This window comes from Spea bombifrons, chromosome 11 (genome assembly GCF_027358695.1).
Source record: "Spea bombifrons isolate aSpeBom1 chromosome 11, aSpeBom1.2.pri, whole genome shotgun sequence".
In the NCBI taxonomy this organism is placed as follows: Eukaryota; Metazoa; Chordata; class Amphibia; order Anura; family Pelobatidae; genus Spea; species Spea bombifrons.
The window spans coordinates 8,029,461-8,101,549 of NC_071097.1; the positions used below are offsets into that span (position 1 = coordinate 8,029,461).

The 72,089-nt window shown below is 39.8% G+C and overlaps 2 protein-coding genes across 8 annotated transcripts; one reads left to right on the plus strand and one right to left on the minus strand.

The window, feature by feature from the left end:
* The first annotated feature begins 22,677 nt into the window (after positions 1 to 22,677).
* On the plus strand, positions 22,678 to 33,445 carry ZFP91 (ZFP91 zinc finger protein, atypical E3 ubiquitin ligase). 6 transcript variants are annotated; one of them, XM_053450133.1, is made up of 12 exons: positions 22,678 to 22,981; positions 23,423 to 23,454; positions 26,878 to 27,087; positions 29,011 to 29,050; positions 29,235 to 29,330; positions 29,559 to 29,648; positions 29,842 to 29,961; positions 30,041 to 30,091; positions 32,119 to 32,197; positions 32,291 to 32,405; positions 32,484 to 32,583; positions 32,686 to 33,445. In XM_053450133.1, the coding sequence occupies exons 1-12, from the start codon at positions 22,794 to 22,796 to the stop codon at positions 33,074 to 33,076; spliced, it is 1,512 nt and encodes a 503-aa protein (XP_053306108.1). In that variant the 5' UTR covers positions 22,678 to 22,793; the 3' UTR covers positions 33,077 to 33,445. The 6 variants fall into 6 exon arrangements, with proteins under 6 accessions (XP_053306108.1, XP_053306110.1, XP_053306109.1 ...); XM_053450136.1 differs by having other exon boundaries at positions 22,841 to 23,014; XM_053450138.1 differs by lacking the exon at positions 22,678 to 22,981 and adding an exon at positions 23,034 to 23,207.
* Positions 33,446 to 51,895: 18,450 nt separating this feature from the next.
* Positions 51,896 to 58,658, minus strand: LOC128469074 (uncharacterized). 2 transcript variants are annotated; one of them, XM_053450891.1, is made up of 3 exons: positions 58,588 to 58,658; positions 53,612 to 53,730; positions 51,896 to 52,655 (listed from the first exon to the last, which is right to left on the minus strand). In XM_053450891.1, exons 2-3 carry the CDS (start codon positions 53,707 to 53,709, stop codon positions 52,076 to 52,078), a joined length of 678 nt encoding a protein of 225 aa, XP_053306866.1. In that variant the 5' UTR covers positions 53,710 to 53,730; positions 58,588 to 58,658; the 3' UTR covers positions 51,896 to 52,075. The 2 variants fall into 2 exon arrangements, with proteins under 2 accessions (XP_053306866.1, XP_053306865.1); XM_053450890.1 differs by lacking the exon at positions 58,588 to 58,658 and adding an exon at positions 57,737 to 57,837.
* Positions 58,659 to 72,089: the final 13,431 nt, after the last annotated feature.

Genomic DNA, 72,089 nt, shown 5'->3' on the forward strand with positions numbered 1-72,089 from the left:
TCTGGTTCTTTTTTCTAGTTCCTGCTGAATAACATCAGACATATTTGAAAACGCTTTAAAACCACATTATTTTTGTGAGTGCAACTATTGATTTTTCAATTGAATCATAGTTTAAACAGTCTACACTATTATGGTCTATCTTCTTTCCTTTTTTCTTATATGAGCGGATTTCCTTTGACAAAACAGACCGGCCCAACTATTTCGCACAGCAGAAAAGCTCTGCAAGCCACTTTGCTATGCATACCCCCTCAAACCTTCCACATTCTAAATATGAAGAGTTTGCAGCCTTCTTCTCTGGTAAGAGAGCCTCTATCTGGACCTCTATTGCAAGAGGACAACCAAGAACTTTGCAGAGTTTCAGCAGTGGATGTCCAAATTCCCCTGCCTTGTGGACAAGCTTTGGCATTTGTGGCCAAATACCTGTGACTTAGATCTTGCACCTACACATCTTCTTGAGCATGCACAGATGCAACTGGCCCAGTCATTACAAACAAAAAAGTCCAGAGTTTTTTCAAATCAGGAATTTTTCCGGACCTATTGAAAAAAGAAGTGGCGAGACCTCTTCTAAAAGAAAGCCTTCTCTAGACCCAGAATGAATGTCAAACTTTAGGTCTGTCTCCAACCTCCTTTTTCTGGGAAAAATAATTGAAAAACAGTCCTGGTTCGTGTTTTAAATGATCTCCGGATGGCAAAAGACAAAGGTAATTGCTCAATACTATTTATTTTAGATTGAGCACTTGCAAGATCTACACATTAGACAAGTTTATTTTTCCTTTGCACCACAAACTAAGGGTCCAACACCACTAATCCACAGATTCTTAGCTGATCTCCTACAATGGACGAAAACTAACTGGTTAGAGAGAAGTCCTGCTGATCACAGGAAAGAGGACAATGCCCAGTTTAAAACTTGGCAATTCAGAGTATTGCTTGACAGTGGTTTGTCACTTCAGATTTGTTTGTGACCAAATTTGCATTTGCCTGAGGAACATAGCCAGGCTAAATCACTTAATCCCATTAACACTGCCACCCTTATCCATTCTTTTGAGACATCTTGTCTGGATCCCAGAAAAATAACTTAATTGCCTACAGATGGTCCAAAATGCAACAGCAGGGTTATTAACAAATCAGCCCCACTCATGCCATCACACCTATTCTCCACTTTCTCTCCATTGGTTTCCTATCAAATAGAGAATCTATTTTGAGATGGGCTAGTTGATTTTTAAAGCCCTAAAAAACCAAGACCCCTATTACCTGAAAGAGTTCTCACCCTACAACCCAACTCGCCCCCTTTAATCTACAAACCTTTCTCCTCTTTCAGTGCCCAGAGTGCGCACAAAACCACGCTCCAATGCATTCTGCCATGCTGCTCCTACACTCTCGAACCCTCTCCAACATTCGGTCAGAGAGGCTTATCTTTAGAAACTTTTGAAAAAAGATTTAAAACTCATCTTTTCTCCCAATCATTCAGCTAATTAACTTTTATTGTTCCACATTAATGTCCAATAATGTAACTACATTAAGTTGTTATATATATATATATGTTTACCCTTGTGAAGTGCTTAAAGTCCCACTGGGAGAAAAGCGCTATATAAATGCTTGTTGTCGCTCACAAGTTGGACGTTCACTTGCTTTAATGAGAAGCAAACCCTGATAGACTGCGTGATAACAATCAAGCCACGGTTTTCTATACAGGTTCATATCAGAATTACTATAAAGATGTTCCACTTATGCATTTGAACAAAAGGCACTTTTTTCCGTGGCCTTTTTAAAACCTGGCCATGCAAGCATTGGGGAAGTATGCTTCATTTATTTTCCAGGACTAGAAATGTAGAATGATAATACACCCAGGCAGCTAATATATTAGGAAAGATTTCTGTAGTTATTTGCAACAATGGTGAAGTTGCCAAAACTGTAATGATAAACAGCAAAGTTCAATATGCTCTTTTTAAATGACATTACGGTTGTGAGAATTGACAAGGGGTGCACTTAAACACTTAAAAAATTAGGTTTGTAGTAAGAGTTACTATTTCATGCAATTAGACATTTTCTTCCTGCATTTTAAGAAAGGAGCACCACATTTAGTCTTCCTTTCAAGTCAAGTATCACTAGATTTAGTCCTAGAACAAGTATGGGTTACAGGAAGAGTCAAATCCTAAATCAGATCAACAGTTTTTGTTCAGTGTAAGCCAGTATTTGGAATCTTATTTGAAACACTTATTATTATTAAGTATAGAATTATCTCTAGCTTTCTGTATATGGATACTATACTACATTATTCTAGGTACTTTTGGTTTGGTTTATTTATTCTAGCTTTAGAAGCACAGATCTAAAATAAAATATAGAACATTCAGAATGGTCTGGAATAGGCAGCTTCAAAACCATCCCGAATTATCTCCTATATGGTATTCTAAAAAATGTTGATGTCCTATTTTTTTGTGTGTTTTCTTTGTATTTTTAGCTGCTCCTCAAATCTTAAATTAAAATAGTGAGTCAGATGTTAAAATATCCACCTTCTCCCATCAAACTAGTTTGTTTTTTGTTGTTACGTTGGTTCTTGACAGCAAGAGTGTAAATAATTTTATTTTATTACTTTTCTATGCCAGCACAGTTTGTCATCACCTATGGTTCGGCCTTTGATACACAAATCTCTTTTGTCCACTATAGCAGTTGTAACAGATACTCTGCTACTAAATTCTGTATTACCAACAGGTTGTTTACTGTGGCCAAAACAATACCAAATCCAGGGTTGCAGTCCTTTTAATACAGACAAGGAGAATTTTGAGTCCACATCTTAAATTTATGTCTGTATGTCAAGGCTTTCGGGCCAGCGCTTCCCTGTGAGTTGGATATGCTCTTGTCATATTACCATGATACTTAAGAGAAATTAAGTTTCTATTGGAAACATACTAGCTTACTCTGCAGAAAAATTACAGGTTAGAGAGGGAAGGTTCATACTGGTAAAGTGCCAATACAAAGAAAGAACCTGTTCTTTTAAGTGCTTACTGTTAGGAGCTATGTATTCAACTTTTTTGAGCTCCTTGCCAAGTATGTCTTGAGAAGCAGATCCATTTCTCAACAGACATTACTCTAGTAAAGCCTTTGCCTTCTTATCATAACCTAAAACCATTTTAATGATTTAGACAAACTGTGAGCTTATATATATATATATATATATATATATATATATATATATATATATATATATATATATATATATTTAAGCAGTATACTCCACAGAGCTGGATTTTTTCCATAAAAAAAAGAAATTAAAAGATGGTGGGAGATCACATTTATCGAGCAATATATAAAAAACAAAACGATTAAGAATTCATAAGAACCCAGCTTTCGGTATGGAAGATCAAATGTTCATGCAGAATTGGCACAGAACTCTAGATGAATGCTCATTTAAATTAATGCAATTAATAGTATCCCAAGAAAAAGAACAACTAAATCATATTGAAAATGAAATAAAAACATTGGAAGAAGAGATAAAAATAAAAATAGATAAAAAGAACATCACATTAAATAAGACTAATATGGAAAAAAAGATAAATAAATTAGAAGAAGAGATAATCAACAATAAGAAGAGAAAATTCTATAGAGATAAGGAAGACATGGAAAGAAGGATACACCAACCAAGATCCACATATAACCAACACAATCAATATAAGCAGCATCACCACACAGAGAAACCAAGACAGAACACAAGATTTTTTCCTACCCAAAAAACACATTTGGAACACTATGATAGAAGTAATGGTTCACCCACACGTTTTAAAACCCAATCACGTACACATTTTAGAACCCAATCTTTTTCTCCCACAAGATCCAGAATAGCAAGCAACACCAATCGAATCATGACTGAAACCTCACAAGAATAGGTTTTTTTAGACAGGGAGCCATCCCTAAAGGGTGGCAGAAAAAGGAAGGAACCCCCCCCCCCCACGAAGGGAGGCCATAGAGTTGAGGAACAGGTATATCCCACTAGAACAAAGCCCATGGAAAAAGAGAAAGTATGCAAGAGAACAAGAGGTCATAGAGGGAGAGGAAAGGAGACAAAACATGAACAGACACTAATTCCAGAAGAGGAAGGCATCATTAATATATCCTCAATTACACTAACACAAAACGAAATTAGCCTTCTCAGGAAAGGCTTAAAATTTGCTCCAGCTAAAGGCCCTAACCAATTCCAACTTTTTCTTGATACTCAAAGAAAGCTAGCCGTCAAGAGATTCTTCTGTAGACCAGGAAGACAGAACACCAATGTAGATACCAACACAGACACATTTTCACATACCAACCTTAAACCTAAATCCAAGTTTTATCCTCAAAACGAAAAAAGCGAACATATAGAAGTCTTTACAGACCTAATATTAAGAGACATGGAAAAACTAGGAAACAAAACAACAACATACAATTTAGGTAAAAATGAACAAACAGCCCTGCGCTTACTAAAGGAAAAACACAATATAGTAGTGAAGCAGGCGGACAAGGGAGGAGCCACAGTGGTCATTGACCGCTCATCCTACATTAAAGAGTCAAAAAGAATTCTAGAAGATGAAATCACCTATAAAAGATTAAGTAAAGACCCTACTAAAGAATTTAGTATAGAGTTATACAAGATATTGGAAGAGAGTTTGGAACAAAAAAGAATTTGACTACCTTAAAAAAGAGCATCCAAAACTACCAGTTTTTTACTTTCTCCCCAAGATCCACAAAAACCTAAAGGAACCTCCTGGTAGGCCTATCATAAGTGGGATAGATTCATTAACGTGCAATACGTCTGAGTATGTGGATCATTTCCTACAAAATTTTGTCACCAAAATCCCGGCGTATTTAAAAGACACCACCCACCTACTAAATACACTAAAAGAAATAAGTTGGTCCCCAGGGTGGATATGGGCCACGATGGACGTCTCTTCCTTATACACAATCAATCATGAACAGGGGATAGAGGCTATCGATAGAACCCTATCCAGAGACACGAACATGAACTCAATACAGAGATCATTCATCTTAAAGTGTATCAATTACATTTTAAAACTCAACTATTTCTGGTTTGAAGATAAGTTTTTCCTTCAATTATGCGGTACAGCAATGGGCACCAGGTTTGCACCGTTTTCGTAGCCAAGTGGGAAAACGAATTCATTTGGAACAACAATCCGCACGGTGCAGACCTGGTGCTCTGGAAAAGGTACATCGATGACATCCTGATCATTTGGAAAGGAACGGAGGATAATTTACAAGAGTTCATACATTACACCAATAACAACAAATTTAATTTTAAATTCACTTCTAATATTCAGACAAAACAAATTGAATTTTTGGATGTGGAACTCTTTTTTGAAGACAACACAATCTGTTCAAGGAATTACAGCAAACCAACAGATAGAAACGGATATATACATTACACTAGTTGTCACCATCCAAAATGGTTAAATAACATACCGAAGGGCCAACTAATGAGTATTAAAAGAAATTGCACAAAGGGCAAGGATTTTGAAGTAAAAGCGGAAGAGATAAAACAAAAGTTCATTGAGAAGAAATATCCGGAAGAAATGCTAAACGAAAGCTTAAGACAAGTGGAAGGAATAGATTGACAACAACTACTAGTAGCAAGAAATACGGACCAAAAAACATCTAAGGAAAAAGACTTCAGCTTTTCTTTTTTCACCCAGTATAACACCCAAGCCAACAAGATCAAACGCATTTTAGACAAACATTGGCACATACTTAAAAACAATGACATTTTAGGCACGGTATTACCCAATAAACCATAAAAAACAGGGTCAATAAAAACTCTTGTCCCCAAGCATTTTACCTAAACAAGTAACCCAAAACAACCCACATATGTTTATAGGAGATAAGCCCAAAGGTTTTCACAAATGCAGTCACTGCAAAATGTGTACCTTTTTACCCCAAAAAACAATTAAACACTTTATAAATTGCCTATCGAAAAATGTAGTCTATTTGCTAGAGTGTGGAAGTGGTCTACAATACGTGGGTAGAACCATCAGACCTATGAAGGAGAGGATACTAGAACACCTAGGGAATATCAGGAATAAGAATATCAAACACAGCGTCACTAGACACTGTAATTCATGCCCAAATTTTTCAGTTGAGACTTTAAAGATCATTGGTATTGACTGGGTCCCCCCCAATTGGAGAGGGGGTAGTACAATAGAGAATCTATCTAAGCGAGAGACCGAATGGATCTTTAAACTAAAAACATTTAAGAAAGGGGGCTTAAATATGGAATTAGATATTCTAACATATATGTAAATACGAGTAAATACATACACTAACATCAAACTCCACCCTCATCCAACCCACATCACATATTTGGGTTAATAAAAACCAAACCAATATTAATGTCAAAAAACTTTATTGAAAAAATTAAATTGTTTCATTAAATCACTTTATTCAATAACTGAATAAAAGGAACACGAACACATACAGAAGATACTCCTGATGAAGCCACATTCGGGCGAAACGCGTTGAAAACGAGCTCATTTTTTCTATATGGACTTTTACTACTCTCTGATACTCTAATAGTACCTCTGATTGAGTACTATTTGTTTAGATTTATTTTATTTTATCCATTTATCGGGGCATGTGCCCGGAATAAATTTCACTTTTATATACATTTATTTAGGGTATATCATTACCTGACACACACCAACACCAGCTGAAAACCAAGTGAGATCCTGAGATTCCTGAGGAAGCAGAGGCGGAACAGCATCGAAAGACATCCAGATTTACAGGCATTACACGACTGCATTAACTGTAAGTGTGCATCCATCCTGGTGTGTTTCAGCACGTAAAGATACTATACCATTGGTTTTTCGTATGTTTTATGCTTCCCCCTACATACATCCCTCATACGGACCCTGAGGTGACGATTGACGCAAGGCTTGACTATTATTCAGACGCTGTGAGTGCATATGCAAACTCATTATAAGACCAATTGTGTTTAATACTACACCATCATTTCTCTCTTTTGATTTAGTTTTATTCTGAACCGGTATACACAAGTGCCCCTTAGTGGATTTTTTCTATATTTTCCAACACCTGAAGAGTGTTGTTACGGGCAGCAGCTAGGTATCCGGCAAACAAGAGAAATAAAGTATAGATCTTTTTTCCTCTAAACACCTTTTTATACTGGTTTTTACTTTTTCAAAAAAAAGCCATTGCTTAAACAAACAAAATAAACAAACGTGTTTGCTGTTTGCTAATGTGGGAGACTCCCCAAACGTATGGAAGAAGGTACTCTAGTCAGATGAGACTAAAATTGAACTATTTAACAATTTGTTATGTCTGGTGCAAACCCAACACCTCTCATCACCCCAAGAATACCCACAGTGAAGCATGGTGGTAGCAGCATCATGCTGTGGGGATGTTTTTCATAGGCAGGGAACAAGAAACTGGTCAAGATTGAAGGAATGAGGGACGACACTAAACACAAGGAAAAAAACTGTTTCAGTCTTCCAGAGATTTGAGACTGGGACGGAGGTTCACTGTCCAGCAGGACAATGACCATAAGCATAACAGTGACATTTGAGTGGTTTAAGAGAAAATATTTAAATGTCTTTCAATGGCCTAGTCAAAGCCCAGACCTCAAACCAATTGATAATCTGTGGTATGACTTAAAGATGGCTGTACACCAGCACAATCCACCCTTGAGGAAGCTGGAGCAGTTTTGGTTTGAAGAATGGGCAAAAATCCCAGTGGCTAGATGTGCCAAGCTTATAAAGACATACTGTCATATTCCAACATGATTTAATGGCTAGAAAAGCCTCCACAGTAAATATATGTTTAATATTGTTCCTTTAATAATCTCTGACCTGACCTCACAGCATTATAAAAGCTTGGCTCACCTGTACCTCAGTGCACGATTAATGTGTTGGGAGACTGACAAACGCTGAATCTGCTCCCGAGAAACCTGAAATAAAATCATCTGTTCCAAGACCTCTGAAAGGTAATAAAACCCTTATCTGAAACTCCTGCCTGTTCTGGATTTGGACTGTGAAATGTATTTCAATAAAAATTAATTTAATAGTATAAAAAATAATTGAATTCATAATTTAGAAAATACAAAGTACCGTATTTGCCGGCGTATAACACGCACCGGCGTATAACACGCACCCTCCCCAGGACCGGAAGTGAGGGAGACGTTGCTGCAAATCGTGCAGCTCTAGGATTTATCGGCGTATAACACGCAGGTAGGGTTTCAGCTTCGTATTTAGGTTTAAAAAGTGCGTGTTATACGCCGATAAATACGGTATATGTTTATAATTTATATGATTTGTGGTTTTCCAAAGATAACATTTTTTGTTTGACAGAAAAAATAAAAAGACATGCATATATGGCACTAAAAATATGGGTAACCTATAAAAGACCTATTACTAAATTTTATGATCCTAAAACAATATGTGTATATAAAATATATAAGAATCTAAGCCATGTGGAATATTGCCCTCATAAAGTAGCCATAAATAAATAAAATATAATTTACTATCAATCAAATGTATAGAATATAATTTATAATATAATAAATTAGATTAAAAGTATGATATTATTAAATACCATAAAATACTATATAAAACCATGTGTGTTAACAATCAATCCATGAAGGTGAGTATATCTAGTTCGGTATTTAGCCCTCCTTTTTTATAGGTCTGAAATTTAAAAATCCATTCTGTCTCTTTCTTGGACAAAGCTGAGTTTATATCCCCTCCTCTCCAATGTGTTGTCACCAGATCAATGCCCTCCCTAAAAAAATGCTCTTAAAACGAGCATTAGTTAAAGACTTACTGACATCTGAAATCTGTGCCCGAGAGCTGATGTGATAGCCGGAACAAAAAACAATAACAAGAGGAAAGATCACATACGCCGATGGGGAGGAGCTTGAAACACACTGAGGACTGTGGCGTCCAGGTTACTTAGAAACGCCGCAGAGGACGGTCCAAAATACCAACGTATTGAATACGTACCCGGAAGCCGTGAGGAAGAGACGACGTCGGAGGCGTGATATCGATGGATAGGATTTCTAAACAGACTTTGAACCGTTACGGACACTTCAATACCCATTGCGGATTAAATCTTTTACCTGTTTTTGACCCGTCATTTTCTCCTGAAGAAGCCGGTAAGGCGAAACTCGTTGAGAAGAGAAGAACATTGCGGTACCATCCGATAGGAGCAGTTTGGGATCTTTTTCCCTCTACCTCCGGACTTTTAACATTGAAGTGCCTTTTTACATCTGCGATCCTGTAAGTGCATTTTGATACTTGTCTGACATCTGCAGGAAGATATTGCACCATTTGGTCTTTTTATTTATCTAATTTTAGACTCATAGAAGAAATAAAGATCTTTTTATTCTGAAGAGCCTCCCACATCGGCTGTGTTTGTGAGTGCATCCACATCACATTCATCCTATTTTATTTTTTGACAATATTACACTATTATTTTTTATCTTTTGTTTTTACCCCACATGCACATGCGCCCCTATGTTTGTTGTATCTAAAAATTCACAACACAACATCTGGGTTTATTTCCATTTGAACGTTTTCACAGATTATGGAAAGCTAAAACTCAAGCCATGGACTATCCGGCGGACGTTATTGTTAGATTTATATTTTTTCATACAAAAAATATTATCATGCAAGAATTAAAAAAAAGGGAAATAGATCAATTTAAAAGTATACAAGTATATCCAGATCTTTCTCAAGCCACTAGATCAGCTAGAAGATCCTTTCGTGATCTCACACAAATATTAAGGTCTAGAAATATTAGTTATAGATGGGGATTCCCTACCGCATTAATTATAATGTATGAAGACAACTTATACCAATTTAGAGATAAGGATATGGCTAGAGATAAAATGATTGCTTGGGGCTTGATTCCCAGTTTGACTCATAAAGAGCATTAAGTGCTTTCCCCTGGTTTTCATATAAAAAAAGTTGTTTTTTTACACATCTTCACTAATTTTTTCACAAAATGTTTCAATTTGATTATTTAAACACAATAAATGTAATAATCAAACTACTCTAAGTCCCACTTAATCACACATATATAATTAAATACACTAGCACACGATATATATATATCTCATACGATAGGATATGATAGATGTTTAAATTGTTAAACATACACAATACACATTCTTAATACACAGTTAAATTATACGATATATTGTATATTGTGGGGTATATTAGACACATATACACGTATAATATATATATTTATTTTCTTCTTCTCTGTCCTTTTTTTTTGCTTTATTAAATGATTATGATTTGTAGTTCTAATTAATTAAGTTGATAAGTTAACGTAATAAACACTCTACCCTTCCCCTATTAGGGGATACTTGACTTATTAGGGCTATCAGTACAAGATGAATTTTGTTGTAATAGATTAATAGATATAAGGGATGTGTGAGCATGGAAGATGTTTTGAGGAGTAAGGTAACCAGGAAAATAAAATGTGTTCATAATAGTGATGTCACTTAAATGACTTACATTAAATGTCCAGGGTCTAAATTCACCTCAGAAAAGAGGACATTTATATAAATTGCTCCAGGATAATAGTATTGACGTCGCTTTTATTCAAGAAACACATTGGATTAAGACAAATTCAGTTTTGTGGAAATTTAAAATGTCCCCTTATGTATATCTATCTAATATGAGTGGCTCTAAGAAAAAAAGAGTGGTTGCAATAATTCTCTCAAACAAAATGAAAGTGGAGCCTATATATGAGGAGCTAGATGTTAATGATCGGTTTATTATTTTGATAATTAAGATTAATATTACTTATACCCAAGTAAATCTGTATGCTCGGGTTTCATTATGCTTTTTTGAGTCAATGATTACGAAAATAGACATAAACAAGGTATTTTCATAATGGGAGGCAATTTTAATGTGGTTCAGAATCTTAAGGTAGATCGAAGCCACTTGGAATTCACGATTTTTTGGCTAGAAATTCACTATACGATTGTTGGAGAGTTTACCACCCGTCAGACAGAGAATATACTTGAATGTACACCAGACTTATTCTCGAATAGATTATTTTCTGATGAAGCCAAATACTTTAAATTTAGTTAAAGATTCAAGGATAGGGAATATCACATGGTCGGATCATGCTCCAATGTTTTTAGAAATTATTAATAATTCCGAATATAAGATCAGAAATAATTGGAGATTGAATGAGTCTTTATTAAAAAATGTAACAAATAACCAAGAATTAATATTAGAGGCACAAAAATTTGTTGAGAGCAATGACAATGGAGCGGTATCAGAAAGTATTTTATGGTGTACATTCAAGGCTTTTATGAGGGGAGTACTTATAAAGATGGGAGCAAGAGAAAAGAAAAAAAGGGCCTTTCCCTTTCTGAACTACACATTAGCTTTACTAGAGAGATCAAATAAAGACGATTTTGACCTACTTAATTTACATGAGATAAAGAATATTAGAAAGGAAATTATTGAAAAAGAATTAGAGATGATAAATTAGAGATGGTATTATTTAAGTAATAAAATTGGGAAATTATCTAATAAGATTAAATCTAAACGTAAATTAGAAACAATTAAAAAGATCATAGAAGGGAATAAACATCACCTTTCTCCTAAAGCTATTTCAAACGCGTTTGCTAGATATTATAAATCACTGTATAACTTAACTGAGAAATCCTATCCAGCTCAAGAAATAACTAGATTTTTATCAAATTTGAATTTACCTAAAATCTTAGACTCACAACTTGAGATATTGAATCAACCTATAACACTAACGGAAGTTAATAAAGTCATCCAAGAATTGAAATTTGGTAAAGCCCCAGGGCTGGACAGCTTTTCATCTCTTTTCTATACATCTTTTAAAGAAATAATAGCTCCGATATTATTGAGGTTATTTATCTCCTTTTCATCAGATGGAAAGTTACCGGTAGAACTATTACAAGCAGCTATAATTCCTGTATTGAAAGAGGGAAAGGATCCAAGCTCAACTACTAATTATAGACCAATTTCTTTAATTAATTTGGACATTAAAATATTTTCAAAGATTTTGGCACATAGACTAAAACAAGTTATTCCCTCTATAGTCCATAAGGACCAAACAGGGTTTGTAGAGGGGAGGAGCGTGATGGACAACTCTCTGAAAATATTAAACCTTATACATAATGTTAATCGTTCTCAAACCAAATTCTGCTTGACGCAGAAAAAGCGTTTGATAGAGTCAATTGGATCTATCTAGAGGCAGTATTACTTAATTTTGGGATAGTTGGACTGTTCAAAGAGTACATTATGATTTTATACTCCAACCCTACAGCCAAAGTTGTTGGACATATGTTGGACTCTGAATGGTTCCCGATAACTAATGGAACGCGTCAAGGTTGTCCGTTGGCCCCACTACTATATGTTCTCAGTATAGAACCCTTTGCAGAAGCAATAAGACTATCATCAGAAATCACGGGAGTGGAAATTCAGTCTGACTCCTATAAGATTTCCCTTTATGCCGACGATGTTCTTCTTTCTATAACTAACCCTATGTCTTCTATTCCTGCTTTATTTAGAATATTACATCAATATGGAGCATTATCTAACTATAGGATTAATGTGGGGAAGGCACAAGTTGTTACACCTTTTTTTACCAGTCAAGAAAGAGATCAGCTTGGGTCCTTTCACAAATTTGATTTGGGAAGGCAGATTATAGACTATCTTGGAATAATAATTACAGGAGATCTCCTTTCTCTGGTAGATTCTAATTATAAAAACGTATTGGGAAAAATTAAGTCTCAGTTGGTGGGATGGAAAAATCTTGAGATAACTTGGTTAGGTAGAATAAATTTGGTTAACGGATATGTGCTCCCAAGAATTTTATACTACTTTCGTATGATCCCTCTGAGGGTACACCCTAGGTACACCCTATATACTGAAGAATCTTCAGGACATTATTGACCAATATATTTGGAAAACTAAAAAGCATAGAATAGCACAAACCATACTAGCTAAAAAATCCAATAGAGGAGGGGTCTCATATGTATTAAAAAAGCTTCATGAAACCTCTATGTTGTCACATTTTTTAGCCTGGGACAAAAAATCAAATAACACTCCAAGATGGTTGTATATTGAGGAAGCAAATATGGGAAAGAGAGATTTATACTTATTTTTCTGGGCAGACTTCAATCGAATAAAAGAATTAGCAAAACAAAATCCTATTATCCTTGATCTAATTAAAACAATTAATGGACTGAAATGAAAAGCAAAAATAAATAAGGTTTTATCATCTACACCTATAGAGATGATTAGCTATTACATAAGAGACATTGAATTTACTAATTGGATAAATAGTGGAATCATTTGTTTGGATGACATTATAGTTCATGAGGTACTGATGCCCTTTTCTGAGTTGACAGAATGTTTTTCTTTGCCATCTTCTGAGATATTTACATACCTAAGGATTAAGAATCTTATTAAACAAAAATCGGTAGTAAATCACATTGAAATTGATCAGAAGTTGGTTATGCATCGGAGACATAAACATATTTCAAATACAAATAAAATGTTGATTGCTTTGGATAATGATGAAAAAGATTCAATGTTAATGAAAAACATTAATATTGAATTGGAGAACTGGCAACAGGCTTTTCAATTAACTAAAGAAAAACGTCCACTCGATCAATCTCAGAGATTTATATAAAAATAATCTATCGATGGTACTTAGTCCCTAGTAGACTTAGTAAGATGAGTCATGTAAATTCGAATAGCTGTAGGAACATTTATTCATATGTGGTGGGAATGCCCTGAACTATTTAATCTTAAAGGTAATATTGTCTGATTATTAAACTCGCTGTTTTATTTTCAGGATAAATTAGAACCGCAAATGTTTCTATTTCATACTGGAATGGAAAAATTATTGGTTTCACAGAGGATACTCAGTGTACATATATTTTTAGCTACAAAGATTTGTTTGGCTAGAGAATGGAGAAAGTTTGGTCCACCTAATTGGATCGTCATTATTAGACAAAATAACAACCAATCTTAAACGGAAAAGGGGTATTTCTATAAGCAAAAGAATCTTGATAAATTTGACAAGATATGGGATCCATGGAAATTATACCTAGAAGAAGATAATACCTACTCTGGAGAACTATAAAACTTTAGTCCTGGATCGATTATTTAATAATATGATCATAAGTATTGAATATATTCCTGGCTTAACCTTCTCCTCTGAAGACATGATAGTGAATGTGAATGTAGCGTGATAGAGAATGATTGGAATTTTGAAATTCTCAAGATGCTAATAATAGACTGTATGTAGATACATAAGTATAAGATATGCATAAACCTGAGTAACAACGTGGATAAAATCCGATATATATATATATATATATAGTAAGAATGTTATATGGGATATGTTTGGAAATATATGGTCTGTTTTAAAACTGTGAAATTTTTGTAAAAATAAAAGATTTAAAAAATGTTTTTGAAATTGCAATACTCTACTAGTACTTATTATTCTATAACTTATGAAAAAATGAAACAAATGAAATAAAACATTGGGTATTTCTAAACTCTGGACAAATATTAGAATCTATTTAGCACGTTTGTTCATTAGGTGTTGTATATGAGTAAAATATCTTAACTAAAAGCAGAATTTTTTTTTCGTTTCTTCATGTTTATTAGAATAAACTAGATGATATGATCAAAGTAATGATATCTAAAGTAAGCCCTTCTCCTGAGGAAAAAAAATTGTGTATACACTAAATGAGAGAAGAAAATTATAGCTAAACAACATTACATAACAGCTATTGTTACAAAGTGTACTACAAATTAAAAAATAGCCTTGTCAAACAGGGGTTAACACATTACAAAGCACAGCTGAGAGCTTCAAATTTCTTTATGATCATCACTAGACACATCCAGAATCTTCATCACTTTGTGACATCATCACCTATACCTTAAAAGAAAAGTCTGATGGAATTGTGTTTTCTTTCATCATAATTATAAATGTCACCCCATTAATGTATTATATTATTACACAAACAAGGGGGTTTCTTTCACATGGATCCAATAAAGTGCATAAAGGTAAAAAAAAAAAAAAAAAGGGGGGGGTGTTAACAGTTCTAGTTTCTGAATAATATAATGCTTTCAGACAGCTACATGTTTGTATGTGTTCTAGCACTGTTATCTTAGTCCAATCTACTCCTTGTCATACAGCTGAATGATAAAACAATGACAAATTAAAGTGGGAATAGGACTGCAGAGGCTTATTGTGAGAAAATAGACTTCTCTTTATTGTCCTCCTCCCACTAATGCCTTTGTGGCCCCATGTTCAAAACTGGGGCAAAACTGACTTGTTCTCCTCACCCTAATCAGCTACTTCCAACCCCAGTGTACCCGGAGAGCTCGGAACCCCAGCTATATGTGTACCAAACTGCACTGTTGTAACTCCCCCTGGAAAGAGTGACATTTAAGCATATAGGCATAGCTGGCTACGCTGACCAAATTGTGGCACCAGGCTGTCTTGGAAGGGTATTGTGATTTATGTTAATCATGTTCTTATCTGATTTTACTCTATAAATAAACCTGTGTGTTGTTCAATAAACCAATTCCTGTTTTTCTCCAACATCCGTGTTGTCTGGTGATTGGGGTAAATTGCTATATACAGCTATTTTTCATGGTTCCAGTGCTGATGAAGCAGTGTCTGATGGAGATACCCCACCAGGGTACCAGCAAGTCCATCACAAAAAACTATGAAGGAACTGACTTCATTATCATTGCCATAAAGAATCAGCTCAGTGTTGCAGGGAAAGTGATCAAAAATATATCACAACAAAATTATATATAACTAGGTTTTAGTACTTGGCTCTTAACTGCGCCAAACATCTATGTCTCCGGGATTGCACGTTATAAAGTCATTCTTCCCTGTGTTTTAATAAAGAAGCCAGCTATAATTTCATGATCTACCACTTGTATGAGAGTACTTATACCAAAGATTTATGTGGTACTTTTCAGGAATTGTCTGTACCTTTACTACATGGAAACATGTGGTTGTGGGGATAGGTGTCATTGAGAGGTCAGCTATGCTAGGTATAGTGAAGGTCAACATGTAAAATTAATAAAATATATATTGTCACAGAAGCCTCCGTGTCCTGGGCTCCTGGAGGGGCCTTAGGAACCGCCTTCTCCCTGCAGACGATGGGCCCCTCCCTTGGAAGGGGTTGTTTTTGGGGAAGTGGGTACAAAGGGTCCATTGGGACTACTTCTTCCACCTGGTACATAGTACCATGTTTCCCCAATTGCCAAGAGACTGTGGAACTCGGACACAGATTTGGGGCACCTGCATTTTGGGAAGGGGTGTTACGTGTGGTGTGTTATTTTCCATCAAGTGAGGACTTACAGGATAGAGACCTCCATGGCCAGTGTTTGCACCAAGATCTAATATCCAGCAGGTTTCAGCAAGAAGTCAGGGAGCCGCCGGTGTTCACCATCTTCCCCACAGACTACAATAAACGACCCCCTATTGGGCCGAGTGGTTGGGGTTGAAAGCGCACATTTTTTCCCCCATTTTGGTTAGTCTGTGCCTATGCCCTATCTTTGAGCCCAGCCACCTCATCAAACCATTAATTTTTTTCAAATTAGACACCCCTTGAGTATTTGAAATGCTTTTACTTTAACTCTTTCCATGTCAAGATTTTTGGGAAGATACAGTGCTAATTTTAGCACTTGCTCATAATAATAAACTTTATTTTTTTTATTTTTGGACTTTTTTTTTTTTTTTTTACATTTTGCTGGAACTAAACGGTTCCTCTGATGCATAATCAATTTTAAATGTTAACACTTTTTTAAGCTTTTTATTTTATTATCTTTTAAAGATTTTACTAATCATATTGTGATTAGAAAGCTGGGCTCCATTGACTAAACTATTTTTTTTTTTTAAAGGACACACCGCTATCTTGCAAGTGGCAAAATAACTCGCAGTGGCGGTTGATGGCAAGAGTGGGCACACTCATCACTGCGTCTGAGGTGCGTGAATGCCAGGGATGGCGCGAAACGCTACCTGAGGCCAGGATCTGCTGCTCCGAGTCCGATACGGCATACGACGGCTTCTTTTTTTCTCTTCTCCCCCGGATGTATGGGACTCCAACGCCCTTGATGGTGTGGAAGGGTAAGGAGAGGAGTTGTGCTCAAGTCTGGTTCTCTGGGGTGGGCTCTTGCATGCTTCTCCAGAGATTGTGTCGTGGAAGAAGTAACATCATAATGCCACACAAACTGGAAAGCAAGGCTACACGAAATCGCTTTGGAAACGCTGTTAATCGTGAGAAGCTCTGGTGCTAAACGTTAAATTGATTATGTGAAATTATGCAGCAGTTTCCTCTACTCCTTTTTCAAAATGGACGAGCTGATCTGTGTAATTTATAAACAAGTATACCCATATACTGGCATATTGGCATATTCGGGACATTGCAGATTTCACTTAAGTAAAGAATACTAATAGCTTCTTATAACAGTTTATAGTTTACTAGCCTCAGATTATAGTCCCCAAATCAGTTCTGCCGAATAACTCAAAAAGAGGGGAAATGTGTTGGGGGAGGTACAGTTAAACCTCCTCCCAATATAAATCCAATTGGTTTTGGCAGCAGTATAAACTGCTTTGTGTGCCCACTATGTAGGAGGTGAGAGTAGCTTCTCACCCTATTGAGAGTGTGCCTTGATATGGCAGGGGAGCTTAATTATGCTTTGGCCAATTCATATAACCAAAACCTCCCACTTATATTATGTTTATATATTTGTTGCCAACTTTATTAAGGTGAGATGCGCATACAGTTTTTGTTTTTTGTATACATAAATCTAAGAGTTTATCTTGTACGGTCATACAGAGAGAAGACTTTCTGAGATGGCACCGAAGAAAGACAAAGGGAATGAAGCTGTAAAGGACAGACCGATTTAATTCAAAGCTCTGTACAGCTATCACAGGGGAAACAGTGTATAAAACGAAAGAAGAGAATCTGACGCCAAGTCAGCATCCCTCTTGGAGTTATCCACAAGTTCTCATCCCCTGGAAAACATTTCTGAACTCATGGACAAACTATACAAGAAAATAAAAGGTGATATGGATACTAACTCCTCTGTAATTAAAAAAGAAACGTCCTATATTGGCAAAAAAATTACATCACAAGCCAAAACTCTGATCTTCATTCAGGAAGGCTTCAGGAAGTTATAAAATGAAAATTCCCAACTTAAATCCAAAGTTAAATATTTAGAATCTAAAATATCTGATATGGAGGACAGATCCCGGAAAAAGAACTTAAAGATCAGAGGGATTCCAGAAAATGTAGGGGTTCAAAATTTAGAAAATAATATACCCTGACAATGTTTGCAACCATTATTGATCTGAAGCCCTATGGCCCACATCCAATGGAAAGGTTTCACAGACTACAGAAACCAAAAGATGTCGACATTACAGCCCCAAGAGCCGTAATTATTCATTTCTCCAATTATCTCAAAGATGTGATATTGAAAGAACTGAGGATTAACCCTTTTAAAGACACTTTACATTTCTGCTGCCACCATTACCGCAAGAAGAGGTTTTTCCGAGATAACTACAATCCTTTGAGAAAATATTGCGTATCACTGGGGTTTTCCAACTAAATTGTTTGTGAAATAACAAGACACCTCTGACATATTTTAGGAATCAATTCTCCGTTTATTGAAATATGCATAATGTCAGTATACAGAGATGTAATGAAGTTGTATTACAATATGCATAATGTTATACAGAATAAATGTGTATATATAACATCCCATATTACAGTACATCGTGCAGAATACAGATGAAAACATGAGAGGATTATAAAATAACATACCAGAGTCTATAGTACCCCAGTGTTTGGCAGTAAGAATTTTAATTATTTGTCTGGAGAATATGCAAAAGTATTATATTATATCGGCAAAACAAATCTAGTACATGTAGATCTAATACATGTATTCCTAGTATCTCTGATTTCTGCAAATCCATTTTGTAGTTTGAGAGATCTTTAAAGATACTTAATTATTTAATGATATGTGGGAGGGAAGTGCTTGGTTGTGTGATCATGCAAAGCATGTCGTCCGCATATATAGCGAGTTTGTGTGTGTGATTATCAGTGGATATCCCGGTGATATTGGTGTTTTCCCTAAGAGCACGCACGGTTCTATCACCAATTTAAATAGCAGCGGTGAAAAGTGACATCAAGTGGCCTAATAGAGTGTGGAGCCTAATTTTATTAAATGTCCTCTAATTACTACTTTATGTGCCTCCCAGATTGTAGGAAAGGGATGGTCCTCACCAGTGTTTTCTGCAAAGTAGTTTTTAAGATGGTCTGACAGGTCTGATAAGAAGACAGAGTTATCAAGGAGATTTTCATTGAGGCGCCAACTCCAATGCTTGTTCAGAGGCTGTGTTTTAGAGAAAAGTGTGTGGGAGCATGATCACTAAACGACTGTATGCCAATGCTATTCTTGTGTATCTGTTATGTGTTAGGAAATAAAAAGGTGTAATCCTTTACATTTGGATGTTGTGACCTCCAAACATCTACCAGTATATGAGAGGACTAAGAAGAGTCCCTTAGAGGGTCTAGTGTCATTTTGAAATCTCCACCGAAAATAGATAAAATTGATCTCAATCTCACCAGGGCCTCATGAGCATAGGATGTATATCCCTACCAATGACCATAGACATAAATAGCAGTTCCATCGGGCTCTGTTTAGCCGGATTCGCTCACCAGCTTTAACGTGGCCTCTCTGGCTTATGTTACTATCAATCATTATAGATAAGCTAAATATAAGAACCTAAGCTTTTGAATGATTGTATTTGTAAGGAAGTTATGTTATATGTTGATATGTATTTGTAAATTCGTAAATAAAAAAAAAGAAAACTATTCAAAGGCCCCTTATCGTCAATCCAATAAGGGCATTCTTTCACAAAAAGAATACTACTTCATCAATAACAGACAACCTTGCACCCCCCATTATATACATATTACCAAAAATCCAATTACATGGACATAAGGTTGTAGCATAATGTGATTTTGCAAAGGTCTTATCTGAAAGACACATCAGATGTACTCAACACATTCAAATGTCCACTGGAATGAAGAGTGCATATTGGTGACCAGTGACGTAGACTGGCTATACACCAACATCCAACATGATTTAGGATTAAGGGCTATTAAATCCATCCTGAATACTGATACTACCCTACCCTCAAAACAACTAGAATTCATTTTGGCTAGCACTCAATTCATTTTGACCAACAACTACTTTTGGTTCAATAATTACTTTATCCTGCAATCTGAGGAGGCTAATATGGATAAATTAAGTGAAGTGATGGACTACTTACTTAATATTTTAAAAGGTTTAGAAGGGTCCAGTCCTGCTTAGGCTTGGATAATCCACTTGGGTTCAATAATATGTGTGTTGGAGATACTGTTAAGCCTAATTTGATTAATGAAGCTCATACTAAAGTAGCTATGTCATGTGAAATGTCACCTTTAGGTTTTTTTGAGTAGTAATTTTACTCAAATGTATCTGTAATTATGGTTATGGAATGATTATGTTGGTATCGTATCATTGTTATCTGTTAAGTGAAACAGAATAAGGATGAGAAGAGACAAATACCTGTGGCTAGGTCACTTAATAATTGGCTTCAGGCTCTTTGTATTTTCTCTAGTGTATATTGTGAGACATAATGAGAGAAGTTCTGGACTGTCTCAGCATTTAGAGTCTGTGCTAGAAGCTTATAAAATTTTGGTGGTCAGGCTAGCTTTAATTATGATGAAATCTTTAGGCAAAAAAATGTCTACATAAAACTTTAAAGTGGGGTATGAAAAATATGGGTACTTATGTTCCCTTAGAGATATGTTGGATTTTAAGGTGATGTCAAAAGGGTTCATGTTGGTCCTTTAACGAGTACTTCAATGTAAATGCGATAATTCTTGTAAATTCAGACACAAGCGCACAATTTGCGCAGGGCATCACCCTGCTTTTCTTTGTTTTTGCAAAGCATTGCTGTCTACAGAACAGATTCACAAAAGCAATGACTCTGTTGAAGCTAACAAATCTGCACCCTTCTTTAGGTAGTTGCCCAAACAGACAGACAGCTAAGATTAGCTTGAGGTTATAAAGAAGATTTCTGTATTCCTGTGTATAAAGGCGAAGATTTGGGCACAGACTGACCAGGTGTCCCAAGTCCAAAAAAATGCACACCTCCCAAACAACTCGACAAACCCATGCATGGATGGCATCACTGTACTCAAGAGATGCTGCTGAACACATATTGGGGTGTTGCTTGACAGTAACAAATACCAGGAGTGGTGAATTCACACCAAAAGCACAATGCGTATTAAAGAAAACACAAACTTTGACTACGGCTGGTAGTAGAATTAGTGCATGGAAAGGGTTAAAATACCAGTATTTGAAGTACCCTGGTGTGTCTAGTTTTTAAAAATATATGGTTTGATGTTAAAAAATTGCATTGGTTGGCTTCAAAGATGTCCCATACAGCACCTGGGGCAGAATTACCAAATTTGGAAAAAACGATTTTGAAACAGCAAAACGCTACTTTTGATTACTGCCCTATAACGTGCAGAAAAAAAGCATAAAAACATTGGGTACTTCTAAATTCAGGGCAAATATTAGAATCTGTTTAGCTTTTATAGGCGAGTAAAATATTTCTTTTAAGTAAAATTCTGAAAAAGAGTTTTTCACTCCATTTTTTTTTTTTACATTTTATACTTTTTAATAGAAAATTATATGATACAATCAGAAGAATGGCATTTAAAGAAAGCCCTTCTTGTCCTGAAAAACAATATCTAACTTGTGTGGGTTCAGTAAACGAGAATGAAGAAAATTACAGCTAATCACGAGCATTGCAGAAATGTTAAAACATTGTCATGAAGGGGTTAATCTGCCTCTTAACATGCACAACAAAAATGAAATGTCTGTGTGGTAGGACTTAGTGAGCTATTTGCAATAGACTTTATTTTCCTGTCCATTATATACCTTTGTCGTTCCATATAACGGAACTTGATGAGCACCTGTGCTAAAAATTTACTAGCCATGTGTCAGGGTTTTTATTTCCAGACCATGTTTGTTTCTTTTCTGTTATTATCTCCAGGCATTCACAATACAATGTCAATTAACTTTCCTTTATCCTCAGAATGTTTTAATCACATCCTGAACATCTTTCACTCTAGTTTGGGGAACTTGTGCCAAAGTATGTTTGCGTTTTGTCTGCAATTCACCATTAACATGTCTTTCCCATTACTCTCTATCATCATTCCACTCTGTCACTTTTTAATATGCCCCTTTTTCATCGTGTGTAAAATAAATTGCGTGCAAAGAGTCCCTTTCATCCCGTTAAGACTCTGAGTTACGCATTATATTTCGGCTATAAAAATTAAAAAAAAACAATCAATAGTTTAGGCCTAAATTTGCTTCTAAATATGTGCTGAACTAATCTACGCCCCATGTAGACAGCTCTGCAATTGCGCATGACTGGCTAGTCAGCTTGTTTCTCGCCTCCAATCAAAAATCAAAGCTCGCTCCAGAGGGAAGGCGCTACAGATTGTGTCAACGTTGACCACCCGGAAATACGCGCAATATCAGGCTGCGACTTGGACTCGGTTTTTTGCGCCTGCGCAACATGCACGGAACGATAAGCGGCTGAGTGACTACGTTATATGACGTCAGCACGCTGACCCAAGGTGGGTGTTTCGCGCCTGCGTAGTCCCGCACTGAGAGAGCGTACAAGCAGACGGACGGATGCCGGGTGGGCCGGAGCCGCGGGGCCGCCCGAAGCGGGGAGCTCCTGCCGAAGGGGTGGCAAAGGAGGAAGAGGTACCGGCGGGAGGCTCCTCCCGCAGGCGGAAGGCGGAGTGTCCGCGGAGGAGGCGGAGTCGCCGGGATATGCCTGGGGAGGAGGAGGAGCTAGAGCACGGGGTCCAAGACAGGTGAATGACGTCACGGAGCAGGGAGTTGGCCAGGTGAAGAACAACTATGGAGCAGGCTCATCGGCTATATAGAGCAGTGGGTGTGGTTTGTCGGGTGAAGGAATAAGGGCTGAAAAGTTATTGTGGGAGGAGCATTTTTTATTTGCATGTGAGCGACTCAATGACAAACTCGAGTTATTGGCCTGGCACACGAGTGTCATACTCGTGAAACAGCGGCCAGCTCCAGGTAGGTTAGAGTTTTTATTGGTGACGTGTGGCAGATGGCAAGGGGCGGGACTGCGGCTTTATCTAGGTGGATCAGGCACCTGGGGTTCGGGAGGGATCGTGTGCACCTAGGTTGGTGAAACAGGTTTACGAGATAAATGATGGAGTTGCTTAGGGAGGTTTTTTCCCACTATAAATGACATGGAACGTTATAATTATAATGATTTGTATTTCCAGATACATGGAGGAAGATATTGTGGCTGATAAAGGTATATTTATATTTATTATGAAATGTATTTAATCACTGAAGAAAGGTGGATTTTATTTTCTTTTTTTGTACCAATAAACATGGACTGTAGGTCACTATTGTAGGATGTCATGTGACATTTTGGGTGACTTTCTCTGCTTAACCACAGTGAGCTGATTGTATATGGCACTGCAAAATGTATTTTAGTTTATCCGTTGAACTTCTTTCTGCTGTAGACTTTAATGAGTCAGAGGGTCCCTGACAGCCCCACTAAATAATGCAAGCAAAAGTACTTTCAGTACTCTTTATATGCATTAAAGAAATGAAACTTTAAGCTACACCTCTCCCCCTCCATTGTGCGATGATGCTTGCCACTGCGGTGGCAGGAAAGCTCTTCCATTGAAATCGGTAGAAGGGCTTTCAGCGGATGCAACAAGAGTTTCGCTAGTTTGCTGAGCTGGAGCTGACTCGCTGTAAGTATATCAGGTGCAATCAGATGTGTTCAGTAGAACATAGTTCCTGCAGGGAAAATCGCTGGGGGGCAGACAAAGATGAAATGCTCAAGCGGGATTTTGCAGAACTCCTGTTGTGTATTTGAAAGAGGCACCACATGTATTAAAAGGGACCTATCAGCTATCAAGTGCTTTAACCCCTTAATGACAATTGACGGTCCGGGCACATCATGCACTAACATAGTTAGCCACAATTGACGTGCCAGGGGTGCAGAGAACGATCTACGTAGGCTTTCTGCACCCAAACGGTGTTGCTGTAACACCAAGATCAGCATCAGGGGCCATGTCTGGCCCCTCCCCGGGGCATCAACGTCTGCCATACACTGTATGGTGGCGGATGCCCATTTTAAAAGAGTTTAGGAGGCAATGGTGTCTTTGAAATACCTCGATAGCATGGCATTCAGCGTCGCCAAACACCCACCCCTTTAAAATAAAACTAAGAAGTTGAAAAAGTTTTCAAGAGGGTCTCGCCAGACCCTCCTGAGAACGCTGGCTCCCCTTGCAGGTTGAACACAGGTACTGCATTCAACCATGCAAGTCAGCGGAGCCCAGCTTTCTAATCGCAATGTGAAATAAAATTGGTAACCTGTAAAAATAGTCTTCCAGTTCCAAAAAATGTTTAGCAAAAGGCCAAAAAAATAAATAATAATAATCTATGAGCAAGTCCTTAAATTAGTGCTTTATCTTAAAAAAAAAAAAAAAAAAAAAAAAAAAAAAAACAATTCTGGCATGGAAAGAGTTGAAATACCCTGGGTGTCTAGTTTTCAAAAATCTATGGTTTGATGGGGTAAATTGTATTGGCCAGCTTGAAAGATACTGAAATAGCGCATGGGGGAAGAATTACCGGATTTGGGAAAATAGTTTTGAAATAGCCTTTGTCACAAAGGGGTTAACGTAAATATCATGGCTTGAGTGTCCCTCTATTGTTTACCATGAGGCCATTTGTTTATCTAGTTGATTGGGGTGATAACAATTATTTCTAAAATAATGTGAAAACTAGGAAATACATTTTCCCTTGCAAGGAATTCTAATTTAGCTTGTCTGTTGGCCCAACTCTTCATATGGCTATATGTAACTATTCAATGGCTGGTGTGGGCCTGCAGAGTCACTTTATAACTCGAATCTTATTCCTGGTTCCCAACAATTGAATACTTTGTGGTACTCCCCATCACAACAAAATGAAGGCGATAACTGGTTCATTGAGCCCTAAGAGTATTCTGCTTATATTAAAATCAGAACTAGATGGTGGTAAATACGTTAAAAATACAGATCACATTAACACTAGTGTTGCCTGAGATTGCTGTTGTCCACTGCTAAAAAACCCCCTTATGTCAGCCTTGTCGAATTGTGCTTTCAATGGGGGGAAAAATCCTTCTTGACAGGGTATTCTTGATTTCTCTTTGGATCAAAAAGCCCTAAATAAATATTAATTCCTATACTATCCTACATAGCCCTCTATGTTCTGCCTTATTAAAAAAGTATCCAAGCCCATTTTAAAGGCATCTAATGTGTTTGCTAGCACCACCTTTCAGTGAATTCTGTACTTTTATTGTTCTTACTGTAAAAAAAATCCCCTCGTAGACTAAATCTCCTTTCTTCAAGGAAAGGGTAACCTCTTGTCCTTCGTAATGTTCTATTAATGAACAGAGAGCCCTTTGTATGAGCCCTGTACATACCTTATTTGCTCGATTATAAAACGACCCCCCCAAAGTTTTGAATATTAATTTACAAAAAAAGAGAGCCTGAATATAAGACTACCCTATATGAAAAAAGTTATATTAGTAAATATTTATTCACATGTAAACTATTTTGTCATATTTAATAAAGACTATGATTGAGAAAAATGCATTTCTTTTTCCTTTCTTTTATTTGCCAACCTGTCCCCCAGTTATGCACATCTGCCCCATGGCTTCCTATTCTGCCCCTCTGATATGCCTTATACCCCCCCTACATGCCACTCTTCTCCCTCAGATATACCTTCTACCTCCCTATATGCCACTCTGCCCCCTCTGATATGCCTTATACCTCCCTATATGACACTCCGCCCCCTCTGATATGCCTTATACCTCCCTATATGACACTCTGCAACCCTGATATCAGCCAGCGCTCCATCATAGAAGCCCCAGCAGAAGTGCTGGCGGCAGCGGGGTTTGCCTGCGCGCATCGTGCAGACGTTCACCAGATTCCAGAGAGGACGATCCAGGTCCCCTGCGGTTCATTTCATGAAGCTATATTAAAGTTATTTACATTTCAGAAGGCTTAATATTCACCATATGAACAAATTTATAATTTTGTCACCTCTCTTTGAAATCTCTTTAATTAGACTTTTTTTTGAGAGAGAGAGAAACCGTTGGCTGTTTTCTCACGTAACTTAGCTAATACTTCCTTTTATGGACCATAGGTGGACCCTAGACTTAATGACAAACGCCCTGACTCATCATGCTGCCTTGTAGAAAATAAAACGGCTTACTTAATCACGTAGTAACACCTCACTAATGAAAGCTAACAGAGGTCTCCAAAAATGTCACACCATTTGTGACCAACAATAATGGCTACCTCTCTGTCTGCATGTAGAAGAAGTTTATTGGAACAAAATTCCTGCTTTTTGTCAATGCTAACTAACATTACTGTATACAGAACTTTTATTTTATGCTCAAGAAGAAAAATATTTTTTTGCATGACATATCACCTCTAACCAAGGTAACAGACTGGGCTGTCAGTAACTGAGAGGAATTCATATTGGTAACTGTGGGTTTCAATTAATCAGGTATAGGAAACTAACAAATATTTGTATGTATGGTTTGGATACATGTAGATGGGTTTTCAATGTTTCCAGAATAAAATATTAAATAACTTCAATTATTGTGATTTAGAAACTTCAATTATTGTGATTTATGTGGTTGATTGACTTTAGCTGTTCTCACCAACTATAGCTCCAAAGCGGGAGGTGGAGGAGGAGGAGGAGGAGGAAGTGGTGATCCAAGAGGTAGAACCCACCATAATTATCCAGGATCCTCCACTGGAAGTGGCAGAGGCCCTTCCTTTAATGAGAGAAGGAGTCCTGCGCAGCTCTCGGTCCAGGCCGACCCCAACCCTGCAACTCATTTGCAAGACTGAACCTGAGCAACACCAACTTGTGTATGGTAAGATGGAAAGTAGTAACCAACAAGTGAGTAGATAAGGGGTAGATAAGAGGTAGCAATGTGCTGTTATAAGGGTGATTAATAATTATAATGGTTAATCATTCTGTTATTATCAGGGTTTTAACATGGTAGATTATGAAAATAAATAGCCACAGTAGAGTCTGAGGACATTGATTATAGAGGTTTACAAAGATGTCCATTTGGGGTTAGAGGGAGTTAAGTTATCTGAATGTCAGCACTGAATAGAGAGTTCTTGAGCACATGTCAAAAAAATAAATGCAGATATCTTGGCGTTTTATGAAGGTTTTTTCCCTGTGGAATTGCAAGAGATTGTGACTGTTGGTACAAAATCCAGTAAATTAATACTAGTTTACCTGTTAGCAATGAGGAGAGTTGTTGACATTTGTAGCACATGTTCCTACTAGACTTGTGCGTTTGTATTCGGGCGAACGTGAAAACGAACACGAAGGGTACCAATTGGTTGATGCTAGAGGAGGCCCCTGCCAGCCACCAATAGAGTTGCTCTTATGGACCTTTAACTCCTGGCGGTGAAACTCGACCTGGGGAGACCATTGGTCTCCCCGCTCCAAGAGTTAAAGGTTCGTACGAACGACTCTATTGGTCGCCAGCAGGGGGCTTGTCTGCCATCAACCAATGAAGAGCAGGTGCGCTTCATTGGTTGGCCCCTGCCGGTGACCAATGGAGTTGCTCATACAGACCTTTTAAAATCCTGGCGCCAAAGCTGCTGCGTTGTGCCTGCAGCGTTAACCCTGTATTAAACCCTTCTTTAAAAAAAAACGAACACAAATATTCGGCCGAACCAAACACAGGAACGGGCGACTATTCGTGCACAGAAATGTGGGAAACAATGTAATTTAATGGGACACTTTAATTAGTCCAATTGGGAAATGCTCCTCAAATGGGAGCTGGGGTAATAGCGTAGTACCTTGTCTGCTGACAGGCTTAAATGTGCAAAGGCTGTATATTCTGGAGCTCTTCACAGTTGGTGTGTGAGGCATAGGGTATATGGGAGTGAAATTTGCCATTCTAGCCTTTCAGGAGTGAAGAAGTCTTATACGAGCTCACCAATAATAAAAAACACTGAAAACAAACATTTTGTATTTTAAAAAAAAAGGGTTATAATCCACAAAACCACTTTTACCAGTCAGTCGTTCTTGTGGAAATGTGTATTTATTTCTTTAGCATATTAATGGCATTTAACACTGTATGTGTATGTGCCCTGGTGCCGTATGTTGTGTACTGTCACCTACATGGGCCACGTGTGCAAGGTGCATATGTGTGAGGAAATATTGAGGGAAATTGTCCTCCTCTTAATGTTTGTATATTATGTGATGTATGGTTTGATCAACTATATAAGCCAAAAGAAAGTCCTTTACTTGAAGAAATTTTTTTTTTCAATTGTTGGGGTACATTAAAAATAAATAAAGAAATATGATTAAAAAAAGTTTGCATGGTGACTATCTGAATTTAAAATCTAAACTATTTGATCACTTTCATTAGTTTTAATTATCTTGCTTTTGATGTCATAATAAACACTTTATTTATAATATTCATCTGTCTTCAAAGCATCAGTTATATAACCTACGCGCAGTAAACAGTTCCTTTATAATCTATGACAGGCCAACTAAGTAGTAATGCATGTTGAAGTACTCTGTAAGTAGTTTAAAATGCATTCTTCCAAAAAAAAAAGGAAAAAAAAAGCACTTGCCTACATAATACAATGAATCCTTCCCTACAGCGTTCAAAGCTGCTTGCCTAAACGCCTGGACCAGTTATGCAACAAAACATCTGGTATACATTTGTATTTAGAAAGGGGTGCTGATATAATAATTTGTCAGTGATTTTAGTGAACTTTTATGTTGTCTCAACATTATTATGCAAACTTATTTTTGTCTATTGCAGAGATCAATGAAGGTCCCTCCTCTTTCACAGGTGGCATCAGGTGAGGCACACATCATAACAAAACATGATAGTTTTACAAAGTTGCCCCTCCCTCAAGTCTGTTTTCCTGCTTGTGTATCTCTACTTTCCTTTCCTTACACTTTTTTTTTAATTCTTATCTTTGTTCTTTATCCACTCCACAATTTTCCAACCACTTATCTTTTTGCCACGACCTCATGCCTCAGTGAGGAGGAGGAAGAGGAGGATGTATTGATAAGCGAGGAAGAGGTTCCATATAAAGATGACCCTCGGGATGAAACATACAGACCCCAGTTAGAAAGGTACGGGGAGGGGAACCCCCTTGTGCACAGACACTGTATGCATGAGCACCTCCCTCTCTTCCTCCTCCTTCCTTTTATATTTTTAAATAACTCTGGCATTTGCTGTCACCATCACATTGTAGGACTTTTCTTTACCTCCATCTATCGCTCTTGATCGATACCCTTTATCCCCTCCCTCTCAAATGTTTTCCCAATATTCCCCTTCCACCCTTTCTTTCCATGCCTCAGTGAGGATGAGGAAGACGAGTTGATAAGTGAGGAAGAGATTCCATATAAGGACGACCTCCGAGATAAAACCTACAGACCCCAACTGGACAGGTACCAGTGATTATCCCTTAAAGTACTGCAGGGCCATGGGTATCTCCTTGGTGTAGGCAGTGCATGTTTCTTCCTCTCTCACTCCTTTCCCTCCCTCACTGTAATTTCCTCCTTTTGCCCTTTAACGATTTTTCTTCCGTACACTGTTTTGTTCAAATTCCTTCTGTTCAAATCTCTTTCTTTACTACATCAGAGATAACCCTAGGTCTAGGCGGCGTGCAGCTCGTGCTAGAGAGGAGGCAACGCCTGTGGAAGTCAAAATGGAAGTTAAAGAAGAAGGTCAAGTTGTCCAGGAACAGGAGATGCCCAGGAAGTGAGTTTTTACAATGAGAAAAAAACAACGCCAGAGTCTTGTCTCATGAGATCAATTTGTGTTTTTCTGTCCTTTTTAGGAGAGGACGCAGGCGCAAGGATGATAAGAGTCCAAGACTTCCAAAGAGGCGGTGAGTAGATTTTTGCCTTTTGAAAATAGTCTATGCAGTTGACTCACAATGGCTCACAATTAGGTCAATAATCACACTTAATACTGAAGCATTGTTTGCCAGTTTACCCATAGGTTCCTACATCAGCAAGGCTTCTCAAGGTATCTTCATATATCAGCTGGTGCTAGGATAATCAAAATGTGTTTTGATATAAACTACAAGGACACTGCAGTTTGTCTAACCTTTGTACACTATAATAATGTTGACAAACCAATCCCATAATTGGTAATTGGTGATGAGATGTTAGATCATGTTTCTGTTTAGTCATTGTTAATTTAATTGCAAACGTATAAACAATATACAAAAGCTTAACTCAATGCCTAAATTCTGCTAAATGCATCTCTATATATAGTCACTGCCAATCAGCTCAGCACTTGTTCTGCTGGATGCAGATGTCTGTTTAAACCCCAGTGTGCACCTATAAAGTTTTCTCATTGGTTACTTTTTATTTGGAAGAATACATATTAACCCCTTAACGACAATCCACGTACATGTACGGGGTCACGATGCAATGTGTTGGTGGCAATGCCCGTGCATGTACGTGGTAGCGTTATTTGCCGTTGATCGCCGGCATCACGGTTCACAAGTGAGGGTATCCAGGAAAAAAAAAAAAATAATAATTCTGACCTTCCGATCGCCGTGATTCACAGCAATTGGTGGTTTAAACATTTGAGGATGCCTCTTAATTGAGGCAAGCCTGCAATGCCCCAGAGGGGGCTTCACAACCTCCTGATCGCAGTGAATCACGGCGGCCGGTGGGTTAAACGACCTGGTTTGTCAATTCCCCCCCCCTCGAGCCAGGTGCAAATCTACGATCACTTTCTTCACTTAAACGATGTTGCTGTAATGCCTGGATGTCGAGGCATTCAGCAACACCATGATCGCCCGTTTTTAAAAGAGTTCACGAGGCAATCAGCGACACCGAACACTCACCCCAGGATGCATGTGATTTTGCCACTTGCAAGATGGCGGCGCTTCTTTAAAAAAAAAAAAAAAAAAAAAAAAAAAACTCTGGCTCCGCTTGCAGTTTGAATACAGGTACTGCATTCAAATGTGGCCTTTTAACCCCCCAAACACCAGACAAACCATGCATGTGTGGTACCACTGTACCCTGGGGATGTTGCTGAACACACATTGGGGTGTTGTTTGATAGTGATGTATACCTGGAGCTATAAATGTTATACCTGAAGTACAATTTGTGTGAAAAAAATATATACAATACAAGAATTACTAGAACAAACTTTGGCAAAGGCTGGTGGTAAAATCTCATGCATGGAAAGGGTTAAAATACTAGCATTTGAAATACCTTGGGGTGTCTAGTTTTCTAAAATATATGGTTTGGTGGGGTGAATTGAATTAGCCAACTACAAAGATGGCCCTATTAGGACATGGGGGAAGTAGGATCAGATGTAAAAAAAAAAAAAAAAAAAAAATGTGCACTTCCTAAATGTGGCGTTTTACCTCCCCCAACAAACCCATGCATGGGGGTATGACTGTACTTGAGAGATGTTGCTGAACACATATTGGGGTCTTTGAAAGTGATGTATATCAGGAGCTGTAAATCCATACCTGAAGTGCAATTTTAGTGATAAAAAAAAACAAAATAAATTACTACCACAAAGTTTGACAAAGGGTGGTAATAGAATTAGTGCATGGAAAGGGTTAAAATACCAGCATTTGAAATACCTTGAGGTGTCTAGTTTCAAAAATATGATTTGATGGGGAAAATCTGAAGAAAGCCCTTCTTGTCCTGAAAAAACAACATCTATCTTGTGTGGGTTCACTAAATGAGTGAGGAGAAAATTAAATCTAAACACAAGCATCGCAAAAGTGTTAAAACATCCTCGGTCCCAAAGGGTACGAAAAGTACAGCCTGGTACAGCCTGGTCCTTAAGGGGTTAAAGGAGGGTCAAGGACATAATGCTGTCCTTTTCAAATTGCTAGATAGTTCAATTTGTTTCTTCCTTTCTTATCTGACCCAATTGCAGAAAGAAGCCTCCCATTCAGTATGTGCGTTGTGAAATGGAAGGATGTGGCACAGTTTTAGCCCATCCTAGATACCTACAGGTGAGGACCGTGCTACCTGGATGTGTTTATGGCACTTGGTTTTCTTGCGCAAATGGCCATATCTCCACTGTAACAAAATATTTTGTTTCCTAGCATCACATAAAATATCAACATTTATTAAAGAAGAAGTATGTATGTCCACATCCATCTTGTGGGAGACTGTTCCGCCTACAGAAGCAACTCCTCCGTCATGCAAAGCACCACACAGGTACCAGAGAACTCTGAGTAGGAAAAGCGCTGTCTCGCATCATTGGTGTCAGTCTGACATTACTCTATTTTTATTCAGATCAGCGAGATTATATTTGTGAATATTGTGCCCGTGCGTTTAAGAGCTCCCATAACTTAGCAGTGCATCGTATGATCCATACCGGAGAGAAACCCTTACAGTGAGTCGCTTATGTATTACATTTTGCTTCCCTTGGCCACTCGCATATCCCCATTGCTACACTACTAAATTCCCATTTACTTTAATCTTGTCTCTTTTGTAGATGTGAGTTTTGTGGCTTCACCTGCAGACAGAAAGCTTCCCTGAATTGGCACATGAAGAAACATGACGCTGACTCTTTCTATCAGTTCTCCTGCAGCATCTGTGGGAAGAAGTTTGAGAAGAAGGACAGTGTTGTGGCTCACAAGGCAAAGAGCCACCCAGAGGTTCTTATAGCAGAAGCCCTGGCAGCCAACGCTGGAGCCCTTATTACTTCCCCTGAACTGCTGGTACCCGAAACCCCGGTCCCGGTGGCTCAAGAGGAGCCGGAACCTCAAGCTTTTTATCCTAGCACTGGCTCCAAGATTTTAGTGGCTTGTCCCATCCAGCCAGTTGAAGGACTGGGTGCTACCACTGAGGTTCTTATTGAGGATTCGGACTCTGCAGGACCCTAGAGAGGGTGTACAGATCTCTCTGTACAGCACCAGAACTGTTTCCTCTTTCCTGGCTGGCTGTCTTATTCCCTGTACTTCCCTATTGCTGGAATCCATGCCTTCTATGCCATTCATGTAATCTCTGCACATAACCCTGGGCTCAGTTTTTTTTGCCCTTGGCACCCTTACAATTTTATGTTTTACAACTTTTTTTTGTTCATTCCTACTTACTATGGTTTGCCATCTTTTTTCCCGTCTCCCTGTTTCTTCATGCTTTTTCTTTTGAGTCTATCCTTGTTCAATCCTTTTCTTGTCCCTTTCCTCTTTGGTGCTGTGTTCTGCACTCACTGTATATAATATGTTTAAAGAATAAAATTGAGCTGTCTCACATGGAGCCTTCTCCTTAAAGCAAAGCTGCTAGCATTACTTAGAGAGTGCCGCTTGCTGCCTCTTTGTACTGCGTGATTTGATTTTTTTTCTCTTTTGTCTCTACAATGTAAGTAAAACTAAACACTCTGCAGCAGTATTCGCTATAGCATGCTTGAGACACTGCAAAACTTGCAGATTTTATCTTACCTTAAACACAAGCACGCATATACTTTAGTAGAGCATGCAAATATTATTTAGAAGTGGAACAGCACCTTTTAATAAGTGGAATTTGAACACCTTCCATAGAGGAAGTTATAGTGAAATGGAAATCTGTACAGAATACACAATTGTTTAATGTTAAGCCATGTTAGTACCTTAAGTCAGTCTGTAGCTATCCATCACTCCACCTGCCCAAGTAACTCCAACCGTTTGAGCAGTGGCCCATGGAGAATGCTTGATCTTCATGTAACTCCTTTTACCTTCTGCTGTCTGACTTTAACCTAACCTGCTGTAATCTACTTCTTATCATTTCATTGCATTTATGCAGTTTGCACAAAAAGTAGCACAAGGTACATTAGAAACAGGTGCCTAAAATGTTAACAGATACTGGCAGCATTAATAGTAGTGATTTATTACGGAATATTTTTTTTTTTTTTGTATAGCATAAAATGTGCTTTTTCTGCAGATGATTCTTTTGCCTTGGTCTTTCTAAATTGGTAAAGTTGACAGTTTTCTTTTATTTGTGGTAATTGTGACGATCAAATGTATATTTTGGCAATGCTTCCAATAATTTAATAATGGTGGTGTGAGGGAAATAATGAATCTTGTATTTTTTTTTTATTATTATTATTTTGGGATGGGGGTTATTGAATTACAGTCACAACTGCCACTTTTGAACTTAAAGTGCATACTTTCAAAGGTAAAGAGGGCCCTGCTTGCAAGCGTGCAGTCTAGAGGTATAGAGACAGGGGGAGAGAACGTGCCAAAGGTTACTGTGGGAGTTGTGTTAAGGGTGGGTAAGTTTGTTTGTTTAGTTTTTTGTTTTTTTAAAAAAAAAAAAAAAAAAACGTGTGCTACTCTGAAGAAGACCGTTGTGGGCTTTTTCCTGAATATTAAGGTGAAAGCTGGAGGTTAGATGGAAGTGAGCTCCAGAGGTACACTTGCATACCCTGGCAGAAACGGTGAAACGCTTGCATTGATTTTGAAAATATGGCTGATTATGCAAAAAAAAAGTACTATTTAAGGCTAGTGATCATATGAAGACATTATTATTATTATCACGTTGTTGTTTGGCCCCTTTAATGGGTTCACCAAGATAGCTGTAGTCACTCCCAGAAATTACCTTGATGTATCCTCCTCTTGTCCCCAAAATCACTTTCAGCACCAGTCAGCATGCATACCTTGGAACCCTGCCATGTGTACCCAATAAGTAGACACCGCTACCTTCAGTTGAGTACGGCAAGAATGGACATTTTAATGACCAGATATAGCATATATGTATACACAGAAACATCAAGACAACGACCAGGTTTTAAACAGAACAAAAGGGCTCAATCACATCAGTACATAATTGAGATGCATCACACAAGATTAACAAGATTTAACTAAAACAATTTAAAAACTAACTTAAGGTGCAGGGAAACAATGATTATGGAAGGGGCCTTCCATCGTGTGAGGAGATCGTCTTTGTACATTTCAACCTGCAAGTGGGCCTGGCCCAGCAATGTAGTTCTGTCACATATCTCCCCTTTAAAAAGAATGAACTGGGGCCAGACCCCAACTGGGTCTGCAACCAGTTCAGGTGGGGTGCACAGCTCTGTTGCTCCTAGAGTTGTGGATGCAGGGGAGCTGGCAAGAGGCACCTGTCCCACTAACCAGTACTGGAGTGCACTTAAGACTAGGGAGTACGGGTCCAAGGTTAGGACAACAGTCTCACTCGCCAGGGCAGGGAGACAGAGTCCATAATTTGTGGGTAACGGGCTTGCCTTCAGTCATTACCAGGGGCACCGGTGACGGATAATTCCATTGCACACTCAGTCACTGGCCCCTTTTTAAATCATGATATCAGGTATCACCCAAATGGCCCTGATCAAAAGTTTACACACCCTTGAATGTTTGGCCCTGTTACAGACACAAAAGGTGACACACACACAGGTTAAAATGGCGAAGGTTAATTTCCCACACATGTGGCTTTTTAAATTGCACCTAGTGTCTGTGTACTAGCAGTCAATGAGTTTGTTACCTATCATGTACTGAGCAGGCTAGATACTTAGCCATAGGGAGCAGAAAAGAACTGTCAAAAGAACTGCGTCACGAAATAATGGAACGTTATAAAGATGGAAAAGGATATAAAAAGATAATGCCAGTCAGTACTGTTCAATCACTTATTAAGAAGTGGAAAATTAGGTGATCTCTTGATATCAAGCCAAGGTCGAGCCAAGGAACACTGAACTGCATGGTCTGATTGCCAGAAAGAAGCTTTTACTGTCCCAATGCCACAAAAAGCCAGGTTGCAATACGCCCGACAACACCTTGACATGGCTCACGGCTTCTGGCACACTGTAATTTGAATTGATGAGACCAAAATAGACCTTTATGGTCACAACCATAAGCGCTTTGTTTGGAGAGGGGTCAACAACGTCTATAGCGAAAAGAATATCCCACTGTGAAGCATGGTGGTGGCTCACTGTTTGGGGGGGGTGAGCTCTAAAGGCACAGGGAATCTTGTAAAAATTGATGACGGGATGAATGCAGCATGTTATCAGAAAATACCGGCAGACAATTTGCATTCGTCTGCAAAGCTACATATGGAATGCTCTTGGACGTTCTAGCATGACAATGAAATACCCAATGTTTTTATGGTTTTTCAGCACATTATAGGGCAATAATTACAAGTAGTATTTTGATATTTCAAAACCATTTTTTCCAAACATGGTAATTCTGCCTCCATGTGCTATTTGGAACATCTTTGAAGTCGTCCAATGTGATTTACCCCCATGAAGCCATATATTTTTGAAAAAATTCATTGTCCCGGACTTGAAACGCTGTCTTGACACTCATTTTTTTTGACACTCATGAAGTTTTCATCAACCGTTCAGTGCCCCTCAGTCTCCTCCGTGAGGCCTCTAGCTCAGTCGCGGTGCCGGCATGTCATGCTGAGTGCCAGAATATGACCTCATATTCCGGTGCTCAGCAGTGAAGCAGTGCGCACCGTGGCACAGCAGAGAGACAGAGGTCACGCGCACCGCAGGACTTCTGGATTGGGCTGGGAGCGTAAGAGCAGAGGATAGTCCAAAGCGGTGTCAGTAAACAAATCAATAGGTCAGGGGCAGGTGACGATCAGAGTGAACGGTAGTCCAGGCAAGGGTCAGGTAACAGGCAAACAGGGTAGTCCAATAGGACATACAGGAAACAAAGTTCTGGAACACTGGAGTAAAGTGTTCACAGTTGGAGGGTTTTTTTTTTATAGCACTGCAGGTGTCTACTCCTCCCCTGTGCTGAACAAACTCCATACTGGATTGGTTACTAGGCAGGGGTGAATCCATAGCACCTGGTTCATTAGTTCTGTATGTGGCCTTTATTGGTGGATACTAGATGGGGATTACAGGTGTTACCTCCCCTCCACAGGTGTACTGCATTATGTTGATGTTTGGGCAACGCCTGAAAGTCCTTCCTGGGGTTTGCTGAAACTTAAGGCCGCGGTTTTGGCCTACTGTGCTACCGTGATCGCAGGACGCCGTTACTACAGACGGCTTCGCCCTACTCCGCGGAGCTTTTGGACGGCATGCAGTGACAGAGGACAGCTGGGGAGAGCAGGTAAGGGTGAGAGGGGCATGACAGGGTGTAGATAATGAGAAGGGATGGAGAGGGGGTAGCTAGTAAAAAGGGAGGAAGAGGGGGTAGATTTGTGTGAATGAGTGAGTGAGTGAAGTTTGTTACTTTTTTACTACTAGGTCTATTCCTGGTTATGCAAGCTTGGCATTTCCCACAATAAATAAAGCCTTTTAAATCATTAAGAAAGTGTGTTGGCTTCTTTTCTTTTATACAACTCCTTACTAGTTTCTTTCTTAAATGTGGTGCTCCACTAAAAACAACCTTGGGAACAGGGCTAAGTATTTTAGTTCTTTATCATTTAAAAGTATAGGCCAGTGGGTTTGTATTATCTTGCGTAATTGCTTATGACTTGCATTAAAATAAAACATCAAAGGGATTTCATCTTTTATATCTTTTTTGTCTTTTGCTTTTGGCCTCAAAAGTATTTCTCAGTATCAGTTTGTTTAACTTAATTTATGGTCATTTTTTTACGCGCAGGAGAGAGAGGGGTGCCTAGCAACCGCTCGGCGCCCCTCAGTCTCCTTCGCGAGGCTTCTAACTCCGTTGTGGTGCCGGCATCTCATGCTGAGCACCGAAATATGACGGCATATTGCGGCGCTCAGCAGTGAAACAGCAGAGCAGGAAGCAGCGGCAGAGCAGGAAGACTGAGGCTCCCACCGCAGGACTTCTGAATGGTAAGTCCAAAACCTTTAACTACAAAGGGGAGAGGGTAGATAGTGTGAAGGGAGGGGGGTGGATAGTGAGAAGGTGGTAGAAAAGGGGGAAGGTAGATAGTGAGAATGAGTGAGAGAATGAATGAATGTGTGGATGAATTGTCTGAATGAGGGAGATAATTATGAGATAAGAATGAGTTTGTGAGAATGCATTAATGAATGTGTAACTTTGTGTGAATGAGAGAGAATAAGTGATTGTGTGAATTAATTATGTGAATGAAAGTGTGAATTAGTGAGTGACTGTTAAAGTGTTTGTGTATATGATAGCTGTATATAGATGCTTGGCACAAGCAGGGTGTTTGAGCCTTGGGGACCAAGATGACACAGGCAGGGGTTTATGGGACAAAGATGGCACAGGCCGGGCTGTTTGGGGACAAAGTTGACTCATGCTGGGCTGTTTGGGGACAAAAATGGTAAATCCTATGTGTGTAATCTGGGTGCTGGTCAGGTTCTATGTGGGCAGTGTGGACGCCAGAGCTGGCTTTGGGTTGTGCGACCTGTGATCTATGCCTGTAGTTTTATCTCTTGTATGTTTCCATACAGTATTATTGTATACCTGCAAATACGGGATTTGTATTTCTGATTCTATGCCTCCAGTGCTGAGTTCACATGTGAACAATAATAATAACAATATTAATATATATATATATATATTTGCTAACAGCAATCACACTCCTATCATGTCAGCTAGTACATGCTGGGATTTTTTTGTCCTATTTTGCTGTGTTACTTACTTTAAATAAAAGTGTGAGATTTTTTTTATGATGGGGGTTTCGGACACGTAAATGCTGCATTTTCGATTTCAGTCCAGAAGTTTCGTTTCGGTGCATCCCTAAGCCAGACAATGAAGTAGGCCTACACCACATCAATGTTTGGCTTAGTATATAGTGATAGGAGTTATGCTGCACTATTATCAATGTCTGGCTCAGTATATAGTGATAGGGATTGCGCTGTACCACCGTCAATGTCTGCCTCAGTATATAGTGATAGGTGTAATGCTGTACCACCATCAAAGGGGGGGTCTGCATTGGGACAACTATTAAATAAAATAGGGGTGGCTAGGGGGTATAAGTACACAACAGGGTGGTTTGGGCACCACATAAATAAATACACAAAGGTATACATGGGTCAGTCATTAACAATGCAAAGGGGGCATCAGTACACAAGGGAGGGGGGGCTGGCTGGGGACATCACATAAATCAATACACAAGGGTGTTGGGGCATAATGTACAAAGGGGGCAATACACAAGGCTGTGGGGGGAAATACATTAAAACCAAAGGGGGGGCTGGCTGGGGCATCAATACACAAGGGGGGAAAACAAACAAACAGCAAACCAGTGTGGAAAGCATTTTGGATGTGGGTGTCAGTGTCGCAGAGCCTGTCCTAGTCTGTGTGTGTTTGGGTGTCGGTGTTGCAGAGCTTGTACTGGTGTCAGGGTAGGCGGTTTGGGGACAAAATTGGCTCACGCTGGGCTGTTTGGGGACAAAGTTGGCTCACTCTGGACTGTAATTTGTTAATGTTATCTTGGTGCTGGTCGGGTTCTATGTGGGCAGTGTGCAGACCAGGGCTGGCTTTGGGGGTGTGCATCCTGTGATCTATGCCTTTAATTTAGGGGGGTTTAATGCTTAGTTTAATGCTTAGTTGTTATGTGATCTCCAGTTGATCTGTACCTGCAAATCTGGGTTTGTGTGTTATTCTGTTGATCTGTATCTGCTATGCTATGTTTCCATACATTATTTATGTATACCTGCAAATACAGGGTTTGTATTCCTTATTTAGTTGATCTATACATGCACGTGCTGTTTACATGTTTTGTTTATTTGATCTATACCTGAACTACAGGGAGTAAGTAAAACAGAGGTGTGGCTTAGTGAATGAGGGACAAAGGTTAGCTGTTTTTTAATGTATTAAACATAATTTTTTTCTACTCCCAGTCCAATCACATTACATCAATATGCGTTAGAAAATCAGGAAAAGATGGACATGGATGGTGTGCTGATTCGGTGGCGCAACGGGCCACTTGACTAGACTTGCCCATCAGGCCTTAGGCTGTCAGCCCTCCCCTGAATTAAAATAGATATTGCAAGAAATTGGAAAAAACCTGAAGGGATTATCTGGAATAAAGTTAAAACTCAATTGATCTATCAATCTCAGACGGAAAAGGGAATTTTATCCCAAACTTCCAGAAATAAAAACAGATACCATTTCTGGAGTCTATGGATAGACCAATTACAACAAGGCAGAATACTCTAGCTAGAAATTCTGATGGCAAATAATAATAAAAAATAACAACATTCAAATCTCATTAAGACTAATGTTTGAGCAACAGAATTTTTAATATGTCTTTTATGTTTTTGTCTCTGTATGTTTCTTATTCGTTTGAACATTGATTACAAACGAATACAAGGAAAAATGTATTATATTTTGTTTGTATTTTTCTAAATGTATAATAAAACAAAAAAAAACTAAACCAAACAAAAAAATATTAGAACAATTTCTTTTTATTCTATAAAATTGGCTCTTAGGGATATTTTGAATCCAAGGTGGAAAATGACAACTAGATGATTCAATGAAACTATTTGTATCTACCTTTTTTTTAAAAAAAAAAAAGTGCATGTCTCTATTTGGTTGTTACAAATATATAGTTTTTAGATCTAAAGAAATAATTACATTTTTACTAATTTCTGAGGTGAATTCTACCCCCCATGTATTTGTGTTTATATGTTCTAGAAATAGATGTAATTTTTCTTCAGTGCCGGTCCACACAAAGAGTATATCATCAACGTAGCGTTTATATGATATCAGGTTAGTTTCCTAGATACTGCCAATTTACCAACACCTACACTACCTCCTGAATACCTACATTTCATGGATATATTTGACAAGAAAAGGAACTGATACCCTGCCGCCGCACTGCCCTTTAGATTGCCCTATTGACAATTAGGTATTTTTCAAGTTGAAAAAAGGTCGAAATGTTGTTCTTTGTCTCAATAAATCTGCTTGACGTTGGAACTCTTGAGTGCCTGGAGCCTTTATTTATCTATTTGATTTACTGGGGAACTGGCCCTTCCTGGCACAGTTAAGCACCTGGGTTCTCTTGGAGTATGCAGATTCCTCATTCTGGTTATTCATGGACTCGCTTGGGTCTTAAGAAATAAATAAACTAGGTTGGTTTAATTGTGAGAAATTTAATTGCAATAACTCAGATCCAATTTTGTTTATTTGGCTCACCAACAGTACCATTAAGATATTGGAGATTTTGAGCTCCCTTGTGAAGGATCTACTGAAATCTGTATTTAGAATTCAAAAAGCTCAGGGCCTATCATCATCTCTATCCGAAGCCTCACCAATTGAAATACTCTCCTTTTATTTACAAAATCTGAATGTCCTTAATTGGAAAGCTTGCAGAATTAATACTCTCACAGATTTTACTGAAAGACAACTAATAATTCAATTTGCAGATATTCATATACGATATAATTTACCATATAAGGAGTACGTTTTGTACTTACAGATAAAACACCTCTTGATGCAAAATCCATTAATGAAACAAGAGAAATGAGATGAGCTATTTTCAGTTATTCCTCAATCTAATATAGTGTCTTAAGTAATGAAGCTCTTAGCAAGCTCTCCAGTCCCCGAAAAATCAAAAGCTATTCAAAAATGCGAAAGACATCTCCATTTTACCTTATACCCCAAATTTGGTATAAGGCATGGTACAATACTAGAAAAGCAATCCACTGTTTAAACTTGCAGGAACAATATTATAAACTAGTGCACCGTTGGTATTTAGTTCCATCTAGGCTTAGAGGGAGCTAGAGGGACACATTCTCGGTTTTCCAGTTTACATCAGGAAGATTGAAGTCACCCATGAGTTTTAACTTCCCCCTTCACTGTCATTTTAGCCATTTCCTCAATTAGTAGATTATCTAGCTTTCCTACTTCTTAGTTATTTTTCAAATATAGGGCCACCCAGGGCCGGCCGAAGACTTAACGCCGCCTGGGGCGAAGTTTAAAACGCCGCCCCCCCCGCCGACGCCGGGGGGGGGCGCGGCATTTTAAACTTCGCCGACGCCATTATTTACCCCCGCCCCCCCCGGTACTTACCTTTAAACAGTCCTGCGGCGAGTCTCCCTGCTCTGCCACGGTGCCGGCTTGTAATGCTGAGCGCCGGAAATTGACGTCACTTCCGGCGCTCTGCATTACAAGCCGGCACCGGGACCGAACAGGGAGACTCGCCGCAGAGGAGAGAGAGAGAGGGGCGCCGAGCGGGTAAGCGAAAACCACTCGGTGCCCCTCTCTCTCTCCTCCGCTTCAAAAAAAAAAAAAGCGCTTGGGGCGGCAAAGTGCCGCCCCTTCTAAAGTGCCGCCTGGGGCAATTGCCCCAGTCTGCCCCATTATAGGGCCGGCCCTGGGGCCACCCCTCCCTCATTATACCATGTCTCAGTAACAGCCAATAAATCAACATTCTCACTCACCACTACTGTCATGCATCTTATTCTCTAAATTGCAAGCATTTGTAGACATGACCTTAAGCTTGTAATGTAACACACCAACACACCTTCTGTCCTTGTTTTGGGCTGCAAAATATATGCTTCTCCCTATTATCTGTATAGACCAAGCCCCCAGATCCACCTACCTGGTTATTAACTAAAACACCTTCCCTTCTATACTCTCTAGCCCAGTATTTATTATTCCCATTCCCTCATTCCTAGTTTGAAATCTCCTCCAACCATCGAACCACTCTCTCCCCAAGCACATTGGACCTTTTTTTCACTCAGATGCAATCCATCACAACTATACAGCTTATTACCCAAAGCAAAATCATCCCAGTGCTCTAAATACCCAAAGCTCTCCTACTTACACCAAGACTTTTGCCATGCATTTAACTGCCTAATTTCCCGCTGTCTTTCTGGTGTGGCTACTTTGTAGCAGCAGCAAACATAGGAAGAGATGTAGACTGAATTTTCCCCATTACAGAAATTGCAAGAACTGATGCCTTGGAGTAAGGAAGGACATTGAGCCTCAACAGAGCCTCAACAGAGGCTCAACAGAGAGCCTGTCAGACACATCCAGATTTTAGAGCAAGGAAGGAGATAGAGCTGCAGCAGCAGCAGTAGGGCACTGGGCCTGGTCAGGCATTGGCAGACAGACACATCACATCTAGTACAGGACTAAATTTCCCCCATACTTAGAAAAATGAATGCCCCACTTACTCCTTCAGAGTAAGTGGGGCAGATAGGGGAGGTGTGATGGCACCCAACAGGGGAAGAGGCATCTCAGTTATGCCACATGCAATAAAGGTTGAACCAAGCTATATGTGCTGATTCCCATTGAAAAACAGAGAAGGCAGGTACCTCCCCATGTGCAAAGGAGGGCAGGATGATGTACTGTGTGTGTCTATTGGATGTAATGCAACCCCTTGTACTGTTTAAATAGCCCCTATGTTTCCAAATAAACTGAGTTCCTGTTTTACCTCACTATGAGTCCTGTCTTGTAATTGAGGTAAGCCTCGGTGCTGCCCTTATCAGGGCGGTAGAGCGCTGTATTGCTATACTTCCGTATACTACAGTGCAGCCGAGGTTTCTGAAGAGCTGTGTCCTCTGCTATGATCTCGTATTGTCCTTTTCAGGACAATAGCCTCACTGTGTAGCTCAACTTCGGCTAGCCACAGTGGTAAGGCAGCCCCTTCTCTCTGTACACTGGTTCTGTCTGGCGCTAAAGGGGTTAATCGCTGGTGTCCCAGTGGCCATTGGGCGGAGGAAGCAACGTTCGGCGGGCGTACCCAGCCGGGGTACAGCTCGGTTCCGTCTCAGTGTGTTATTCTGTAGATCCATATCTGATAAGCTAGGTTTCCATACATTATGTATGTATACCTGCAAGTACAGGGTTTTTATGTCTTATTCAGTCGATCAATAACTTTACGGTAGTAATCTTTTTTTGTATTTTTTTTTTTGCGCACGTTGTACTTCAGGTATGAATTTACCGCTCCTGATATTTGTCACTGTCACACAACACCCCATAACAATTGGCAACGAGGATTCAACCACAAATTCACGTTATAATGGCTTTATTTGGAACAGTGAAAGAATTTGACCCTGGAACGGATAACTGGGTTTCCTGGACTGAAAGGTTACAGCAATATTTACTTGCTAAAGACATTGGAGATACTAAGTCTGTTGGCGTCTCACAACTATTGTTGCTAAAATATATCATATTCTAACAGACATGGTACACCCAGCAAAGCCGAGCAACAAGTCTTTATCTGAAATAATACAGATTTTAAACCAACATTTCCAACCGCGGCCATTAGAAATTGCTGAGCGTTTCAAGTTTTATAATCGACGTCAAGGGATACATGAGAGTGTATCTGCGTTTGCACTTAGCTTGAAGAAATACTCTAGCTCATGTAGTTTTTGGAGATTACATGAGTATGGCTCTTATGAGATCAGTTTGTAATGGGTATTGATACATAAGAGACTTTTGACAGAAGAGAGCCTGACGTTTCATAAAGCATTAACGATTGCTTCTATTTTTGAACAAGCCACATCAGATACTTGTTTATAACAAAAACAATTCAAAACTACAGAGGAAGTATTTTGTATGTAAATGTAAAGAAACAAAGTATTCCTGATAGTAAGTATTCAGCAAAAGCAACATTACATGTTAACTGTTACAGATGTGGAACACAGAATCATGGAGCTTCTGAGTGCAGAATTAAAAATGCTCATTGTCATGCCCATGGTAAAATTGGACACTTAAGGAAGACTTGCAGAGGAGATCCACAGAATGTATCAAACAAATCACATAAGAAAGGAAATTATCAATTATAGAGGAAATACACCAGTAGGATGTGCATCTGTGTCTGTGTGTACAAATGGTAAAATTGATAATCTTACACTGTACATACCTAAATCGGGTAGACCACCTCCATATGGAAGGGACTGGATACAGGCCCTTGGCATGTCTGAGAGTCTCAACAACACTGAAGTCCATCTTAGGGAAGTTGATTGTGCTCAATGGATTGAGAACAGTAAAATCAAATATGCCCCTGTGTTTGAAGATGTTCTGGGAAAAGTTAAGAACAAAAGGGTTCAGTTACAATTAAAACCTGGAGCTAGGCCAAAGTTTTGCAAAGCTAGGACAGAACCATTTGCTTTCAAAGGCAGGAGTTGATGCTGAACTGAGAAAGTTAGAAGAGTTAAGGATTATATCACCCGTTGTGATATGTAGTGAGTGGGCCTCTACTATTGTACCAGTACGAAAGAAAGATGGACAGATTCGAATAGGTGGAGACTTTAGGGTGGTGTTGAATGAACAATTAGCAGTAGATAAGTATCCTTTACCAAGAAAGGAAGAGAATTTTACTAACTTAGCTGATGGACAACATTTTACAACACTTGCAAATTACTCACCATCAATACTCACCGTGGTTTATTTCAACATATTCAGATGATCTTTGAAATCACTCCTGCACCAGCCATTTGGCAAAGTACCATGAAGGAATTGTTAAATGGCTTGCCCCATGTTCGATGCCTTTTAGATGACATGTTAATCACAGGCAACACAGAGGAAGAACACCAACACAATGTAGTAGAGAGAGTACCGCAGAGACTAATGACCTACGGTTTGAAGGTCAACTTAGAGAAGTGTGCTTTCATGCACGACAAACTAGAATTTTGTGGGCATGTAATAGATATGTCATGGTATCCATACTGCTTATGACAAAGTCAAGGCCTTGCAAGAAACTCCTATACCACAAAATGCATCAAAGTTGAGATTATACCTGGGTCTACTCAACTATTACCACCGTTTTCTTCCACGATTAGCACATTCCACTAAAGAGTTCCTCACCAGTTGTACAGAAAAGTCTTCCAGGTGTATGTTTGACAGGTGTAATACATGCTAGAGGGATTGCCAAAGAGACAATTTGTGATACTGAATAACAGTTTGTGTGAAAATATTTGAGAGATATTACGAGCCAAAGGGTTCTAATACCTAATAAGTTAGGTCAAGCCATGTTACAACTCCTTCCTGAAGATCACCCTGACATTGTCAAAACGAAACAGAGGGCTAGGTTATGTTTGGTGGCCATCAGTTGATAAAGACTGAGGAACATGCAATGTCATTCAAAGGGTGCAAGTCCAAGGACAGCTGCCACGAGCAGCTGTACAAGCATGGGACTGGCCTAAAACACCTTAGGAGATCTTTGCTGGTCCTATTGATGGAATTTCATACTTAATAATTGATGAACACTCTAAGTGGCCAGAAGTCATTCCAATGACACAGACTACAACTACTGAAGTCATATCTGCATTAGAAAGAATTTTCTCGGTATTTGGATTACAAAGAAAATTGGTCACAGATAATGGCCCCCAGTTTGTATCACAACACTTTCAGAACTTTTTACATGCAGATGGAATTCATCATCATCAGACGGTACCCTATCATCCTGCCATAAATGGACAAGCAGAGAGGTTTGTCCAAACTTTTAAAAGGGCTTTGAAAGATAAGAAAAACTGTGGAATACTAAGAGCATTTTACAATTTTTACAACAATATAGAGTTACTCAACACCCTACCACAGGAGTTGCACCTGTTCAACTATTGTTTGGCAGGAAGATTCATACAAAGCTAGATTTAGTTATGACAGTTCCTAGAGTCACCCTGCCCCTCCGCTATTGTTTCCCTGACTCCCAGAGGACTATTCCCAAAAGAGAGACCTGATCAGAGCACGAAAAGGCTCTGTGGGCGTTTGCGAGTGAGACATCGCTAGCGGTTGGTGGACATTTCACTCACGTTGCTTTCCTTTTCTCCTATTGGGATCAGATCGCTATTTTCACCGTATCATCCTTACATCCCTGGGAGTCTATCCCAAAATTAGCGGAGGGCTGAGTACATCGACCACCGAGTAAGGTAACCCCGAAGGCCAGCGGTACCTAGGACTGTTTCATATGGAACTGTTTGTGGCTGCTTCCTCGTGTGCGGTCAGCTGGTTCTTCCACTCGGTGGTTCCGGGACTTTGCTGCACCCTAGGATGTTGCTATTTTCACGGATTGTGCCTCTCAGTTAATGTTATCCAGTGACATGAAGGTCTTTATTGTGTTATTAATGAAAATGCATGTTATTGCCTTATTTTGTAAGAGTTTGCACACAGCACACTAAGGTCTGGGAGATAATCTAATAAAGATAAAGTGTGCTCCTAATCTTAGTGGCACCTTTAAAAGGCGACACTATAATACAAAGATTCCTTTTGTTGTACCTAAAGACTAGTCTCACCTAGTTATTTGGGTACCGGATAGCGATATCCCGTTTACTTTGCTTGCGGATATTGTCTACGGATTGCGGTGGACTTTTGTCCTGAAGAGAGAAATCGCTCTTGGCTGAGAGGCATAACCTGAGGTCCCTGGACGGTCCATCACAGTCACACCATATGTCATAGAAACAGTCTGCTTCATGCAAGATAAAATGAGAGTGGGAAAACCTTCGAGAACATATACTGAAGGAGACTTAGTATGGTATAGGTTGTATCATAAAAATGAAAGATGGGCACCAGGAGTAGTTGACCGGGTTCAAGGCCCAAAGATGCATGTGATAACTGTGACGGCCCGGGGTTAATAAGTGTCTATAACACCTATTATGCCCATCTAGGGTGAAATAATGCCGTGTCTGATCAAGTACCATTGAATGGTGTATCCCCTTCTGTCACAACCCTGGGTTAAAAAGTGCCATTTAATAATCAGGGGTTGTGATTGTTATATATATCTATCTGTGTGAATGTCTTACCTGTATATAAGCCTGTGTGTTTCCCAATAAAGTGTGTTACTTCCCTGGAACATTAGTTTTGTCTAATGCTTCAGGGGCCCGCTGGATCACTAGTTGTCCTTGTCAGGACAACTACGGCACTGTACTCAGCTACGCCTTGGCGGGCTGCGGTGCTGTGAAGCTAGAGTCACAGTACCAGCTTGTGAGCCCGTTCCGCTACTATCAATTAGCGTCAGGAAGCATCGCCGAACCAATGGGCGTACCCAGCTGGGGTACAAGGTGTGCCCGTGACATTTGGTGGCAGCGGTGGGATGCTTCCTAAGTACCGGGACATCCAAACCATCACCGGTACTACGTTCCAGTGAATGGAGCAACGCTACAAGGGCTTGAAGAGGCAGACGCTGAAAGACTTATTGGAAGCCCGTGGGCAGACGGCCAGCAACAAGTCCAAGGCAACCCTGATCGCGGAGCTAATGGAGGGAGACCGGAACAGCCTCACCTCATCAGAGGGCACTGGAACCTCCGACCTCCAGCGACAAATCCAGTGGCGTATCGGCCTCCTAGGACCCGACCCGCCACAGACCCTCATCGCCCAGGTAATCAACGTCGCCAAAAAATCCCACAACGTGCCATATACCAAAAGAAAACTTTGTCAAAAGAAGAAACAAGAAGTAGCTCTCACTCAAGAGGAAACTGCAGATGACTGATTATTTTGTTGTATAAGTTTTTATAAAAATGAGTAGGAAAGGAGATGTAGTGATGTGCTTGGATGAATGACACTGGCTTCCGTACAAGAATGATGTCATCGACTGGGCGGAGCTTGCAGGTACCTAAAAAGACGTTGTTTTTCTTGGTAACAGTTAGCAGACAGCATAATAAAAAGCATCAGTTACACATTGGAAAGGTCATTCCATTATTATGTTATTAAGGACATAAAAAGCCACCGATCTCAGCGAAAACACCGCGATTGCGGCTACGCAGGTATTTAACAACAGCACGTACATGTACAGGCTTTGTCGCAAATGCATTGCATCCTGAGCCCGTACATGTATACTTCTCTCCAGAAAAAATATCAGGGACAGACTGATATTCTGCAAAAGGTACAGGGATTGGACTGCTGAGGGTTAAAGTCATTTTCTTTGATGAATACCCTTTCCGATTGTTTGAGGCATCTGGAAAAAAGCTTATCCGGAGAAGACAAGGTGAGCGCTACCATCAGTCCTGTGTCATACCAACAGTAAAGCATCTTGAGACCATTCATGTGTGTTGCTTCTCAGCCAAGGGAGTGGGCTCACTCAGAATTTTGCCTAAGAACACATCCATGAATAAAGAATGGTACGAACACACTCTTCAAGAGCACTCCTCCTAACCATCCAAGAACAGCTTGGTGACAAACAATGCCTTTTCCATCATTATGGAGCACCTTGCCATAAGGCAAAAGGGTTTTGTCCGGTGAGCAAAAAAAAATTTTGGGTCCATGACCAGTAAACTTCACAGCCCTTAATCCCATTGAGAACTTGTGGTCAATCCTCAAGAGGTGGACGGACAAACAAAAACCTACAATTTCTGACAAACTCCAAGGATTTATATGCAAGAATCTGCCATCAGTCAGGACACGGCACAGAAGTTAATTGACAGCATGTCAGGGCGGATTGCACTGCACAGAGGAAGCGGAACCCAGCAGAGTCACGTGAATGTACGTGACATCACATGACTCTGCTCCAGTCCTGCTTCCTCTGTGCAGTACAAGAGAACGCAGAGGGAGGCCGTGCCCCCTGCTGAAGTCTGTGAGCGGCATCGAGAGAGCTGCAGTGCAGTTAAGGGGGTGGGGGAGGGTCTTTGAATGAGCATGCGTGATTGAGGGAATGAATCTGTGAATGAATGAGTATATGAATGAATGAGTGTGTGTGTGTGTGATAGCATGGATGTGTAAGGGGGCAGCTAGCCAGGTTTCAGCATGTACTGGCTGGCTTGGCATGATAGGAGTGTGATTGCTAACAGCAATCACAGTCCCATCATGCCTAGGTTCCAGCATTTACTGGTTGCCTGGGTATGATAGGAGTGTGATTGTCATTAGCAATCACACTCCTATCATGCCAAGTCATATTGTTGAACACTGTGGTGGGATACTTACTTTAATAAAAGTGTGGTTAACACACCAAAATTGGACAGAAAATACAATAACAATATAAATTTATATATCATTGTTGACAGCAATCACAGTCCTATCATGCCCAGTCAACCAGTACATGCTGGATCTGTGTATGCCTGAGATTGCTGTTAACAATCATAACATATAACATTGTTATTACATTTTTTGTACAATTTTGGTGTGTAACTTTTATTAAAAGTGTGGGATTTTTTAAATTATTTTTAAAGGTGGGGGGTCATTTTCGGTTTCGACTAAGTGAACCCAGAATTTTCGGTTTTGGTCCAGAACTTTTATTTCAGTGCATCGCATCCCTAGAATAAATATTTCATTTTTACTCATACAGAATCCTGAATTTGTAGTCACAAAACTTTCTAGGCTCAGAAATCAGTGAGAGGAAAAGTAAAGGTTTTGTGTAATTTACTTTATTTTAATCTGCATATTTTATTAAAGGCTATATTTTCTCACAGTGAAAAATGAGTGCGGACCTCGCATGTATACAATTCTGATGATGTGGCCCACTGCAGAAAAAACTTGGGACACTCCTGCCCTATGCTCTATAATGTTCTTTCCTGGCTTAGCCTCCTTTCCCTCTGCCTCAGGTCCTTTAAAAAAAGACCTACTTCTTTAAGGACCCCTATGAACTTACACATTAATGTCCTTCCGCCTATATTCCTTAGCTCACCTTTCCTAATACTGCCTTCAGACAATACTTGTACTAGTGTTTCTGCTCCATCCCTAACAATGGCACGTTTATCCCTTGTGTACACCCTAACTCCCTCAAAATTGTGAGCTTGTTTGACCAGGGCCCTCCTCATCTGTTGTTTCTGTAACTCAAATGGTTGTTGTGTTATATATTACTTCTTATGGCCCGCGTACCCATTTTACAGCGTTAATAGTTTTCTATTTCTGTACTTTGTTTAAAAGAAAAACAAAAAAATAAGGTATAAAAAAGTAGGATTGTGTAGTACTACATAATCAGAAACAGATGATAAGTGATGCGCACAATAAATAAAATTCAAATGACAAACATAAAGATAAATATAGAGTGCTGCTGGTACACCGCAAGAAACAAACCCCACTGTTTCACATAAACACCACACAATAAAGCATATTATGTCTCTGGTTGATTTACTTTTTCAAGGGTTGTCACAACCCTGGGTTAATAAGTGGCGTTGTAATAATCATTGGTTGTGATTCCTATATATATGTGATTGTTGTTGTGCCTTTGTTCTCCCTCACGTGCCGTCCCTGTCCATGTTTCACATGCCCTGCCGGCGGACTTTAACCCTTCGTATCCCGGACACCATGGACAACACCAGCGCACCCTTTTCACGCTATTAACCCACAGGTGGTGGGGTACGGACCAGGAACAACTCGGAGAAGGAGCCTCCCGTGGATTCCTGGTCACTGGGACTTCCAGGAGAGCTATCTTGCCCGTCCCGGGGAAACTTTGAACTGCTGCCGCTCGGGACCCCCACAGTCGATCACGTCACTTTTTGGACAGGATACCCTCAGGACCTTGAGCTAGCCCTTGGTACCCCGGGATCGTCGCTGCTCCCTCAGGATCACCCCGAAAACGACAACGTAAGGGTATGCGGACATTGCGGGGGTTGATTGCCCGAGTGTGGCGCCAGACCGTCTGGGCAGAGCGGGGATATGGGGATGGGATTTACGGCCTTTTTCCCTCTTGAACTGTATATAAGCCATTGTGTTTTCCCAGTAAACAGTGTTCTTTCCCTGGACATTAGTCTTGTCTAATGGTTCAGGGACTCGATATATCACCTATTGTCCTTTTCAGGACAATCTCTGCACTGCATTCGGCTACGCCTCGGTGAGCTGCGGTGCTACTACATCGAGTACACCGAGACAGTTCCTGATCCCTTCCTCGCTAGTATCGCTTATCGCTGGGAGCGGTTAACCCTTGCGGTTCCGGGAGGAAGCAACAAAGAACTGACGGGTGTACCCAGCCGGGGTACCCGAGGCCCGTCACAGAACTATATATATATATATTTCTTTGTGTCACATTTATTGGTGTACTGGGCACAGTCACGGTGTTTTTTGCTTTATTGTGTAGTACTAGTTGTCAGATTGTGACGGGACAATTTAATCTTATGTTTCTAAGCCTAAATATGCTGCAAAGAAAACAAGATAAACTGTATTTTGAGAATGCACATGAGTTTACAAGTTTTATGACCTCTCAGTTGCCATTTGTTCCATGTAGTTTTTGAGTGCTTTTTTGGGAGGGATCAATGTGTTACTGAGTCCTGGCTTTTTTCGCTTCCCTTTCAGACTTGGCTTTTCATCTCCACTTTGTTGTTCTTCTATAAACCCCTCTCTTTGCATCTGCCCCCTACCATCCATCAGCTGTTTTCTTTCAAAATCTTTTTGCACAGTTCCTGTGCTTTTCTGTGGCAAGTCTGATGCATGACTGTATTTGCAGTTGGTTCCAAAATGGCATCGTCCATCTCTCTGGTAGGACAAACATGCTCCTTTTCCCTGTTTTACCCAGTTGCTATCGCTCAGCTTCACATGTTGTTCTAGCACACTGAGTTGCGCTTGCTGCTTTTCATGGAATGTATTTGAGAAGACTCCACCCGGACCCACACCAGTCTCCCTACCCAAGATAGGAGCTGGGAGACGCACAACAGGCAAGGATGAACACACAGGTAAAGGATCCTTTTTGGTTATTTTTTTGTTTTCGATGCCAACCTCCTCATCGCTGCAGGAGTCAGAGTTTGAAAAGAAATTCAATCTGGATGAAGGATGACTAGAGAAAAAGAAGGCAGGCATAGTGTAAAATCGTAAAATTATTGGAGAAAAATTGGCACACTAAGTGTTATGTATGCAATTCAGTGAAGAGGTAGCATGTGACGAATCAAGATTTAGTGTGCATAAAAAAAAGGAATGGACGAAGAGTAATGATATGGTAACATTGGTAACATGAGATTAGGGCTGCAACAACTAATCAATGTTAACGATTTTCATTATCGATTAGTTGAATCAATTTTCTCGACTATGAGGGTTTCTTCAGAGCAAATGCTCTGAAAAATACCCCTTATAATCCGACCTCAAATAGAGGTCGGACTATAAGACTAAGATCCAGATCCCCTGCAGCAGTGCAGGAGACCGGGATCCTCCTCTCTGGCAGTCATATCTGGGGGAGGAGGAGCATATCTGGGGTATATAGGGGTATAAGGCATTGTATGGTTTGTCTATATGCATCACGCAGACATTAACCGGCTGACCCCACTAGACACCAGGGAGTCTGGAGTACTGAGGGCAAGTTGGGTGGTGGGGCATGTGGCATATCTGGGGGTATAAGGCATATCTGGGGCACAGTGGCATATAGGGGGAAATAAGGCATATAGTTGTATAAGGGGGACAGCATGGCAAGCCTAGGTTCAGATGTGCATAACTGGGGGGCAGGTTGGAAAATAAAAAAGAAATGCATTTTTCTCAAAGTTTTTTTTTTTTTTTTTTTTTTTTTTTTAATTCTGCTGTTTGTTGTTAACACCCAGTTTGTTCATTAAATTATTTTAAATAAACGATTAATCGAAAACATAATTCAGCCAACTAATAGATTATGAAAATAATAGTTAGTTGCAGTCCTACATGACATGGGCAAAGTGGATTGTCAGGGGAATAAATGTTCTAAGGAACTAGGTTTTGTTATGTAGATAGAATTGCACTTCTAAGATTGTACAAAATGCTTCAGGATCTTACCTAACTGATACTTCAACTGTATCATCATCATCATCATCAGATCCAGACGAACTGTATCCTGAGAGAAGCCCCAGAGAGGAACGAGTAGATTCCATCATGTGAACACGATAACACAAGGCCTTTGCAAACATAAGCAAAACATGAACTAAGTAACAAGATATGTAGTTAGTATTGAAAAGTACTAGCTATTTTTTTCATTTTGTTAAGAAGCCTAATTCATGAACACTGGGATCCTTTAAATGCTAATCTTACAGCCTCCAAGGTTAAGGTGCTTTCACAAATAACATTGAGCAATCGGCTTCACAACTAAATAATAGATACAAAAAAATAAAAGATTATATATACAGTGACCAGTATTGGGACCCATACTTTGTAATATTTTTTGGCAGATGACAAAGGTTTGGAACAGGGTAGACATTCAAGGAGGAACAGCTGAAATCACAAATGATTTAAGCAAATTTGAAGTGTGCTAGTTGCATTTTATTGTTGATAAATGTGAAATAATGTACTTGGGACGTAAAAATCCCAAGGAAGACTGTATTGGGGGCACTGTTGTCAGTAACAACGGAAGAGAGGGACTTAGGAAATATTTTTTTCTGATGACTTGGCTCCTTAAGGACCGAGCTGTTATTTTCTTTTTGTAACTTTTGAGACCGATGCTGTAATTTAGTATACCCACACTTTTTTTTCCCAGGAGAAGATGGGCTAGATAACTTTTTTATCATATTATCTAATTTCCTATAGAAGAAGCTTTGAGGCATGTGAATGTGTTGTCTGGCATATTGTAACCGGTCTGTTTGAGGCATTGGCAGAGTAAAGGCTTCTCTCTGGCAACCTTACCACACAGCTAATTTTGCTTGTCATATTGTGCTCCTTGAAAAAAAAAACCACACCATCTTTTTCCAGAGCAGCCTATATTTCTCCTGATGCTACCTGTGGGTTTTTCTTTGTATCCCAAGCAATTCTTCTGGCAGTTGTGGTCGAAATCTTTCTTGGTCCACCCGACCGTGGCTTGGTATAAAGAGATACCCAAATTTTCCACTTCTTAATAAGTGATTGAACAGTACTGACTGACATTATCTTTTTACATCCTTTTCCATCTTTATAAAGTTCCATTCATGCCCTTGGATTTTAAATGCCAGTTGCCCCAGCTCTGACCATTATTCCAGTTTACCTAAATAATTTGCCATTTGGCTTATCCCTCCAGGAACATCAACTCTGTTGCAAATTTTTGTGTCGTCACCTTACCATCAAGACCTTCTGCAATATCACTAATAAAAATATTTAAGAAAATATTACATAGGAAATGACTGGTGTCCCCTCCATCTTACACTGTCCATTCCAATTCTTAGTATATCTTAGGGTCTCTCACCTTCCTGCAGTTGTCACTGAAAGGGTAAATGCCATCTCACCTACGCATTATACAGGGTAAATTGGTATCCTTGCAAGTTCAGATTTACAAAGCGATGAGTATTTGGCCAAAAATAGAGCACCACACTCTCCAAATGAGAATCGTGCCTTGGATACTTAATAGAATACTTTCTTAACCGCTTGACTCTGCTACTGACATAGTACCAGAAAAAAACAACCATAGGATGCAATAGTATTCACCAATCAGACATAATATAATGACCACCGACAGGTGGTGAATAATATGGATGATATCATGGCACCTGTCAGTAGGTAGTATTCATTAGACAGCAAGTGAACATTTCATACCAAAAGCTGATGTGTTAGAAGCTGGAAAATGGGCAAGTGTAAGGATCTGAGCGACTTTGACAAGGGTCAAACTGTGATGGCAGGACGACTAGGTCAGGGCATCCAAAACTGCAGCTCTAGTGGGGTGTTCTTGGTCTGCAGTGGTGGATAGAGGACAATGGAAGAAGATATCCTGGTCTGATGAATCATGTTTTCTTTTAAATCACATAGATGGCCTGGTGCGTGTGCATCGCTTACCTGGAGAACATATGGCACCAAAATACACTACAGAAAGAAGGCAATGCTTTGGGTAATGTTCTGCTGGGAAACCGTGGGTCCTGCCATTCATGTGGATGGTACTTTGATATTTACCATCTACCTAAGCATTGTTGCAAACCATGTATTCCCTTTCATGGACATGGGATTCCTTGATGGCATTAGCCTCTTTCAGCAGGCTAATGCGTCCTGCCACAAAGCAAAAACGGAATGGCTTGAGGAACACAACAATCGAGCATCTGTAGGATGTGCTTGATAAACAACTCCAATCAATGGAGGGCCAACCTTGCAACTTACAGGACTTGAAGGATCTGCTGCTAACATCTTGGTGCCAGATACCATAGCACACCTTCAGAGGTCTAGTTGTGTCCATGCCTCGACAGGTCAGGGCTTTTTTGGCGGCAAAAGGGGTACCTACACAATATTAGACAAGTGGTCATAATGTTAGGGCTGATCGGTGTATGTTGTGTTTTTTTACTTGGCAAGGAAATCAGGCTGTCAACCTATATTGTCCCACATATACACTTGCTCTTGATGTATACAAACCAGCTACAAGATTCACTATACAGACAAAAGTATTGAGACACACCTCTTAATAATTGAATTTAGCTGTTTCAATCAGACCCATTGCAACAGGTGTATAAAATCAAGCACCTTGCCATGCAGTCTGCATTTACAATGCATGATAGGATACAACGTTTGCAAAAAAGTTGGTGAAATTTCATCCCTGCTAGATATTCCACAGTTAACGGTAAGTGCCTCAAGATTGTAAGCTTGCGAACAGGGTTCTCTCCACCTAATGTATCGGTTTGTCTTAGTCTGTCAATTCTCGTCTTGTCATACCCCTTGAATATATGTATTGTATTAAACGCTGCGTAAATTGTTGGTGCTATATAAATAAGAGATAATAATAAGTGCTATTATTGGAAAGTGGAAGCATTTAGGAACAGCAGCCATGAAGAGGAAGACCACGTAATGACACAGAGGGGGTCACCAGGTGCATGGTGCATAAAAGTCACCAACTCTCTGCTGATTCCACAGCTGAAGAAAGTCCATACTTCCACTGGCATTAGTGTCAGCAGAAAAACTGTGCATCAGGAGCTTCATGAAATGGGTTTCCATGGCCTAACAGCTGCACCAGCCTAAAATCACCAGGAAAACGTCAAGCGTTGGATCGAGCACACCGCCACTGGAGCAGTGAAAATGTGTTCTGTGGAGCACTTCTGTGTTCGGCAGACTTATAGGAAATCTGAGTTTCGCAGATGCGAGGAGAACGTTACCTTTGCGACTGCATTATGCCAACTGTAAAGTTTGGTGGAGGAGTGATAATGGTATGAGGCTAATTTCCAGGGTTTGGGCTAGGCCCCATACCTCAGTGAAGGGAAATCTTAATGCTTCAGCTATGCTTCCAACTTTGTGTGAACAGTTTTCTATTCCAGCAAGGTCCATAAAGACATGGTTGGGTGATTTTGGCACGAAAGAACCTAACTGGCTCTCACAGAGCCCTGACCTCAACCCCCTCACACACTTTTAGGATGAACCGGAACATAGATTGTAAACCAGGCCTTCTGGTTCAATATCTGTGCCTGACTTCACAAACAGAAACTCTATAAAATACTGTGGGAAAGCCTTGGCGTAAGAGTGGACGCTGTTACAGCTGTAAAGGGGAGGGGCAAATACATATCAATGTCTATGTATTTAGAATACAATGTCATAAAAGTTCCTGTTGGTGTAATGGCAAGGTGTCCCAATGAATTTGTCCAAATAGTGTAGGTAGCTGCTTTTTTGCTTTTCTAGGGAAAATGTCTCCCAGACAGCCCTACCAGCAGTTACTACACACTAGTCAGAATACAAAAGGACACACACTTTATTGGGACTGGGCACATTTATATAGCCGCTTTACCGGGGGAGGGGAGCTGACATACAATAAGAACAGCTTAACATAACACAACAACAAGGCATTACACAGACAACAGTGGCACCAGATTAATCTCATCACCCAGACAATAATGGCGAAAAACAGAGGTATATGGATTAGGGATGCGGCAGTGAAAACACATATTATTACAATTTAACCCCTGCAAGTCAATGTAAAATTACAGTCCCAATCATTTTCCTATTCCTCCATAGCCTATTTCCGGTATATTTTACCTTCTCAGCGCTTCACGTGAGGAGCAGCTCAGACACAGAACAGCGCGTCCCAGATGATGACGTCACCGCGGCAGTCTAACGTTAAAAACGAGTTCTAAAATATGTCCTCAAAAGTGTATCTAGCTCTCATTTGGAGGCGGGTGCCCTGTGCCCCAAGAATAGTAGAGGCATAGGCTAACACCTCCACTAAAACGGCTCTGCTAATGCAGACAATAAAATCACATCGGGCTGTTTTGTCTCATGCGCTTAGAACTCTCACGTATTAAGAACACATTTCTTACCAGTGTTTGTTTCTGCAGGGTCCTTCCGTTTCGTTACGGGATACTTTTTTTTTTCTAAATTGCGGATATTCAGTCGGTTTTATTTAATGCTCATCAGCTATCCTTGCATGTTTTTATTGGTTGTAAATCTAGTTACACTCAAGTGGTATTCGTTTTATAGCTGCCTCCCTATTTCTGCTTTACCCGCTGTTGTACATAGTGATATCTAATTATTGCTACTTTATCACTTCACCCGCTCGACCAGCATATGCATAGAAGCCGTCTTTTGAAGCAGATGATCAATGAGCCATAACTGAAAAAGTGCTAGGCTACCGAACTAACTGTTGTTCTGAGGTAGCGCCTAAAAAACACACATTCCTATCCTAATCTGTGGGATTAAGCCATTAATGCTGCGCTGTCTCTCACCTAGTGGTTTACCCCCTCCCTGTGACCCTCTCCACAACCCATGTGTCGGTGACAACCCGCTCCCTCCCGTTCTGCAAACATTTTACCTCTGGAGCGAACGGTAACTGGTTTTAACTGCAAAGCCTGGAATGGATCCCCAAGTGCCGATCCAGGATCCTTTCTCACCTGTAATTAACCAGCTGCGAAAAATCCGAGTGGATCTCATCCATGTGACTGAGAAATACGTGAGGATTTTGTAACGGAGTGCGCTAATAATAACCTAGCTGTTTTGCTATATATAGATTATGCTTTTACTAAAAGATGGCAATTCTTTACGGTTGCAACGTGTTGTTATCAGAATGCAAAATCACGGTAATATAGTGTTAGTCGAAGAACAGGGTCCCTCTGATTGGATGGGTGGAGAACATCTCTGGGGAGCTATTTCTTGGGTTTTATATATTTCTAGTTTGCATATTAGCAATACATCATTTGCTGTGTATAAACTATTGCAGGAGAACACAGATCTGGTGAACAGTCATGCTATAAGAAGCTTTTTGTTTCAGATTAGCGGTAGGTGTATATATCAAATATTTATGAGTAAAAAAAAAGCAAAACTACAATAGGACCAACATACATATGTTCCGTATATATGAAACACACCCCAAGGCAAAATATAGTGCAATATGTCATGATTTTACTGTGGAAATTTAAAGAGCCCAAAATATCAGCCCATTGGTTAGAAACAGACATTTTTTAATACTTTGATATGGGGTAAAAACAAAATCTCCCATTGGACTAATATGTTTACAACCTTGATGTGTCATATCCACCCCCCCTTAAATTTACAATATGGTATGAGTTTGCTGTGGGAATTTAAATATATAGAGCCCTTAATATCAGCCCATTTTTTTAATTTCGACATTTTTCCAATACTTAATTGGGTAAAAAACAAATTCCAATTGGACCAATATATTTACATTACATATACCTCATACACTTTCCCCTCCATAGTATATTACTATATTTTACTGTGGCAATTGAAACATATAGAGCTCCAAGTGCAAGCCTATTGGTTAGAAACTGACATTTTACAATCGTTATGGGTTAAAACCAAAATCTCACATTGGACCAATATATTTACATTGCAGTTTACAGTGTACAATGTGGGAGCTTTTAATTAACCTTTATATAATTATTGCAAAACAAAAAGTTCTACCAATAAACTGATGCTTGGGGCTCTCTATCTATAAAAATCTACAGTAAAATTAAACCATATTGAAACATATCCTGGAAAAAATGGTAGAAAAAATCACCACTTAGCAATGGGCTGATACTTTGCACTTTATATCTGTAAACACTTACAGTGAAATACTACAATACTGTAACATAGTATTACATAGTATAGGGTGGTATAGGTTAGACATCTGCAATGTAAATACCGGTATATTGGTCCAATGGGAATTGTCTGGTTTTTTTTGGTTTTTTTTACTCTATATTGAAATTTCAGAAAATTAAAATTTTGAGCCAAGTGCTGATATTTGGAGTTCATTTCAGTTTTAACAGCAAAATTGTACGATATCGTAAAATATAGAAGGCAGTGCGTGTGTGGTATATACAATGAAAATATATTGGTTTATGGAGTTTTTACACTGTATAGAAGTAATAAAAAAATGTCAGTTTCTATTATTTGAGGCTCTATATTTGTATATTTCCACAGTAAAATCATTCTATATTGTACTATCTAAAAGAGGGGCATGTGTGTGAGCTACTTACAATATAAATATATAGGTCAGAAGCAAGATTTTTTCATTGCCCTATGCAGAAATACTTGGAAAATATCAATTTCAAGAAATGGCTGATATTTAGGGCTCAATATCTTTAAATGTCCACAAGAAAAACATGCCGTATTGTAAGATATCATAGAGGGGTGCCCATAGGACACATCTACATTTTAACCATATTGGTCCAGTGGGAGATTTTGTTATTACCTTTTTAAAAAGTCAGTTTGTAACCAATGGGCTGATATTTGGGGCTCCATATCTTGAAATTTCCACAGTATATTACAATATTGTAAGATATCATGGAGGGGGCGCATATTACGCATCTGCATTGTAAATAAATTGGTCTAATGGGAGATTTTTTTTCACCCCCATAATGAGATATTGAAAAATGTCAGTTTCTAACCAATGGATTGATATTCGGTGCTTTAAATTTCCACAGTAAAATTATACGATGTTGCAAAATATTATAGAGGACGGTATATGTGACACATCTGCATTGTAAACATATTGATCGAATTTAGGTTAAATACTTAAAAATATTTATATATCTTACCAACGTTTTGTCCATACAAGGCCTTTGTCCGGCCGAAATGTTGGTAGGACGTATACAAATGTTAACTATTTAACCTGAATTTGATTTGGCTCTGTATCTTTAAATTTCCCCAGTAAAATCATAACATATTGTAATATATTATGGAGGGATATGTGTCAGGTAAATGTAACGTTTTAAGAACGTTAAAATTGACTTAAAAATTAAGAATAATCCAAAGCTTTATTTCAGGACCTGGATTTTGATACTAAGGTGTCGCTAAAGGACCGGAGCCGTTTTTGTGTTTTTGCTATGTCTTTCTTCAACTGTAATTTCTCTCTTATCAATTAGTGCACCCACACAAATCATATATTGTTTTTTCAGCACAAGTAGGGCTTTCATTTGAACTATTTTTTTTACAGTTTTGTATACATGCAAATTGTACACACATTGAACCAATGGGAAAAAATCATCCAAAATATATTCATTAACTTGTCCTGATTTGGAAACCACCCAATATGGCCAGGATTTTCATCTATTTTGACCAGTATAGGGCAAATATTGCAAGGCATGCATCACGTTTTTAACCCCTTAACGACAATCCACGTACATGTATGGGGTGACGATGCAATGCGTTAGTGACAATGCCCGTACATGTACGTGGTCGCGATATTTGCCGGTGATCACGGCAGCACTGCGGTTTTCCTGGAATCCTCACAAGTGATGCTGTCCAGGTAAACAAAAAAAATGTTTTTCAAACCTTCCGATCACCGAGATCTGTGGTTGAAACAACAGACCGGTGATGTAAATCTGTTCTGTTAAACACGCCCCCGAGCCCGATGCAAATCGGGTGAGGGTCATTCCAGGCTTCCTCTTCATTGAGGCAAGCCTGCAATGCTCCAGAGGGGGCTTCACAATCTCCCGATCCCCGTGAATCACGGCGATCGGTGGGTTAAACGACAGACCAGTGACTGAAATCACTGGTCTGTCAATCACGCCCCCCCGAACCCGATGCAAATCGGGTGATGGGCATTCCAGGCTGCCTCTTCATTGAGGCAAGCCTGCAATGCTCCAGAGGGGGCTTCACAACCTCCCGATCCCCGTGATTCACAGTGAATCACAGCGATCGGTGGGTTAAACGACAGACCAGTGACTGAAATCACTGGTCTGTCAATCACGTGCCCCCCCCCTCGAACCCGATGCAAATCGGGTGAGGGGCATTCCAGCCTGCCTCTTCATTGCAAAAATGCCAAAAAAAAAAATTATATGTATAAGTTTTTTACGCACAAGTCCTACAATTAGTGCTATATCTTGCCAAAAAATTCCCACATGGAAAGAGTTAAAATATTGGCATTATAAATGCCCATAGGGTGCCTAGTTTTAAAAAATGTATGATTTGATGGCGTAAATCGAATTGGCCGGCTTCAAAGATGTCCCAGGTATGGGATGTCGGCACAGAGTGACCAGATGTCTAAATTGCAAAAAAATACACACCTCACAAAGGTGGCCTTTTACCTCCCAAATAACACAACACTCAGAAGATGTTACTGAACAGATATTGGGGTGTTGTTTGATGGTGACATATACCAGGAGCGGTAAATTTATACCTGAAGTACAACGTGTATGAAAAAAATCCAAAACTTTTACTACCATAAAGTTTGACAAAGGCTAGTGGTAGAATTAGTGTATGGAAAGGGTTAAAATACCAGCATTTGAAATACCTTGGGGTGTCTAGTTTTTAAAAATATATGGTTTGATGGGGTAAATTTAATTGGCCGACTTCAAAGATACCCGAAATGGCACATGGGAAAGAATGACCAGCTTTGGGGAAAAAATGGTTTTGAAATTGCAAAACGCTACTGGTACTTATTGCCCCATAATGTACAGAAAAAAGCATAAAAACATTGGGTATTTCTAAACTCAGGACAAATAGTAGAATCTATTTAGCTGGTTTTTTCATTAGTTTTTGCAGATGAGTAAAAGTTTTTTGTTTAAAAAGTGAGAAAAAGTAATTTTTTAACAAAAAATCACCATATTTTATCATTTTTTTTATAGTAAATTAGATGATATGATAAAAATAATGGTATCTAAAGAAAGCCCTGTTTGTCCTGAAAAAAACAATATATAATATGTGTGGGAGCACGAAATGAGAAAGAAGAAAATCCCAGCTAAACAGCAACACTGAAAAATGTTAAAAGAGCCATTGTCCCACAATATACTACGAGTAATGCTGACTATCCCCCCAAATGTTTATAAACAGTAGATAAGTCAAGGTGTACAACTAGGGTCATTTTGGCACTTTTCAAACAGGGATTTTATCACCAATTGCTGCCAAATTTTGAGGTATTTTTATATATTTTTTTTTTTTTGCATATGTTGCAGTGTTGCTTTAGATTTCATATTATATTTTGTATAGAATATGTGCAACTGCAGAAAAAAACACCAAATTGTGTTTACCAACATCCCCTGGTATAGACCAGCGATTGCAGGAAGTCTCTTTGATCACTCCTGTAGGCTTCCCTGCCGTGCCACAGGTAACATTACCCTCCCCTGATGAGAGCCACCCTGGCAATTTGGCCCTGTTTTTTATATCTTTTCCAACAAATAAAGAACTGTAAAAGACCATTTCTCTTTCTTGAATCGAAAATAGTTTGTACTATGTATTGTTCTTCACTTTGAACTATGATGGATCAAGAGCTTGTATGGTTGTGGAGTAGCAGTTCTAGATCTGATGCGCAGTGACTTTGGGAGGCATAGGGAATAGGTGACATTGTTGGTCTGTGATTTGTCTGTGTAGGGTCCTATGTATCTAGGCCCTAAGGTTCTAGTGGCTTGTTGTATGTTCAAGTGTTTAGTTGCAAGCCAAACATGATTTCCTTGCCATTCCAGTTGGGGCAGGAAACTCTATAAAAAATGAGACCTCCCTCTTCCTCCCCAGTGTTGTTTCCTGCCCTACTCAGGTAGGAAGCATGTCGCTATGTTCCTTTTCCTTTCTTTTTTATTTTCTTGGAACCCCAGGGGGCGTATCCGGTAGTTTGGGGTTCCTGCAAAGGTCCTTGGGCGGATCCAGGGAACCACAGCAACAGCAGGCTGCAGCAACAATGGGTTACTTACCGCTTTTGTTGACACACCTCCCCATAGCCCAGGGGGCTCCCTGAGTAGATTACCGGCTCCATACTTCCTCCTCCACCTTGGAGAGATGCAGCACTACACAGGAAGGAGGATTTTATGCTCGGTTCAGGCACTTACAGTACGCGATCCAACAGTTCTGGTTTGTATTGCCTTTTCTCCAGTATGTGACGGCTTTTGCCTGAAGTTTTATATCTCTATGTTTTATATCCCTATGTTTATTTTTTTTCAGAATGTCTGATAAAAATCCAGAAAATCCTGCAGAGAACTCCCCTCCTAGGAAAGCTACAGGTAAAACTAGACACAAAGCATGCTCTTCCTGCAAAAAGACCCTGCATGATTCATCCGCTAAGTTGCGCAGCTCCTGCACCCGTGCTAAAGAAGTTTCTATTACTGAATTTGCCTCCTGGTTAAAGGAGGAACTGCAATCAACTTTTGACTGCTTCAGAGCTATGGCCAAAACCTCTCATGTGGCCATTTCCCAGCAAGAACCCTCTCAAAGGGCGACTCTACCCTTCTCACTAGGCGTTCCAGATGAAAACCCGGATTCTTACACGGATTTTGATTTCCAGTCTGATGACCCTCCTTCTTCGGACAAGGAAGGAGAAATTAAAGAGGATAAATTCTTTTTCCCAGTATAAGAAACCGGAAAACTCATCTCATCGGTCAGATCGACATTAAACCTGAAGGATGAGGTACCACAATCAAAGCCGGATCCTTTTCAAGGTCATTCAAAAAAACCACAGACCTTCCCTGTTCATGATTCCCTTTAGGCTATCATCTCTGAGCAATGGAAGCACCCAGACAGGAAGTTTCTTACTTCAAACCGAATAAAGAAGCTGTTCCCATTTGATAAAAAAAACTACAGATTCCTGGGAAGTCCTCAAGGTGGACGCAGCAGTAGCCAAGGCTACTAAAAAGACGGCTATTCAATTGGAAGATGCATCACATTTTAAGGACCCGATGGACAAAAATGCTGCGAAGAGGTCCTTTGAAGCAGCTGCAGTTAATTTTCATCCATCAATTGCCATTGCTATTAAGCTCTGGATACAACAGGCTGTAGAAGACCTCGCCTCTATACCTGGGACGGAACAGGTCACCAGAAACTTGACTGATACTTGCTTGGCAGTTGATTTTATTTCAGACACTGCTATTGAATCCGTACGTACATCTGCTAAGGCCATGACATTGTCAACTGTATCTAGAAGAGCACTTTGGCTAAAATCGAGGATTGCAGCTAATGCTTCAAAACATAGGCTCTGCGGCATCCCTTTTCAGGGAAATCAACTCTTCAGGAGTTGGTTTCCTGAAAAGGGATCTATCCTGGAATCCACTACAGGGGACAAGTATTGTTGCCTCAGAGGAGAGGCCCGCCCCGTTTCAGGTCCAACTTTTTTTGACTGGTGAGAGAGAGGGATAACTACAGATCTTTGTACACAAGACAGGATTCCAGTCCTTTTGTGACAAACCCTTCTCAAGAGGTAGACCCCAGAGGGGTAGGGGAAGAGTTAAAGAGGATAAAGCTCGAAAATTCTGACGCCAGTCACCTTCAAGTCAGAGGCAGGTTGACTTTCTTTTTTCACGGCTGGGAAGAGATTACATCCGATCCCTGGGTCCTACGTCTTATCGGTCATAAATTAGATTTCGGCTCTTAGCAGTTTTTTTGCATTACAAGCTGGCAGAACATCCCAAGGTTGTCTTCCTGGTGGCTATCACTTCCGCTAGCAGGCTGAGCGAACTCCATGCTTTCTCCAGATTGGAACCTTTCCTCATGATTCTCCTGGATAGAGTGGTCTTTCGATTGCCGCTGGAATTTCTTCCGAAGGTAGTCTCGAGTTTTCACTCGGATCAGAATATTGTCCTACCTGACATCTGTCTGGACCCCAAGAATCCTAAGGAAGTGGCACTCCACACTCTAGACCTGTGGAGATGTATCCAGATTTACCTGTCTCGTACTCACCGGTGGAAAAAGTCTAATTCCCTTTTCCTATCTTTTGCTGGCGTCCGAAAAGGGATGTAGGTGTCCAAGGCTTCCATAGCTTGTTGGATCAAAGACGCCATCTCTGAATGTTATATCTCTGCGGGACGAGATCCTCCCTCTGGCCTGAGGGCGCATTCAACTAGATAAGTCTCAACTTCATGGACAGAACTCTCCTGCATGAACCCCTCTCTTATCTGTAAGGCAGCAACATGAAAGTCACTACAGGCTCAATCTAAAGAGACTTGCAGTTTGGTCGACGCGTCCTTCAGGCCGGAATCCTTCCCACCCTATCTCGCTAATTGTCCATCTGTGCCACCTGGAATGGCAAGGAAACTGGGAATTCTTACCTTGGAATTCTTTTTTCCTTGTCCATTCCCACGGTGGCACATTTAGCTCCCATCTATTAAATTCTATTTTGTTTTCACATTGGCTGTCTGAGTCTGTCTTTTTAACTACACTGGGGAGGAAGAGGGAGGTCTCATTTTTTTATAGAGTTTCCTGATCTGTATTTATCAGCAGCTTTCTTTTTTTTTTTTTTTTTTTTAGCCTGTTTCAGTTGTTCAGATATGTTTTTCCCATGATCTCGTGAAGGTTCATTACCATCATTAACTGCTTTGAATGGAGACGTTTTAAGTATTCATGGGTACACCTGCCAAATGTTGCTTTCTTCCTGAGACTTCGGCGATTAACCCTCTCAGTGCTAGACAGAACTAGCGTCAGCGTAGCTGACCGAAATCTAGCTGATGCAGCACATGTACTGTACATGTACATGTAAGCAGCCCACCCCAAGCATTAGACAGAACTCATGTTGAGGTGAAAATCAAAGAACACTTTTTTTGTGAAAACACACAGCCTTATATCCAAACTCTATCAGATAAGAAGATAATCCCATCACCACAAACAATACCCTGCCCAGACAGCCCGGCACCACAACCAGGCCATGAACCACAGCAATGTCCATATAACCCTAAATCGTTGTTTTCGAGGTGATCGTGATCCTAACATCCCTTGTCTGAGCCCCACCACAGGTGGTATATTTGTGCAAAAGAGAGCTCTGGTGGGGCCAGGGGCATCCAAGATATTTAGGGTTTAAAAGTCCAGCGCGCACTCCTGAGAACTACGGCTAAGACCTGGTAAGGTATAGGGCAAGGGGAATAAAGATCCAATGGATCCAGGATTATACTCCTGGGCACAACCAAAACAGGTAAACACAACTGAAGAAGGGGTTAAAAGTCCTCTGCAGTCCTGGTTCCATGACAGCCCCGTTCAGCTAGATGCAAAATTTATCTGTGAATCTGGATTAATCATGAGATACATACCTCTTATGATATTGTTTAAGTACCTGATTTGTCCTTTTTGAAGTTCAATTCCTGGAAGTTTACACATGGCCTTCCAGAATCAGGACACAAACTGAGGTCCTCTGTCTGATGCATTTCTGGAACCCAGAACAGACAAATTAACTATTTTATAAAAATTCTGCTAGGGTACAGGCAGAAGGTAATTTGGGCAATGCAATGAAATGTGTTTGTTTGCTAAATAAATCCAATACCACTAAGATGGTGGTGTTTCCTTGTGAAGGTGGTAGATCTGTGAAACAATCCATGCCAATGTTTGTCCAGAGTCTTCAAGGACCTGCTCCAATCCGTCCTCAACACTACAGCTAGACTAATCTTTCTCTATCACCATTCATCATCTGCTGTTCTACTGTGCGAATCATTCCAATACCTTCCCATACCATCCAGAATCCAATTCTAACACTAATCTACAGAGCCCTTAGCAGCCTATATAAGATATAAGGAAGCCAATAATGCAAGCAAAAAGGTGATTAGACGGGCTAAACTAGAAAATGAGAAAGTGATAGCCAAAGAGAGCAAAACCAATCCCCAAAAATTATTTAAATACATAAATTTAAAAAAAAACACCAAAAAACTGAAAGTGTAGGCACACTGAAAACAGAGGTGGTTGTGTTAGTTAACGAGGACCAGGAAAAAGCAGAAACTTTGAATAACAATTTTTCCTCAGTATATACCGTATTGGCTCGAATATAGGCCGCACCCTAAAAGTTTAAAGAAAAAAAATTCTGCCCCTCGAGATATGCTGCCACTCTATCCCCCCCAAGATATGCTGCCACTCTGCCCCCAAGATGTGCCCCCGAGATATGCTGCCATTCTCCCCCCCTCCCCGAGATATGCTGCCGCTCTACTCACCCCCGAGATATCCTGCCACTCTGTCCCCAAGATGTCTCCCACCCCCTGCCAGACTTACCGGTGCAGACTCCACGGGGTCTTGCGGGGCCGACGGGGTACATCTACGCATAACGCGTATTCACTTCCGCCGTGGGAAGTACCGGCAAGGAAGATTGTTAACGTACGACCATAAACAACCTCCGCTGCTGGCACCTCTGCACGAAGTGCTTTAACAACGAAGTGCTTTAACAATCTCCCTTGCCGGGACTCCCCCCGTGGGAATTCCCGGCAAGGGAGATTGTTAGAGCACATCGAGCAGACGTGCCGGCAGCGGAGGTTGTTTACGCGCTTAGACTACCTCTCGTGCTGGCAGGGTCTCAGTGTATCGGAGAGTAGAATACAGGTCCCCTGCACCGCTAGACGGGCGCTAGACCCCGAATATAGGGCAAATACGCTATTAAGGAGGAACCTATGGAAATGGACATGCAAATATCTACTGCAAAAAAATTGCAGGCAAATTGTGATTGGATGACTCAGGACAAGGTGCTGCAGCAACTAAAGAAAGTTAATGTCAACAAAGCCCCGGGGCCTGACAGTATTCTTCCATGAGTACTTAAGGAGCTAAGTCTGGAAATAAGTGAACCTCTGTTTTTAATCTTCCGAGATCAGCATGGTTTTATGAAACATAGGTCTTACCTATTGCATTCTACAAAGAAGTTAGTAGAAGTGTAGATAAAGGTGTTGCGGTGGATGTAATCCACTTGGGTTTTGCCAAGGCGTTTAACACGTTCCACACAATAGGTTAGTATTCAAACTGAATGAAATTGGTCTAGATGCAAATGCTTGTTCTTGGGTCGAAAATTGGCTTTGTGATAGAGTACAGAAAGTTGTCAGAAACGGCAATTTTTCAAGCTGGACAAAAGTGGTGAGTGGTGTCCCTCTGGGTTCTGTTCTGGGACCAACTTTATTCAACATATTTATAAATGATCTTGAAATAGGCATTGAAAGTCATGTTTCTGTGTTTGCAGATGACACTTAACTCTGCAATAGACTGGGGGACTGGGCACACAAATGAGAGATGAAATTTAATGTAGATAAATGCAAAGTTATGCACGTCGAGGTAAGGAATGCACAAGCAACTTACACCCTAAATGGTACTGAATTAGGGATAACAACAAATGAGAATGATTTGGAAAGTGTTATAGACAACAAACTAGGTAACAATGTGCAATGTCAGTCAGCAATTGCTAAGCCAGTAAGGTATTGTGCTATATAGAAAGGGTACAAACTGCCTGGCTGCCCTCTAAGAGGTCTGTCTGGAATTGAACTCCTCTCCACAGCTTGCTGTCTTGTTTATTTGTGTGTCTGTATTTATGTACCTTTGCCCTCTTTCCCTTATATATCTGAGGATCTCGGTTCCTCTCTCCTTTCCCCATGTCCCATTTGAGATTTTCTATCCTTGCTTTAAGGAGAAGCGTCTGAGGATCTCGGCTCCTCACTCCATCCCCTGTGTTATGCTATATCCATGCCTCCCTCACCTGAAGCCTATGTCATTCACACCTGACCTAATGAACAGCTATTTGAGCTAAGGAATGGAATACTTTAGTTATGAAGAAAGGTTAACTCATTTAAATCTGTTTAGTTTAGAAAAACGGCACCTCAGAGGGGATATGATAGCATTATAAAAGTATATTTGGGGCCAATACAAACCATTGTCTATTCGTAAACATATTCGTAAATATATGTATGTATATATGTGTGTGTAAAACAAGTTAAGCAATCAATCAATGCTATACTGTCAAATGTCAATACAGTAATACATCACCGAGCAAAGTAGTTATCACTCCTCTAGCTTATTAACTCCCAACTCAGCAGGGACTGGGAAACCCCTCAGAACAGTCTTTTTGAAGAGCCATTTGTCTTGGACGCAAGGATCCCTGGATCCGTCCTAGGCTGCCCGTGCACGTTTTTGCAAACACCGCAGGTGAGGCTTCAAAGTTGGTAGTTGCAGCCTTAGGTTTTTATAGCCGTCGTGGGGATTTTCCAGAATCTTCCAGGGACAAGTGTCATTAGGTCATAGTGTTATCTCTAGGTGACTTCTGTTCTGTGATGCAGTCTAGCCCTCCATCTTATGATGCTGGCCAGGCACCCTAAACAGAGGTGCTTCGCCATTTTGTTCGTATGTGGATTGGTGTGTCCTTATCTATTCGGCACAGTGGTCTGTACATGTTGACACCTAAGTTATAAGTTATATAACTATACTTAACTAATTAACCCTGTCATGACCGGGCCCAGGAGTCAAATTGTTAAAATGCATTACACACATTCGTCTCATGACCTGAGTGCAAGACCTTCTCCTTTTGTACAAACTTATTTTACTGACTCTATTTAACCCCTTAACCCCCATTGATGAGTCAGGCACCTCACGCAAAAACGGTCAGGTGATGACCCATGACATGCCTGGCAAGTAATTTCATTACACACGCCTAGAAAGTGATCTACAACCGCCACTGTGAGTGATTTTTCCACTCGCAAGATGGTGGCAAGTCCTTTCAAAAAAAAAACAAAAACAAAGACCCTCCTGAGAACTCTGGCTCCACTTGCAGGTTGCAGGTATCTTCACAAAAATCTTGACATGGAAAGAAGCATTTCAAATACCGAAAGGGTGTCTAATTTTACAAAAAATTAATGGTTTGATGGGGTAAATTGGAGTGGCCGGGCTCAAAGATAGGGCATAGGCACAGACTGACCAAAATGGGGGGGGGGGGGGAGCGCACTTCCCAAATGTGGCCTTTTAACTGGTATCACTGTACTTGGGAGATGTTGCTGAACACACATCGGGGTGTTGTTTGATAGTGATGTATATTTGGAGATTTGTGTGAAAAAAATACAAGAAATTTACCACAACTACCACAAACTTTGGCAAAGTCTGGTGGTGGACTATCATGCATAGAAAGTGTTAAAATACTAGCATTTGAAATACCTTGGGGTGTCTAGTTTTAAAAAATATAAAGTTTGATGGGGTTAGTTGAATTAACTGGCTTCAAAGATGGCCCTATTAGGACTTGGGGGCAGTAGGACCAAATGTAAAAGTTAAAAAATGCCCCCTAATTGTGGCGTTTTACCTCCCAAACAACCCGACAAACCATGCATGGGGGCTATCACTGTACTCGGGAGATGTTGCTGAACACATATTGAGGTTTTGTTTACCAAGAGCTGTAAATCAATACCTGAAGCTCAATTTTAGTGCCATAAAAACACAAAATAAATGTGTCTAGTTTTCAAAAATATATGGTTTGAGGGGGTAAATTGCATTCGCCAGCTTCAAAGATACCCAAAATAGCACACGGGGCAGAGTGACCAGCTTTGGGGAAAAAAATGGTTTTGAAATAGCAAACGCTACTTGTACTTATTGCCCCATAACATGCAGAAAAAAAGCAAAAGAAAACATTGGGTATTTCTAAACTCAGGACAAACAGTAGAATCTACTTAGCAGATTTTTTCATTAGCTTTTATAGAAGAGTAAAAGATTTTTCAAGTAAAAGTCAGAAAGTCATTTTTTCTAAAAAAATGATACAATAAAAATAATGACATCTAAAAATGCCCTTCTTGTCCTGAAAAAAAACAATATATAACTTGTGTGGGTTCAGTAAATGGGAACAATTAAAATTACAGCTAAACACGAGCACCGCAGAAATGGTAAAAAAGCCCTTGTCACAAAGGGTACAAAAAATAAAATCAGCCATTGTCACAAAGGGGTTAAACAGTAAAACAAAGTCAATCCACAAACTATTTAAAACACATTTAACCAAATAAAACTGTGCAAGTCTGTAGAACAGTGTGGGTACAAGATGGATTTAAGATGGCTGACGCACACTGGAAGCAGGGCCGGATTAAGAGCATCATGGGCCTGGTGCTGAGGATTTTGGTAGTCATTTTATGGAAATACATAAAATAGACAGAATCTTAACTCCTCAGCATCGATGTGTACTGGATAAAGATGACATCAGTACTCGGTAGATAATACATGATATAATCTTATGTGATGGGATTGGGAGTACCTCAGTACACTAAACAAAAGT

What these genes read in the sequence shown, in the direction of transcription:
- ZFP91 (XM_053450133.1), top strand. Translation starts at nt 22,794, where the DNA reads ATGCCGGGTGGGCCGGAGCCGCGGGGCCGCCCGAAGCGGGGAGCTCCT. An exon ending in AGATATTGTGGCTGATAAAG is followed by an intron (nt 23,455 to 26,877) that starts GTATATTTATAT and finishes CACCAACTATAG; the next exon opens with CTCCAAAGCGGGAGGTGGAG. An exon ending in GAACAGGAGATGCCCAGGAA is followed by an intron (nt 29,962 to 30,040) that starts GTGAGTTTTTAC and finishes TGTCCTTTTTAG; the next exon opens with GAGAGGACGCAGGCGCAAGG.
- LOC128469074 (XM_053450891.1), bottom strand. Translation starts at nt 53,709, where the DNA reads ATGATGGAATCTACTCGTTCCTCTCTGGGGCTTCTCTCAGGATACAGT. An exon ending in ACAGTTGAAGTATCAGTTAG is followed by an intron (nt 52,656 to 53,611) that starts GTAAGATCCTGA and finishes CTTTTTCTCTAG; the next exon opens with TCATCCTTCATCCAGATTGA.